This window comes from Pyrus communis, chromosome 11 (genome assembly GCF_963583255.1).
Source record: "Pyrus communis chromosome 11, drPyrComm1.1, whole genome shotgun sequence".
Classification (NCBI taxonomy): Eukaryota; Viridiplantae; Streptophyta; class Magnoliopsida; order Rosales; family Rosaceae; genus Pyrus; species Pyrus communis.
The window spans coordinates 20,914,114-20,986,202 of NC_084813.1; the positions used below are offsets into that span (position 1 = coordinate 20,914,114).

General features: G+C 36.4%; 4 protein-coding genes, 1 long non-coding RNA gene, 2 other non-coding genes and 2 pseudogenes across 7 annotated transcripts; 3 read left to right on the top strand and 6 right to left on the bottom strand.

Moving 5' to 3' along the window:
• Positions 1-1,660: 1,660 nt before the first annotated feature.
• On the bottom strand, positions 1,661-12,826 carry LOC137749291 (histone-lysine N-methyltransferase ATXR3-like). Its single transcript, XM_068489391.1, has 20 exons — positions 12,584-12,826; positions 9,878-12,392; positions 9,314-9,370; positions 7,979-9,151; positions 7,466-7,839; positions 6,823-7,380; positions 6,554-6,654; positions 5,422-6,472; positions 5,238-5,309; positions 4,954-5,064; positions 4,770-4,870; positions 4,072-4,171; positions 3,883-3,978; positions 3,530-3,697; positions 3,311-3,436; positions 3,161-3,214; positions 2,831-3,078; positions 2,631-2,739; positions 2,232-2,534; positions 1,661-2,153 (listed from the first exon to the last, which is right to left on the bottom strand). Exons 2-20 carry the CDS (start codon positions 12,270-12,272, stop codon positions 1,977-1,979), a joined length of 7,374 nt encoding a protein of 2,457 aa, XP_068345492.1. The 5' UTR covers positions 12,273-12,392; positions 12,584-12,826; the 3' UTR covers positions 1,661-1,976.
• Positions 12,827-22,547: 9,721 nt separating this feature from the next.
• LOC137749278 (scarecrow-like protein 32) lies at positions 22,548-24,385 on the top strand. Its single transcript, XM_068489381.1, has one exon. The coding sequence runs from the start codon at positions 22,548-22,550 to the stop codon at positions 23,877-23,879; it is 1,332 nt and encodes a 443-aa protein (XP_068345482.1). The 3' UTR covers positions 23,880-24,385.
• A 648-nt stretch (positions 24,386-25,033) lies between these two features.
• Positions 25,034-25,760, top strand: LOC137749194 (uncharacterized). The gene is made up of 2 exons (XR_011070188.1): positions 25,034-25,213; positions 25,393-25,760. It is a non-coding gene; the product is annotated as an uncharacterized lncRNA (long non-coding RNA).
• A 1,504-nt stretch (positions 25,761-27,264) lies between these two features.
• Positions 27,265-27,358, bottom strand: TRNAY-GUA (transfer RNA tyrosine (anticodon GUA)). The gene is made up of 2 exons: positions 27,322-27,358; positions 27,265-27,300 (listed from the first exon to the last, which is right to left on the bottom strand). It is a non-coding gene; the product is annotated as a tRNA-Tyr (tRNA).
• A 2,055-nt stretch (positions 27,359-29,413) lies between these two features.
• On the top strand, positions 29,414-32,267 carry LOC137749220 (BTB/POZ domain-containing protein At3g22104-like). Its single transcript, XM_068489331.1, has 3 exons — positions 29,414-29,579; positions 30,390-31,502; positions 31,646-32,267. Exons 1-3 carry the CDS (start codon positions 29,517-29,519, stop codon positions 32,105-32,107), a joined length of 1,638 nt encoding a protein of 545 aa, XP_068345432.1. The 5' UTR covers positions 29,414-29,516; the 3' UTR covers positions 32,108-32,267.
• Positions 32,268-35,872: 3,605 nt separating this feature from the next.
• LOC137709589 (U6 spliceosomal RNA) lies at positions 35,873-35,975 on the bottom strand. Its single transcript, XR_011064881.1, has one exon. It is a non-coding gene; the product is annotated as a U6 spliceosomal RNA (small nuclear RNA).
• Positions 35,976-37,245: 1,270 nt separating this feature from the next.
• Positions 37,246-41,108, bottom strand: LOC137709183 (tricyclene synthase EBOS, chloroplastic-like; annotated as a pseudogene).
• An 11,129-nt stretch (positions 41,109-52,237) lies between these two features.
• On the bottom strand, positions 52,238-59,003 carry LOC137709184 (tricyclene synthase EBOS, chloroplastic-like). Its single transcript, XM_068448292.1, has 7 exons — positions 58,743-59,003; positions 55,151-55,421; positions 54,028-54,403; positions 53,661-53,879; positions 53,399-53,537; positions 52,995-53,243; positions 52,238-52,534 (listed from the first exon to the last, which is right to left on the bottom strand). Exons 1-7 carry the CDS (start codon positions 59,001-59,003, stop codon positions 52,244-52,246), a joined length of 1,806 nt encoding a protein of 601 aa, XP_068304393.1. The 3' UTR covers positions 52,238-52,243.
• Positions 59,004-71,695: 12,692 nt separating this feature from the next.
• The window catches only part of LOC137709492 (tricyclene synthase EBOS, chloroplastic-like), a 4,918-nt pseudogene continuing 4,524 nt past the window's right edge, over positions 71,696-72,089 (bottom strand).

Sequence of the window (72,089 nt, forward strand, 5' to 3'; positions counted from 1 at the left end):
GTCGTTGGATTCACAGTCGTGGTGCTGGAGATGACGCGGCGGAGGAGGAGAGAAATGGGTGTTGGGCAGCAAGTTGAGATCAGGTGGGTAATCGTAAAATGTTGGGGTTGGGAAGTAGTCCTGGTAGCTGGAAATGGGTTCGTGTTTAGCCAACCTCGGGATATGGGAGCAGTCCGAGGCGGCGGCGGTGGCGGGGCTAACATTAGTGAGGGTGTCTTGAGCGAAATTGGAGTAGGGTAGGGGTTTTAGAGACGGGGATGACGGCAGCATTGGGTTTTGGTGGTGGTGAGCGGCGGACGCGGAGGCGGTGATGGGGAGGAAGGGCTGGAAGGTGATGCCGGAGGACATGATGGCGTTGAAGGTGGCCTCCTCCTCATCCCAACCAGTAGTGACACAAGCAGTGTCCTTCTCTCCACCTCCGTCAGCTCTGCCCGACAATGACAGAATTGCCCTACGCAGCTCTCTCTCAGTCTCATCCATTTCTCTCTGTCCTCTCAACAGTGTTCCTGTGCGATTGTGAGAATATGAGGGAGAATGTATATATGATCAGAGGGACGTTTCGAGGAAGGCGGTGGGGATGGACACGTGGCTCCCGGGGAGTGGCGATCATGCAGTAAGGCGGCTGGTGAGGTCAGGGTCCGTACACAGAGCACACAGAGCATGCTGCGTCTGCTGTCTCTCTCTCATCATTCGCGTTTCGTTTCCATTTCTACGTGGGAGAGTACGGACATTTTGCCAGCGAGGGAAACGAGAGGGCGCGAGGGGCATTTGTTTTGCTTTGGGAGCGAAAAGGACAGGGGTAGTTTGGGGATTTTATGGAGACAATACCTGATTAGCGTACGGGATGATGTTGGGCGTGGGTTTTATTAATTTTTTTTTTTTCAAACACAGTCAACAATTAATATGTCTTGTTTTGAAGTTAAGGGCACTCGAACGGAAAATTTTTAGGTGTTCCGGGTACACCAAAAAAATTTGGTGTACCCACACTCATTAAAATTTGATTTTATTATTTTATTGAAAAAAAAGTGAGGGTAGGGTCCACCATTATGAGTGAGGGTACACCAAATTTTTTTGGTGTACCCGGAACACCCAAAAATTTCTCCACTCGAACCCTTCATTTTCAATTTCTCACATCAAAATCATAATTACGGACGATTCAAAGTTGAATTAATTCACCGTAAAAAATAATTAGCAAAATATAAATTAAACTATCAACTACGCTAAAAAAACATCGGTTAATTTTTACTAAAATTTTTGCTCGAAATTCAATGGCGCAGCAGGTTTTGAGCATTTCCCGAGAAGGCTTGAACATTGCCCGTGGTAGTCCCGACAGGTTAATTAAAAGAACTCGTGACGTGGCGAGCAGAAGTTTATTGAGCAGGAATAATTAAAAGACTATAAAAAGTACTAGTAAGCCTACACCTTAGACAACCTAACAACAATGACGTCATTGTCCAACTTAAGAGATAGAAACCAGCAAACGATTGTAAAAGAGAAATGAATTACAGGAATGCAAAAATCATTTTTCAGAACGTAAGTGAAAAAAAATCGTTTTATCAAATTTCCTTGATAAAACGCGTGGCGATTGGATTGTGAGCATAGGGCCCGTCGTTAGAGAATAAAATTGCTGCAAGTAACTTGGGACAGAAGAAAAGTGAAAAAAATAAAAAAAACATGAGCATATGCATTTGGCTACTTCTCTACTTTCATTTCTCTCTAAAATTACAAGTGGACGACAACAAATGTTCTACTGCTACATAATGGATTACAAATTACAAAGATGAAAAACCTGTACACAAGAATGGGGGAAGCAGCACGACGAAACGCTGTTTTGGAATGATTACCAACTCCCCACATTGAACGGGGCAGCCGTAAATTTAAAATCGAGAAATCATTCCGAAACAACTGAAAAACAAAAAAAAAAGAGAGGGTTAGGTTCAGTAATCCCGCTGCCAGTTCCCGACACTTACAAAACTTCATCGATCCCACATAGCCTGAAATATCGCGGGTCTGTGCTTTAACCAATGCACCATCTCCCTGTCCAAATGAGATTTATTCACAACAGCGTCTAGCATAGGACTGGCGATAACTTTTCGAGAGTTACTGAACGACCATATTCGATCCTTGGGCCAAGGTCTCTGCGGCTGCTTCTCCTGAAAAAGCATTGGAATATATGAGCAACGCCATAAAAAGAACCTAAAGGCATAAATATATGAAAAACCAAAACTCACCATCCTCGCTAGCATAAACTTCACTGTTCTTGGGCCATAAACACGCTGCCGTGAAGGTTTCTGAACCTTGGCATAGAAAGAACTGAAGTCTGGTAATGACAAGCAACCCCTACTTGCTCTTGCCAGGCTACAATCTGGCTCTGCACTAGCCTGGCTATACCAAAAAATCAGCTGCCCTAAACAATAATTCTCCCCATACGTCTTGCAATACTCCTGAAAACCTGATCCCAGCGTCTCAGTGTACTTGGGGCCTAGGTCAAGTGGACTAATGAATACTGGCGGCGAAGTTACAGTTTTGTATTCCTGAAAGAGAGTAAAATGAAGCACGTTTCAGATTCAAATAGCAGAATTACAAATCAATTGGAAAACTTTTTAGAGGTTTTCATTTGAAAGACATACCCGTATTCTAATAAAACACCGTGTGTAAGCATAAATATGGATCAAGTCAGCAGCAGCATCGTTTCTAGACTTGTATGTACAAGGAAGATTCCGGACTTCATCTCTCAACCTTCGAAAACAAAAAGAATCCCATAAAGTTGGAATCATTTACAGAGTCAAAACCTAGCATAAGAAAATTAACTCAAGTGTATGTTACTCACCATAATAAAGATCTCTTAAGTTCTTTCCATATGTCATCCGAACCTGATGGATCACGAGCAAAGATCTTCGTCTGCAGATCATTTAGCAAGTTTTCCTCCACATGAGGAGCCATGCTCTGAAGAAGCTCATGTACAAGTGATCCTTCTCCCTTCCATAGAAAGGAAACAGCCTCCTCAGGACTTAACCTTTCCAGCGGAGGTGGAGCATCCTTGGGGTTGCCAAAAGCGCATTTCATAACATACCTCACCTGTAGATATCATTGAACATATCTTCATACAGTGCAATAGTATATAACAAAACGACCGCTTAGTTATAGCAGAGAAATTCACCTTGTCAAGAGTTACAGCCAAATTCTGAAGCCTTTGGTTGTACACACCCTCAGCCTATCATGCAAAAAGAAATGGTAAGCCAGGATTAGCCACAAAAGACATGAATCACATGATATTAAACACACATATAGATTAGTCAAAAAAATTTACCTGAACCTCAGCATCACTTTTCTCAACCTCAAGGAAAATATCTGAAAAGTACTTCCTCTTTTCTTCCAAATTGTGCTTTAAAATCTCCTCAGGAAGCTTTGTTCTTTCAAAATTTATAAAGCTCACCTTCGACCAAAATGAAAGGGAATGAAAATAAATGATAGTTGATTTCAATAATTACTAAAAAGGAAACACTGACGCAGCAGAAAAACAACATACCAAGCGAGCTGAATATGCAATCACCCAATCTGGCAACCCACCCAGCAAGCAACTGCCTAAACCAGCCCTTCCCAATTCAAGATAGTCCTCCTCAGATACTGAATTTAACTCACAAGCCTCCAGCATTAACTGATGACGATCAAGAGTTCCATGCCACTCTTTCAACACCTGATGAATGGACAATAATCCAGTTAATAAAACAAAAATGACTTTAAAAATAAAGTAGAATAATACCCATAGGACTCCCTGTCTTTGGGCGCCAAGATTGCGACGTTGAAAAATAAATAACTTAGTTCCCCTCAAGAGGAATCTGAGCCTCTCAGAATTAAGTGCATCCATTATTTTTCTCTAACCTTTTGAAAAGCACCTTCGCCCGTCAAATTTAAGTAGCTTCCCCGGCAAACTTGGCTGCCACACAAACAAACTGATGCTTCGTATTCTTCCTTACTCTGTCACAAAACAGATGAACACAACTGTTTACATGTGTCGTCATGTAAATTGTAATTTAGTATACACAAGGGCAATAGGAAAAAGAGTCGCACCTCTGTAACGGAATTGTAATCGAATGTCACCTCCTCACCATATTGAATTTTTCGTACAGTGTAGATTCCAATTTGGTAACGACCATCTACAGCAGTAACTCTGTATTCAACAAACACTATATGTTATAGAACTAGCAGGAAAAATTCAATTAAATTTTGCAGTAACAAAGCAACACTAGATTACTACAGGTACTTCTGTCCAATATAAGTCAAAGCCTTCTTGTTATCAACATATAAGCCTTCAACACACAGAATGAAGCCATACCCATATCCTGATTATAAACATCAAAATTTTATCCCAACTTCTCATATATTGGTCTCCAGAGCTAAGCAAAAAAGAATTATTGTTTATCAAGTGCGGGTACAGCAATTCAAATTCCAGCAATAAAGATCTGAAAAGGCATGTTCTGACAACCAAACATTAAATGCTCCTCAAATCATAATTACAAACCAAGACACAAAGGTAACAATAGTACACCATTAGCAACAAAGTAACAGTAGCACACCATTAGCAACAAACCACCAAAAAAAAAACACAAAAAAACAAAAAAAAACAACCATATGAAGCACAATGTTTACAGAGATATAATAGCTTAAATGTAAAATATGTGAATTTATAACTAGCAAGGTGACTGTTATGTACACTGGTAAGTTGAATTGAAAGTACTGCCTAACATAACTAAAACAACTGAACTTACTTTGCTTCGCAATTAGGTCGGCATGAGTGACAAATTCTACTTGCATAGTTTGCCTTATGCATGGCATCCACAACGACTAAATCATACCCATCGGCATCACCCTGCCAAATAACAATGAATGATCAGATGCTAATCCATAAAGCATGCATATAACTATGTCTGAACTTGTGCAAGCGAAAAGCACCTTGGGCCTTTCAAGATAAATGTTGTAAAACTCTGGAGCTGGATCTTTATTATTCTTCTGCAAAGATCGAATCCCGTCTTGCTTCTCGAACCATTTCCAAACAGGATAAACCTATTTTACATTGAGTGTAGAAATTAGCCAATCACAAGATCAAAAAACAGTTACTTTTACATGACGTTTAAGATAAAAAATTGCACGACGGTTTAAGATAAGCCAGCATTGTATAAAATATGGGATGATTAAATGACTGAGAAAACAACTCCACAAACAACATGGAGCCATACCTCCCCCAAAAATTCCACAACAAAATCTTCTTCTCCAAAGCCGCCTTCTTTGTTGCAAACGACACCAAGCCCCTGGTCATCATAACAAATTAACAATTACACAAGATTGAATAGTCATCCTCCTAATGGCTTGTCATAAATCCAGGAAGTAACGTGTCAATAGGGCGTGGGCCAAAAAGTTTACCTTTCTATAAGCCACATACTTATCATCACGTCGGCTCTCTATGGCCTTCAAAATAGCCTGACACATCCTAACAGTTCGCACATCACCATCCTCCTCAGCACCGTTTAGGATTTCTTCAACAACAGGATGCAAGGGAAACATCATGGGAGTATTTCCACTCCCAGTGTACTGCCTGACTTGCTTATTCAATGTGCGAAGGAGCACATCTTCAATAAACATATGCTTCTCCGCAAGAGGCCAGTCGAACTCCTCTGGCATGGAGTCAAGTAAAAGATTGTGGCTATAGGGATCAATTCCATAAACTTCTTGCTCTATAACTTCATCTCCAAGCATTTTCCTTGGCTTGTAATCCTTTACTTCAGGAAGCTCCATATCCGACTCTTCGGTTCCATTCTTCTGAGAATTAAGTTTCTCAACATAATCATCTGGTAAAGATACCTGCATTTTCCGTTTCACATCCTCCTCATTGGATACAATAACATATTCCTCAATAACTTCATATTTCCTCGTAACAGGAGGAACCAAGCTTGATTTTGTCATGCGAGCACCCCACTCCCGATCATCAGTCATAGAATCAAAACCCTCATCAGGTGTATAGCTTCCATCTGCTCTTGACTGCCCAGTTTGACTTTGTGACCTCACTTCGGAGTCACTTTCTGTATCTGAAGAAGTACTATCACTATTGCTCTTGCTATATTCAGAAGACTTGTCCATATCATCAGAGGTTTCACTTTCTGAATCCATAGATTTTTTATTCAATCTGGATAAACGCCTTCTGATTTCTCGATCAGATGCACACTCTCCATAATCCAAACTACCATTCACAGTGCCATTACTCCTATTCGAGTACTTCCTTTCAGGTGCTACTTTATTGAGCTTCTTTCTACACTTCGAGGATGAAGAGAACCCTGCAAATGTATCATCCTCCCATGACTTAATCAGCTCATCTCTTTCATTAGAAGACTTAGTAGCCAATTCTAAACTTGTAGCAAGTTGAATAAACAATGTTATAATGTGATTCATGTCTCCAGCATCCCCCCGATTCTTTGCTCTGCACACAGAAAATAATATGAGGGAGAAACTTTTATGATATGGAAATTCGACTGAACCAGAAAAATAAGGTAGAACTTACTTTATTGCATCCCTGCACATTCGACTGATATCCTCCTTGACAGAACTCAATCCTCGGCGTATGTAATGACCATTTCTCATTTTATCCTGAATTTCAGCAACCTGGATAAGAAAAGGAGGTAAAAAAGTTTCAGAACATATTTGTACAAAATTGAATGTAAACACAAAGGAAAACAAGGGAATCAAATCTAAATGCAAGACAAAGATTAAACAACAACAACAACAAAGCCTTTTCCCACTAAGTGGGGTCGGCTATATGACTCCCAGTACCTTGGGCACAAAGAAATCATAGGGATTCTCTTTCATGATATCCTTCAGACTTGAAGCAACAAATTCCTCAATCTTCTTGTAACCGTGTTCAGATTTCTTAATGGACAACCGCCTCATGCGAGCATCCCTAGATAGAATGGATGAGGACCGTCTAGCATCAAATAGTTTTGAACGTTTGTACAAACTTCCCCGGAATGATAGATTTGCAGTTTCTCTCTTATCCACACTATCAAAGTACACTTTCAGTTCACTAAAATCATCCATATCATTGCCTAGAACCTTGCTTCTAGAAACAGATGAAGATTTCTCACTGATCTGTTTTAGACTCCTAATTTTCGAGTAGGATTCCTCAAATATCTTCGTACCAGATGAACTTCGGCTCTTAATCCAGTTCAGATTCTGAAACTTGATGACCAACTCGCCAAACTGGTTGCAGCCTCTGATATCTATGGTAGATAAACAAGGAAGTGAACTAAGGATCTCTTCAAGAGTGTGAGGGGTGATATTGGTGCAACCAATCAGAACCATAGAGTTAATCTTTTCTTTACCGTAACCACTCTGCAAGTAAAGAATTACATTAGATTTAAGAGGATGTACATAGATTCCTACCGTTCTGTGATGCCAAAAAAATAGCAAAACCTACCATAATGTTCATAATCGCTGAATCAGTGCAGTTAGGACCCAAGGATGAAAAATCAACCTGTCTTGAAATATCCTTGTAAAACCTGACAGCAGCTCTCCAGTGCTTACAGGTCAAAGCAGCAAAGGAAAGGGATTTCATGTCTAATCTCAGAAAATGAAAGACTCGTGCCAGCACTTGCCCGTCTAATAAACCCCAACTTCCCATCTCTGAGCCATAACTCCCACTATTTTCTCTGTAGAAAGAAGCATCACCAGATAGATCCTCAAATGTAGACTCATCCTTTTCAACTGTTAGCAAATCATCTCCCATGTCATAGTCTTCTTCACTTTCATCAATCAGCAACCGGGCTCTTTTGGCAATACGTGCATCACCATCTGCAAACACCAAAGTTCATGACGAACACCAAAGTTCAAGTTGAAGGGAAATCAAACCAAAAAATACAAATAAGAAAGATTGAGGTCAAGGAAAAGAGAAGAAAGAGGGCGAATGGACTTTAAATTAAATAGATCATACCTGTTTTCCAGTACATATGCTTCTCCACCTCTTTCTTTGGCTGCTTTGCACTAATCCATGGATCTAGAACATCATTTATGGCCGCAGCAAACTCCCTGCTTTTGTAAGATTTCATCACCAGTTCATGAAGCTTTCCGCATGTATAACCAATGAATTGAGGATGCAGGTTGTGCAACCAACTCGACTTTGAGCTCGATTCTTCAAATAAAGCATTTTTAGATTGTGAAGGAGGAAGTCCTGAAGTATCACTAGATCTTGCGTTCTTCTCCTGCTGATTCATATTCGTAGCTTCAGAAGTCTCTGCAGCAGATGTCACTGGAACCCAGACTTTATCAAATTTCCGGAAAACACTGCTATGTTTTAAGATCACTCCTTGATCAACCAAGACCTGTAGCTCAGAAAATGATGAAGGTCCTTGTTCGTGCCCAGCACCATCCAGGTAGTACCAGTCACCCAAGTGCAATTTCAATTCATCGACTGTGCAAATACGGTCTCTGTTGGTGTTAATAGACGTAATGCATTTTGAAGAGCCCTGTGAGCGTCGTTCACCAACTGGTTTCAACTGGGTGTCACCTTCTCCCGATGATCTCTTCCCATCACTACCTGAAGAATATGACCGAGAAGACCTTGACGTGTACCTCTCCATACCACGGGCTTTTATGCGAGGCTCAGAAACAAATGAACCATGGTCTTTAACCACACATGCATTTATCCTTACTACCGGAAGCATAGTTCCTTTTATGACAGTAGGCTTAATTTGAGTTGTTCTGCTCACGCCACTACAATCATTTATCTCACCTGGACATGAAAAACCCCAAGTAGGTAGATCAAGTCTTCTGCTTTGCGAAGGATAATACAATTCATCTTTTCTATGCCATCGAGGGTCTTCATAACCAGACTTTGGCATCTGGCATAATGGGAAACCATCATTGACAACAAATTTCTTCCTAGAAGACCTCTCCTGTGAAGCTTCTTCATTCCTCTTCCAATCACCACCCTTGCATGACCACCGATCAGAAAACCAGTCATCAGAATCACCACAAGCAAAACCAGCATCCTTGTCAGAAGGTGCAGTCAGCCTGATTTCTGCAGCTTCCTTTATTTTAATGTCAGAATAGCCGGGTTCCTCGGTTTTCCGATCATACTGTTCAGCATCGTGGCCTTGACTGAAACCTGTACATGCCAATAGATGCACAAGTAAAATACTTCTCGTAAATAGAAATACAATTTTTAACATCAATTTCACATACTATTTAAATTTCATATTCTATATTGTCTGAACATCAACTTGACATCCTATTTAACTCTTCAAAAAACTAAGAAACCAATATGTACCTGCAGTGTTTTCCCATCCATCTCGTTGTGCATATTCAAATGACATTTGCAGAACTTCTGCATAATGACAAAAATAAAAGAGGGCAAAAAGTAAGATATCTCCACACAAAAAAATAAAATGAAGGTGTAATTTCATTTGTTACTGCACAACAGCAAAAAAATCAAATCTCAATAAAAAAAAAATTAAAAAAAAAGGTCTTTTAGCCAAAATAGTCCATGAGATTAGCATAATTCTTCACTTTAGTCCTGAGATTTGAAATTAATATAAGTGGTCCCTAAAATTAACCATCATCAATCATTTTAGTTTTGGATGAAAAATTATATTAAATAATGATCAAAAAGACATCAATTTAATAAACAAAAGATCAAAATGATTTGACAGAAATTGAGAGTTTTTGTCATTTTACCCTTATTTTATTAAGATTTTTCACGGAATGACCAAAATGATTGATTGTGGATAAACTCATGGACCAATTCTATCGATTTCAAATCTCATGTGTAAATCTCAGGGACCATTTTGGCTAAAAAGCCAAAAAATAATAATACAAATCAGATGAAACATACCTCCCACAGCTTCAAGCTCCCTGCCAGGAATAACCGCAAAACCCTCCATCAGAGCTCCAACCCTTTCTTCAATATGGAGATCTTCTAAAGGCTCAGAAGCAGCTCCACCAACATCTGCGCCAAATCCTGGCGGCAGCAAAGTGATTGCCTCCTTCCCACTCTGAGCATCATATTGCGAAGTATCCCCGGTATCTGCCAATAGATTACCAGGAGCTTCTGGAGGGCTTACTAGTCGAGTTATAGAGTCTGATACAATGGATGGGAAATGTATGGTCACCAGTGGTGAAACCGCATTTTCAACAGTTACCCACCTATCACTATCCGAGTGCTTGACCATGTGGTCAGACACAAGAGCCCCTTCTTCAACAAGTACTTTAAGCTCGCACAATTTTGAAGGTCCACGTTCCACACCATAATAATCGAGGTAAAACCATTTTCCGGTGGATGAATCAGCAATTACTGGGACATGTGGTGGTGTATCACATATATCCATATCTTCTTCCATCGAAAGCAGCTCTTCAGGAGGGGCTACACTGATATGAGAATTTTCGGTGCAATTTACACTTGGAATTTGAGACGGTTCTTCTTTGTGAGACTCACAGTTGGAATTTGTCTCCACAGATACATTAATATCAGGCACAGTGCTTCTATCTAGAGATTCTTTAGCAGTCGAATGTGAGTCTTTTCCACAGGGATCCTTCTGCACCGGTTTATCTTCTTGCCCCCTATTACCGTGATGGGAGTTGCGCCTTTCACTTGCTCCACTTTTTCGACTTGTGTCTCGATGATTATTAGGTCTACTCCGATCATGAGGGGACCGTTCCAAATAATTTGGAGTGCGATTCCTGCGGTCATGGTATCGAGGTCGATCGTGTGGAGACAGACTCCGGTTCCTGTGATCATATTGATGGCTCCTGTCATATGGAGATCTCTCGCGACCATGAGGAGATCTCTCTCGTCCATATGGTGATCTCTCGCGCCTGAATGGTGATTTCTCGCGGCCATATGGTGATCTCTCACGGCCATGTGGTGATTTCTCACGGACATGCGGTGATTTCTCACGGCCATGCGGTGATTTCTCACGGCCATACGGGGATTTCTCCCGACCATATGGAAACCTCTCATGGACATATGGAGATCTTTCACGGCGCAATGGGCTTCTGTCCCGGTGATCAAAATAACGGGCCCGATCATGTGGGGATCGCTCAGAATGACCTGGAAGTCCTGGACTTCTCCCATGCCTGTCATAAACTACTCTGGAAGACAAAGTAGATTCATAAGGCCTGGAGGAGTACTTGTCTGCTGCAACTCTTGATGATGAAGGATTCCGATAAGACCTCTCCACAGAACTGCGTGAATAATGCTCAGGGTGGGCAGAGCGATTGGTGTCATCAGAAACCCTACGAAATTTTGCACCTGGATAATCCCCATAGTCTCCATAGTTCTTTCGCTCACCGATACTTGTATCAGCACCAAACCTTTTTAACCGATTAATAGAAGGGTACTCTCTGGGGTGGCACTTACCATTGCTGTACTCATTTCTGTACGCACTGTCCTCATCAACAATTTTGGAACTGATCCTCGTATTCCTGTCAGGGCCACTCTCCCACCTGGCAATACTCTTGATCTGCTGGCTTCCACTTCTATTAAAGTCTTTCCTTCTAAAGGGGTCATCATTTGAATACTTCCCCGAAGGTGGCGTACGCTCACGATCAAATTTCCAGCTCCTGTCCTTACCATTATCATACCTGCGGAATTTACTGGGAGTGTAGTCATCTCTGGCCCCTTCCCCTTTCTGCCATCTATCTGGAATGAACTCACCTTTCTCAATATCATCCTTGGGAGGTCTCCAGGACCCGAATTCAGCTTCGACTTTTCTGCTCCTCTCTGGAACAACCTCTCCTTTCTCTACGTCCCCTCTTCGCCATTTCCCTGAAAAGGACTCTGCTTTCTCCACCTCACTTCTCCTGCACTTCTCACCAACAATCTCTCCCTTCTCAATCTCACTTCTTCTCGACTTCTCTGGCACAAATTCACCATTCTCTTCTTCAACTTTGGGCCACTTCAAAGTCCCCAATTCACCCTCTTCCACTTCCTCCTTCTCCTCAGCAATTTCACCATTCTCAGCTTCCTTAGTAGCACTGCTAGCACCTTTATCCAATCCCAGTTCACTTTTTTCGGACTCCACGTTCTTTGAAGACACAGGGTTCTTGACAACTTTCTTCTTGGGCTTCATTACCTTCACTATCTTCTTCTTCTTAACCGTCTTGGAATTGAATCCATTGTTACCATTGTTACCGTTCTTGCCTCCGCAAACAGTAGTCTTCTCCTGAATTGGAAACCTGTCCATGATATTATGCTGCAAAGGCATGCATGCGACGCCTCCATCGCCCATGGAAATCCCAACCGTCTGCGCCCAATCCCAAAGCCCTAAATGTCCCCTTCTCCGGGGCTATGGATGCTCATGCTGCAATTCGCTTCAACTGGGTCTTCCTCTCCTCAATCAGCGCTCCAACTGAAAACCCAATTTCCAAAAATTCAACAAACGAATCAATACAAACCCAATGTAGGGTTTCAATATCAAACACAACGCGTACATAAACAAACAAAAAATCGAAGAAAACCCCAGAATTCCAACAGCTCCGCAAATCAAAACCCTAACCCAGGAAGTTTACAAAACAAACGAAATCGAAAGGGGGAAATTACCGAGAAAATTGACGAGGTGAATGAATAGATCGGCGAGAAAATCTTAGCTTGACGAAGCGAAGAAGCGTGCGAAATGAAAGAGACTTGACGAAGACAGATCGACAAAGTGCAAGAAATTGAGAGCTCGAAGGCCAATCTCTCTCTGAGAAAATCTCTCTCTCTCTCTCTTTCTCTCTCTCTGTATCTCTGAGTCTGTGTCTCTCTCTGTTCGTTCCTCTCTCTCTTGTTGTTGCTGTTCTTGGTCTGAAAGACGAAACCTTCGTGGTATTATTTATTTATTTTTTTCTTTTCGTTTTATTCATTTTTCCCTTTGGGCTTGTGCTTCGATTGCGAGAGAAGTATTGAAATTACAATAATGGCCTTGGGGCGTTTGGTCCACGTAGAAATGGACTCGAGTTCGTAGTTCCAGTAGCACAAAGAGGTCCGCTTGAATTGTGACTTGTCTTTAGGGCTGGTTCGGATTGAGATTCCGAACTGAAAATAGAATCCTGGATTTTGAACCGATTTTTTTTGTGGTAGGATTTCAAAAACGGATCATAAACCGATGATTTGGTATGTTAATAAAACATATATAAAAAATAAGATAAAAAAAAAAATCAAATTAATGCATTCTTATACCTTTGACACTCAAGCATACAACTGAATAATGTAACAAAAGTAACTCAAGTAAGATCATTATTGTATAACGTTACTATATTTTTATATAAAAATAATATTATAACTCAAGGAATTAACAATATTTCCACGCGCAGAAAATTGGTTTCCAACAAGTCAGTTGTATTAGTTCGTATCTCATAGATTTGTTACGAAACACCCTCCTCCTACACAAGATTAATCAAGACGGTCCAAAATTAAATTACATGACTAAGAATATGCATTAAGAACGACAATGATATGTGAAGGGTGTGGTTGTCATTGTGGGTGAATGGTGGGGTCCATGTTGGGATAGGGACTCGTGGAAAATAGGGCAAGGTTATTTTGGTAAACGTGGTTTTGGCGCTCAACTGAACTTGAGCAAAAAATAATTTTAGGAGGCAGATTGCACAACGTGGAGGGAGAATAGGGCTAATTAAAAGGGCTTGTTTCCAAAATCTATGGAATTTGTAAAGTGTTAAAGTAATTTAAGCCCGAAATGCGGAACAGTATGTTATATGTTTTATATAAGTGGGTAAAAGTTTTATTTTTTAAGTATTTCTATTTGTATAATAATTAATGTATGTGACCGTATTTCAGGCACACTAAAAAAATCTTTACAATTGGAGGTTTTGAGTTCGTAACTCGCTACTGGTGTAGAAGTCAAACTTAAGGTTAGAGTGAGGTAGAAATGCCTCTGTGAATCTACCGTCCTCCGAAACGAGTGAATAACTGTAACTTGTCACTAGTTGTTCTTCTTATAATAAAAAATAAAAATCTGCATTGGATTGATCTCCCTCTAAGACTGTAGATCGGTTACCGGTAAAATAGTTAAAAGACAACAAATCATTGGTTGCTTGAATCTTTACAATTTTGTTGCTTCTTGTGGTGAATATTTGATTAGATTCTTTATTAGGTACTCACGAGGCCCACAGACTTGTGCAAGATTCTGCCAGTAAGTATCATGGACCCAAAACTGAACTCTGAAGCCCAAATAATTGGAGCTCAAAGCCCAAAGCCTCTCCAACAATCTGGTCTTCATGGAGAAAACAGAAAAGTGGCTGTTTCAAACTGATTGAGAACACTGCAGTTCAGTTAGATAAACTTGGATATTGCTTCTTGTTAGGGCTAGGGGTGAGTTCGGTTTCTTAGAATCGGTTTTTGTCAAAATGAAAATCAAAGCGAAATTACTATTCAGCTCAATTCGATTCGGTTTACGTAAATTATATTTCGGTTTGGTTTGATTTTCAAATTATTTTTTTTCAATTCAGTTTAATTTCGGGTTTTTTTTCGAAACAAAAATAAAAACTCTTTTTAACCTAAAAATTGGAGAGAAAGTAAAGAAAAAACAATCTAGGTAATAAGATTTTCACAAGTTTGGGCCAAAAGCTGGGTTTTTCTAACCTTGGATTGAAATTAGACTATTCGTTGGCTTAGAATTGGTAAAGAAATCCAGTTTGGTTTTTGTACCACAAAAATCGAAATTGACAATTTTTTTTTGTTTCGGCCGGATTTTCAATCCATTTGGTTTGTTTGTTTTTTTTAATTATTTTTTTTTACTTCAGTTTGATACTTGGACCTTTTTTTTTTCTTTTCAGTTTTCGATTTTTCGAGCCTAGCCCTATTGCATGCCAATGAAAAATAACTTGTGTTTCGATTACTATACATGACATTTTGTTATTGGTCTCATATGTCACAGTGCTATTCTCAGGAGTGTAGATAAGTCTCTCTTCTACAAGTTGACATATATGAAGATCATGGTCTTTAACATCACAAATAAGAGAACCTTAAAATTTCAAACTTCCAGCAATCAACTAACTAAACTGGAGTTTCGTTCAACACAATGGATTGCTCACGTGAAGAATACATCTATCCCATAATCCAAGCGCGCTCATCAGAACTCAATTCTAGTTGTTAATACATGCATATGCTGCACAATGCATCAGCGGTCCAATTATACTACGGAGAAATGGAATAAAAATAAAATATCTGCTCTAAATCTCCACACATAGTAAACGGAATTTCATGTTATTTTCATCAAGAATGAAATTTAACAAAAAAAATATATATGGCATGATAACGAAGCAAAAGAAATAACAAAAACATTAACAGTAGACTTAACATGAATCAAACAACAATTTGCCAATTTTGTTTTTGACAATGGTTGAAGAAAAATTAGAAGGGTGATTCATTCGTCTCAATTCCAACCTGCATTGCTCTTCCCTCAATAGATGAGAGCCATTTGTTTTAGATTTCAATTAATACCACACATTCGTGCTGCACCCAATATACAGAAAAACGATAAAAGAACAAAAAAAAAAAAAAAAATCATGTGGCATTCAGTGGCCTCATTTTTCACGTGGGTTGGTATGTTGTAGTCAACCAACTTTTAATGTGGCAATTGATCGAGTGGCGCCATCTTTTCATCTACATACATACATACATGTATATACATATACATACGTACATACATATATACATATACACATATATATATATACATATACATATACACACATATACATATACACATATACATATATATATATATATATATGTGTGTATGTATATATATATATATATATATATATGTATATATATATAGGGTTTGGCAAGCTGAGATGAGCACCTTGAGCCATGCTAATGATGATGACAATTAATACTTTGTATTCAAAACAACATTACTCAACGCACCATACAGTTACTCCATGATCCATATGCTGTGCATAATTGAGCTGAAATTTACTGCACTATGGTAAAAGTTGGAGAAGAAGGCTTCAAAAGCATGGGATTCTCTCTTGCAACCATGCATAATCTTAATGATGTCAATTCTTTTATTAAACACTTACTACGTGTTCAAAAAACATACTACAGGTACAATATACTTATCTCGAATTCAAAAAGTGAACCATCGGTATAATATTTCTTAAGTGATCAGTCTCTGATTACAAGGCATCCAATGTACCCAACAAAAACAAAACTAAACATACAAACCACCTCTTCCTCCATCAAAAACAAGGGAAAACCAAACCCTAGATGCCTTATATCTTTGTCGAATCTTATTGCCATGTAATATAAAGTGTAAAAGCTTAAAGCAATCAATTAAAAAAAATACTGTTTTACATAATTAAGAGAATAATATACAATCTTTGGATACTGTTTTTAGTCTGTGCAAGCAATGAAAATACAGTGGTTCTAATTCTAAAGAAATTAAATCCATCGATCATCTAGCAATACAGTAAATTTATAATTAACTTCGATAATATATATTTATCAACAAAAAGCATTTAAAAACAGTACTGATCATTACTCATCAGAACATGAACGGCGTTGCTGAAAAATCTGCAGGTATTATCATAGGCGCGATGTTTCTCCTGATGAAAATATTGCGTACAAATGCACAAATTAAACTTCCATAAATTAAAAATGTATATCGATATGTTAAATATATATATACATATATATATATATATATATGTGTGTGTGTGTGTGTGTGTGTGTAACCTGAAGAAAAATCAAACATACTGTAATAACATATTTACCTGGAGTAGTACTGAAAATCATCACTAGAAGTATAACTGAAACTCGGAGCTTTGGCCTTTGGACGAGGAGCTTTGGCCGATGCCATCTTCTCAGACTGAAGGTTACCCTCATAACCTGAAACAATCCCATCCTCTGAGATTGTAACAAGAGCTGGCTTCCATTGATGACCACTCCCAGATTTGGAGCTTCTCCCATGGGTTGATCTCGTCATCCGATCTCGGGTTCGCGACGACGAAGAGCGGTAACACGATCCCAACTCCAAGAGGAACTTCATTATTCTGGTTAGGTTTGGCTCGGGATAAAACTCAAGTATATATGCCCTGTGATTTTGTCAAGGTATGACATTTAATCGGTTTTTTTAGCTTGTATTTATAGGGAGAGAGATAAGGTTAGGATTTGTGACGCTGACGTGCAGTGTCTATTTTCTGAAATCTTAATGGATTTTATGTTAATGTGTTGAGTTGTCATCTTATCTGCGTAATCTGAAGGGGTCCTAATACGTTTGGTTTGCCTAATCCAATTGTTAATTACACCTTCCACAGGTACTGTGCACCTCTTAATTGCTACTTATTACAATGAACAATGAAGCTAATTTGGAAATCCGTTCACGTAATAGTTATTCCTTGATTATCGTTACGTACTATATTAGCCATGGTAATTAATTAGGATAATTACTATGTTAGGTATTGGATGGAGCCCGTCTATATTTGAATTTCAGTTTTGGACAAAATTTATGGGACTTTTATTCTTTTTTGTAATCTTTTCTTTTTTATCTTGTGGTCCTTAAATAATATCTTAACAAGAAGATTCCACAACATTAAGTTAAAGATTAACTTGATTATTATTTTTATTTTGCTTCTTAATATCTTTAAAATTGTTGTAAAGAAAAATAATTAATTCGGGAGAAAATTAAGGAGTTTTTATCGGAAAATTTCATGATTAAAAATTTCCTCCATTACAAGGATTATTGTCCCTTTCTAGATTCCTCCCCATCAAGTATACAAAGAGAACACTCATCTAGTTGATAATTGCTCATTTTAATCACTCGATCACATTATCTTTTGTCTTTGAGGCACCGTTACATTTTTTTATTGTCAATTAATTTTATAATGAAACTCCAAATTCTTTCAACTTTTAATAACTTTTCTGAATTGTTTTAGTCTTGCAATCGGTTAGTCTCTATTTGTTTGGGCTTTAACCCTACTCATTTAAAGGAAATTTCAGTACAAATACCGTATTGTTGGAATATAAAGTATTTAATTTTTAAGATTAAGTACCTAAAACTCCCTAACATTTTGGTGTGATTCCAAACTAGTCCCAACCTTTTCAAACATTTCAAAAGAGTCTAGGAAATATCACTTCCCTTAAGTCCCAAGAGAATGTGGTTGTCAATTTTTAATAAATAAAAGACGGTCAATGCGTTTTGTTTCAATCTGTTTGTTGGTGCTAATTATGGAGAGGGAAGGATAAGGGTATGTGAGAAGGAGATAGAGAATTTTAGAATGTTGAGACTAATTTGACCATGAATATCACGTCATTAATTTGAGATTTGTCCAGACCATAAAAAAAATATGACAAAGAATGCCACATAAGCACTTAACGGTTCCCTTAACTTGGGACTAAATGAAAGTAATATGTCCTATATGTTAGCTATTTTTTTTTGAAATGTTTAAAAATATTGAAACTAATTTAGAATTATATAAAAAATTAACAGAATTTGCACATTGCTACAAAATTTGGTGACCACCCACCCAAATTGTTGTTGGGCCCCTATCTGCACATTGAAATCTTGTTGGTCTTCCAATTGGTTGGCATGGGCCTTATAGATTTAAGGCCGAACATAGTGGTTGAAGAAGAAAAAATTATCTATGTCGACAAAAAAATAAAAATTAATATCTATCAAAAGTAAATGAATAAAATGCCACTCTATGGAGGGAACCACCGACACTTCTCCACCACAAAATGTTGCTAGAAAAAGAATTAGAGTGAAGGTCTATCATGTTGCACTGATCATCGCATCCTACACAACAACAATGGCAGTTTATGCAATTTTTTTATCAAAGATTTTATTCCTAACAACAATGAGAGCCTCAAGGAAAAACGAATATGAAAGATTGTCCCTCCCAACCTCCAAGTCTTGTTGGCTTAATTGATCGAGCTTAAATATGAGGACGAATGCATGCATGTTTAAATGTGTCGTCTGTCTGTCGAAGGACTTCATTCATTAACGCAACAAATGTGAGTTAATCAATTGACAAAGGTAGTATGCATGCTCTCTTATTCTTAAATTTGAATCACATATTTGTGCATTAGAATGTCCAATTTATCAGTACTTGACTCATTTTGATAGTTAAACACTAAACCTGGATCGGGTTTTGCTTTAATATCATGAAAAAAGTTGAGGCTTCACCATAAAATTAATTAGTAATAATTGTTTTCTTCATAAATTGGCAATATATGAGATAGTCCAAGAAAACCTAATAATTGAGAGATTATTAGGTTTTCTTGTTGAGGATGTGAATCTCACATAAAATAATTAAGGTAATTATATATATATATATATATTAGATTGATGGGTAGGGTGAAAATCACTATGCGTAGATGAGTTATATTTCACATAAATTAAGCAAGCAGAATTGCCTAATTGTTTTGACGTGGCATAAATGTCGTCTTACCCTACTGAATTATCTTTTCAAGGCACATACATTACCATCTTCTTCAATCGTTCCACTACAAACAGAATAGAGTTCGAGAGTTCTGGGTATTGTTTCTCTTCATGGTTCTCATCATATGTCTGGATTGGGGTGGGAATAATCTGCACATCGCATATTGTGATCACTAAGCACATGTTCTCCACAGGTAATCTATAACGTACTAATAAAATACACATGTTATAACATAAATGAATCGATAACGTACCACGTGACAATATAACTGTCATTAATCCTTTAATTAATTTAAAATTTTAATTAGTTTCTGCATACTATAGACCAAACAAAGTAAAAAAAAGTTTTAGAGTCGATGGAGACAAGACGTACGTTACACTTGCACATAATACAATTCCCTTTACCCTAGCCAGGAACCATGTGAAATCTAAATCACAAGATTTTCGTCAGATTGTCAAAGTAAAGTGAGAGTGACATGTCTCTTATATATGTACAGCAGCCGGCAGTTTAGCCAAAGCCCCAGTACAGCTTTTCCAGCAACAAATTATTCCGGAGAAAAATATGAAACTGATTTTCATGAATCATCATCGATGGTTCAAACCAGAATCGAAATAACTCCATTGTTTTCTTACCGTCTAAATGCATGAAGAATACATATATAATGGTCTCCGCACTAATACGTACGTCCTCTATCATAATTATTGGTATGAATTTATAATGACTGAATTTCTTTGGTTGTCCTTAGCATGCACGATCAGAAGCATGCAACTGAGTTGTGGATGTCAATTAGGATAGTTTTGTTCACACACTTATTTTTATTTCTCCTGCATTCTTATTAATTTTTTGTCATTGATTTTCTCTAATTCATTCGATCCGACGACCGAAAATTGAGAGGGATGTGTGATAAGTAAAAATAGATGTGTGGATAGCACTACCCTCAAATAAATGTGCAAATAAGTCAACTATGTTGTGGCCTAAATTTAATTGAAGAAGAGAGAGAGTGCATCAGCATAGAGAACAAAAAGAGAGGTGTAGGGGAAATTTTGTATGTGTCTTTTCCTCTTAACTTGCATTTATTTTTAGTAATTAAACATAATGGGTTTACTTACAAGTAAGAAAACCTAAGATTTTCCAAACTACATATAGTAATCCTAAATACAATCTACTAGGAATTATTACACAATCGCACATGTGCTATGATCCATACCACAACAAATTAAGTCCTAGCAAGAACATAAAATTAAACAACTATATGTAGAGAGACTTGTACACTACTACCGAATTCAACATTTGATATCAAATTTAATGGCGAGTGACAATGTATTTTTCGGTCACCAAATAACAAATAGAACGAGACAATTAATTTGACATACGTTGTGTATGTATATATTAAACCTAAATGATCTTATATAATTCATAGTTTGACAATATAACAAAATAAATTATTCTCTGTTTGAAAATTTAATGTATAGTTAAGTATTATACTACACGTAATTAAAGATGAAGAACGACCCGAGTAGGGTATTGTACATAGTTATTCTTCTTGGTTACGGTCAACCCTAGTGAGCCATTATATATATACAATCCATGCATTTTAGTATTTTTTAGGGTTTCCCTCTGTTCAAACACTGCAAAGGACAAACCCATTTCAGCCTAAATAAGCTTGTTTAGTTTTTTGCACCTTCCCCCTCGTGGAATTCAATCCCTTTACTCTCAATCAATCATTTAGCAACAACTCCTTTTTTTTTTTTCCTTGCCGTTTTAAATAAAGACTAACATTTTTCAAAGGTTTATGCAAATATTCCATTGTCTTTAACCCTTATGGGAGTGACATCTATGTGAGATAATCAAATTTTGTCCTTGTGGGTAGAGGTCTAATTTGTTTTTTCCCCTGGCTTCACATGGCGCAAGAAACCAAGTTGAACTCTCATATGCATCGTGTATACAAGTGGAAGGAATGGGTAAGCATCACAAAACTCAATGGCAAATCCATACTAATTCAATTTTAATGTTAAATTATTGTTGTGGTTTGTCTTAAATCATACTGCATGAATACTAATTCGACAAAAGACTGGCCGGCGAAGACAGCTTCTTTAAACTACTCTTTACTCTCTTCAACAGAAGTGGCCACAATAACTAGTCTCTTAAGAAAATGAAAGGGTGCGAAGTAATAATTAGCAATATGCCAAATTTGGTTGGAGAGTTAGCCCTAGCAGAGCTCCATCTATGCAAATTCATTAGATTCTTTTAATTATAGTGTGAGTAGTCGTAAGTTAGCAATACCAACATAAGATATAATTTGGATTATATGAATTGACTCAGTTCCTAATACTACGTGCTTGACGATATCAATAATTTGCGATGTGTGCGTATCACACTACTTCATCTTGTATGCTCTATCTTGATAAATTTCACTAATTCATCAGACACTACCATGTAATTCAATTATTTTTTTTTTTAATCTGAGTATGCCTCGAAATTGAGATCTCATTCATTAAAGGGGAGAAAAACTTGTAGCCAGTAGATCAGAGATCGTTACAAACTCATGTAATTCATCTCTCACATAATCTTTCTTGTTCTTATAGACTTTTCCGATCCTTTAGCTAGCTCACTCTATATCATTTAACATACCACTAAATTCACACGTATGCAACTTATTTAATTTGTACGGATAATTCAAGAGAAATGTTAATCTACAATCATACGTGCAGCTAATTATCAATGTACTCTTGTCATTTTATTATGAATCTGAAAGTCCTTTTGCATATACACTGTATTTATATATGGATAATTAGGGATATATCTTCTCTCTCTAGTCTCTTAGTATATATATGGTTTAAAGTAGCAGATGAGCTATAGCTCTCAACTCTCTGCGTCTGTGCATGTCTCAGAGACAGAAACACACCTAATACACAAAAGCCATGGACAGCTTTCCATTAGCCAAATACCTCCCATATTTCTCAACCTAGAAACTCGCATATACCAACAAGATAAAACCCTAGCTCTTCAATCCCATCCACCAATCTTCGCCGGACGCGTGTCTGACGCCCCAAATATCTCTTTCCCGTCTTCCTCCCTCCTGAAATTCCTAATTTGTCACATACCTCCAATAATCAACAGCAATGAAAACTGAAGTTCGAGGAAGCGTTACCTCCATTTCTCTCCAAAATCCAAGTACTGCTCTCCTCACCACCTCTCAGGGCACGTCTCTCACCGGTGCGCTTACCGGGTGTCTCGGAAGCCTCGACGGGGCATGTATTGAGAAGCTACTACTTCACTGTGCAAGTGCCCTAGAGAGCAATGATGTGACCTTGGCTCAACAAGTGATGTGGGTGCTCAACAATGTTGCCTCTTCTGTTGGTGACCCTAACCAAAGGCTCACCTCATGGATCTTGAGGGCACTAATTTCAAGAGCCTCAAAGGTTTGCCCTACACCTATGAATTTTAATGGAAGCAGTAGCACTAGTACCATTCCGAGTAGGTTGATGTCGGTGACCGAGCTAGCCGGGTATGTTGATCTAATCCCATGGCACCGATTCGGATATTGTGCATCGAATAGTGCAATTTTTAAGGCAATTCAAGGGTGCCCAAAAGTTCATATCTTAGATTTTAGCATCACTCATTGTATGCAATGGCCTACTTTAATAGATGCATTGGCCAAAAGGCCTGAGGGTCCTCCTTTGCTTAGAGTCACTGTGCCTAATTGGAGGCCACAAGTCCCTCCTTTGCTCAATGTTTCAAGCGAAGAAGTTGGTCTTCGTTTGGGGAATTTCTCTAGGTTTAGAGATGTCCCTTTTGAGTTCAATGTGATTGAAAACTCATCCTCTTTGGAATTGCTAGTTACCACTGAATTAAACCCTTCCTCACTAGACCTCCGGGAAGATGAGGTTTTGGTTGTGAATTGTCAAAATTGGTTACGCTATCTTTCCGATGAGCCACGTGTTGGTATCCCTGGCCATCAAGATGGTTCGATGCGCAACACTTTCCTTAACACGATTAGATCCCTTAACCCTAGAATCATAGTTGTGGTAGATGAAGATTCTGATCTTAGTGCACCAAGTCTTAGCTCAAGAATAACAACTTGTTTTAATTATCTTTGGATACCCTTTGATTCCTTGGAAACATTCTTGCCCAAAGATAGTACCCAAAGGATGGATTATGAATCTGATGTTGGTCACAAAATTGAAAACATTATTGGTTTTGAAGGGCACCAAAGAATAGAGAGGTTGGAGTCAGGTGTCACAATGTCACAAAGATTGAGAAACATTGGTTTTTCAAGTATCATATTTTGTGAAGAGACTGCTAGGGAAGTCAAGGCCTTGCTAGATGAACATGCAAGTGGTTGGGGCATGAAACGTGAAGAAGATATGTTGGTGCTCACATGGAAGGGACACAACTCAGTTTTTGCCACAGCTTGGGTCCCAAATCCAAATGGGTTGCTAATTGAGGATTAACTCGGTGTTTGTGTGGCCTGAAGTGATTTCCTTACTCTCGTTTACTCATTCTACTTTCTCTTTGGTTTTGTCCCTTGATTCTCTTATGAGTGCAGAAAAAGAAACGAGGAGTGTGAAAACCATTTCCTCTATAAAACATGTTACCATGCAAGTGAGGTTACTGCAGTGGTCCAGGAGATTAAAGGAGAGGTAATGAAATGACAAAGCTCTGCGTGGTTACTTTTTTCTCTTCGTCAAAAAGCTGGAAATGAGCACAAGACAAAAAGGAAAACGGCAGGCATTTTGTGGAAAAATAAATTTCACGAGCACTTTGTTTTGAAGCTTTAGCTAGCTATGATCTGTCACATGAAAGGCGAAAGAGAGACATGTTCTTGTCTGTTGTATTGTATTAAGACAAAATCTAGCACTTTATGCAGGCTTTTGTTCCATAGGGCTACGTACTGTGAAATTAACTTTTTTAGCCTTTTATTTGATCATTAATAATGTAATTGTCCCCTCAAGAATTGCTATTTCTGGTACTATTTCACACTAGAAGTGGAAAAGTGAAAGGAATGGCTTGGTGGCTAGTTCTTTTTCTTACTCAAATTAGTAACTAAGTACTTCTTATTACATTTTTTTTTTATAAATGGTACTTCTTATTAAATTAGGTTTGCATGTTTCAATAAGATCAACTTGTGTTAAATGAAAACATCATGTAACCTAGAAGTAGGGCTGGAAAAAAAAAAAAAAACCGAATTTCCCGAACCCGATCGGAAATTTCTCGAACCCAACCTAAAAAAAAACCGAACCCGAAAATCCCGAAACTTCGGTAACCTGAACTGAAATAGTCCGAAACTTTTGGTATGGGATTCGGTTTTGATAGACCTTTAGTTCGGTAATCCCGAACCGAACAACTATATTAATATATAATATGTATTTAATTTAAATTAGAAATTATAAACTATCTGGACCGTTGGATTGGTTGAGATTTAATCTCAACCATCCAATCTAAGTTATAGGGTTTCACACTCTCACATTTCTCACCAAAGCCTCAACCCTCAACCCTCTCATCTCTCTCGAGTTCTCACTTCTTTGACTCTGTTCTCTCCTCTGCCTCTACATTTCTGAGGTCAGTGGCTACGACTACTACCATAATAGTTGCCTCTTCAGGTCATGCCGCTGTTGCTCTTTCTTCCCTCTCTTCTTCCTCCTCCTTTGTATCTTTTCGATTCCCAAAACCCCAAAATAGCTCTTCTTTCATCTGCGTCGTCTCTGCTCAACCCAAATCCTCCGTTCTTCACCACAAGCTTCGCCCACCTGCCATCGCCGCATCGGAGCAAAAACCATCATTTCAGGTCTTCATGATTAAATATGTGGTTTTTTTTGGGTTGTAGTCTTTTCTCAAAATAATAATAATAATAATGGGTTGTAATTTGATTCTTTATTTGATTTGAATTTTGTTTTGGGATCTGTTTGTTTGATCATTTTGAGCTTTTAACAGAATTTTTATTTTTAATTTTGTTTTGAATTGCAGAGTGATGGTGCAATTTGGCTTCGTATGAATTGGATTTGGGCATGAAGGATCAATCTCGATCTGTCCCGATATCCCGAAAAAAATTTTGGGCATCCCAAAGTTTGGGAATCTTAGAAATTCGGTTCGGTTTCGAGATTTGAAATCCCATTCCGAAATATTTCGGTTTGGAAATCGGGATGATGGTTTTGGTTCGATATCCCATACCGAACCAGCCATACCTAGAAGTATTGGTCGTGCATCCAGTTACTGGTTTGCAGCTCAAGTGAGACAATCATTCACGCACGTGCAGGTAACTATCAGTAGTCGATGAATGTGGACAAACACTTGCAAGCTCTTATGGTTTGAACAATTAATGAGTAATATAAGAATATAGGCATGCGCATATGAACGAAAGTGTACAAGTGTAAAAAGAGAAATCAAACAAGGACCACCACACCTTTTTATTTCATGAGTAAACATCTTTGTTCTTGATCCTAGAATCAAAATGACCGCAATCCAAATACCCCATATTAATTTGTTATCGTTAGTACCTATTTCGTGTCTCAACTAGTTAGACTCATGCTCCTTGAATCCTGATTACATGAACAATTTCAATTCAAACATGGGTTTGATTCACACTTCATGTTCTGAGAAATATTTACCATCCGAAAAGAGGAGTTTTAGTAACTTGTTGAGTTTCAAAATCACTATATTCACTAAAAGGGTCTTGCAACTAAAAATCTAGAATGTATGAGTTAGTGACAATGGGAAACATGATGTTGCGAATCGCATTCCCGCACAACAACATTGTGCGCCCCTTATCGTTCTCGCGTAGTGTTTGCAACTACTTTCTTTTAGTTCAAACTAGGTAGAAGGTCTGCTTTTCATTTCTGATGGAGCTTCAAGTATGGTTTACAAAACTTTTGTGTCAACATCTAAGTATTCTTTTTTTAAATAAATCTTCTAAGACTATTCTATTCTAGGGAAATAGATTTGAAATCAAACGCCACGATCAATTTTTTTTTCTTTTGTAAATTCAGAATTTATTAGGAGAGAAAAAAACAAAAAAATAGAAGAAAGGAAAAAAAAAGAACTAAAACACTAGCAGTTCAAAAGGAACTGCGGACAGCTACAACACGAGCCGAGTAAAATCCCTCAGAAGAACAGCACGCAAGCTTCAAGGAGAGACATTCACTCCATAAAAATATGCAAGTTATCAAGGCTTTTGGTCCATGCAATTCAATTTACTTCTAATAATTATTAGAAGTAAATTGAATTGCATTATTAGAAGTAAATTGATTTGCAAGGACCAAGGTAGAGGGATAATTTCCACGCTATTAAAAAGAAAACCCATCCAATAAAATCTTACCAAGAAAGCCCAAGACAAATCTTTCCACACTTTGTCATCAAATGTCTGATCAATTTGCCTAACACACATTTACAACACTGGAATACTGTTCAAACTAAAATATGGGGTTTGAATTACTAAAAATAAATTGGTTACATGGTCAGGAGTTGGAATTTGATTCTCTCATTGTCATTGACCGAAAAAGAATTTGATACTCCGGGTCCTCTCTTGTATAATATTTGTTGCATTTATTTCTACTCTTTAGTTTGATAGAAAAAAATAACTACCATTTAAGGAAAATAAATCATAATTAAGAATATAACCCATCCAATAAAATCTTACCAAGAAAGCCCAAGACAAATCTTCCCACACTTTGTCATCAAATGTCTGATCAATTCGCCTAACACGTCTAACACACATTTACAACACTGGAATATTGTTCAAACTAAAATATGGGGTTTGAATTACTAAAAATAAATTGGTTACATGATCAGGAGTTGGAATTTGATTCTCCAAGAATATAAATAATAATTAAGAAAAAGAAATCCGACCTGCCGGATTCGAACCAGCGACCTAAGGATGGCTGAGAGCATATTTACCCACTACAGTCCTCCGCTCTACCAACTGAGCTAAGGTCGGATTGGTGGTAAAAGCAGTACCAGGTATTTATATCGATATATACAATAGGTTTTTGGGCCCTTACGAATCCTACAATAGTGGGCCCTATTAAATTGTATGTTGGTGAAAGATTACTGCAAAAAAAGTTGGTAATTTCGTAATGTAATGAGATGAAATTGAAGTTTCCATATTGGTGTGATTTTTCCTTTGTGTTTTTTCCTTGGTGATTTTGATACGGTGACATAGTGTGCATACAAATGTGTCAAATAAAGTGGGAGAACATATTGGAAGAAATTTTTTGAGATGTGGACATTTTGGGTACACAATTTAGCATCTCCCTTATGAGAATTAGGAAACTAAAAGGTTGTATGGCAAAGAGTTTGTGTAGTTTATCTCATTTGACTCATAAAGCTTGTGAGTAACTCATATAATTTTATGAGTCAGCTTGAGTTTGGTTCAGGCTCAGCTTGTTCGTTAAAGTTTGGTTTATAAAAATTAAACTTTTGGATCTTATATTTAAAATAAGGGGGTTTTAGATCCAGGTTCAAAAACATAGATGATTTTTAGGAGTGATTCCAATTACCTAATTATATGTATTTATTTTTTTAATGCTCATTTTATATTTTCTAAAATATTAAAAATCAATTAAAATCTTCTAATATTATGCATTTTCAACCCCAAAAAATATAATTAATATCATATAACAAAATATATATATATATATTGACATAAATCTATCTGCAAATCATTCTACCCTAACTCAAGTAACAAATATATGAATGTATATCATACTTATAAGTAAGATATGAAACCTAACTAAAAGGTAGAAAAAAACATCATATATCTACAAGCAAGACACATGAATCTTACTTTATTATAAAAAAGAATCTGTCATATAGGTAGATAAATATAATTAACCTATGATATAGGTTGATTATAAAAATAAAATCTATAAATGGGGTTTAAAACGGGATAAAGAACAAGAAAGAACAAAAAAAATAAATGATCAAAGAGATAATTAGGAAGAAATTTGATTTTTATAATAAATCTTATCATTGAAGAGATAATTATTGATAATAAAATAATAAGATTTAAGGAATTGGACTTATTTTAATAAATTAGACTATTCCTAATTTGGCTCAAAAAATTGAACCTATATCAAGCTTAGAGTCATAAAACTTATATTAGTGTAGTTAAAATCTAAAAAATGTACGATGACTCAAACTAAAACTCGAATTTGTTTCACAATTGAACTTAACAAAGCCACCCGAGAAGCTCGAGCTTTGTTCACAAACGAATCAGGCCGAGCTTAAAAATTCATTTGAGCCGAGTTTGAGCATTTAGATATACGAGTTTTATTCGACAAGACCCACTACATATAAGTGGAGTCCTCCGAACCCACCCCTACTAACAAATGTCCAAATAGCATCCCACCAAAACAAAATAAATAATTAGAAAGGAAATCTGACATGGTCCCCATGTACAAATAACAAATCCTTGCTAGAAAGGGAAGTTTAACCCAATTAATAAAGTAGTGGATAGGGGAGAGAACTAATAGGTGCATTGCACTGCACATCTACAGAGAGACTTGCAGCTATCAACGTGGAATAAAAACCAAAGGGAGGGAGGGAAAGCAGCAGCCAGCAACACAAAGCTTCACTTCCAAAACCTAATGGTCTGGTCCTCCCCCCAAACCCCAAAAGAATAATCCCAATTCCGGCATTAATAATTATCCACTAATAGCATATACTTTCACCTAATAAATAAATAAATAAATTTCCTAAGCTTATAGATGCACTTTCTCTGGAAATGTCAGAATTAGGAGAGTGGTATACTGATAGTAACACACGCTTCAACCGCTCTCTCTTCTCTAAAAAATCCCAGTTGAGAACCACCACATTGCTTCTGCCTGAACCAATAGCATCCAATTTTTTTTTTTTGCGGTCACTAAAGTCCCAGACTCGTTCCCTTTGTCTTCTTCCCCATTGAGAATATGGATTTGTGTCCCCTTCGTCCTCCTCCTCCTCCCTCCTCCCCATTTGGCCTCCTCACCTCTCTGCCTCTGTCTCTGCTGCACCCTTAAAAAGATTACTTCTTTTGCTCTTCTGATTGCAAGTCCCAAAAAATAACTCTTGATTTGAAGTGGGTTTTTGTTTTTAACCTTTTTTTTCAGTTTGTTATGGAAGTTCATTGTGAGCTTGAAGTTGAAGTCAATGGGGAAGAGTCTTTCATGGTGGACAAGGTAATAATTCTGTGCTTGGCAAATTGTTTCAACTCCATTTTTTTACAGAAAAGTTCCATATTTTTTTTATCTGGATTACTCTCCATTTTATCCATCATGCCTGCTGAATTGCATGGATATTCCCTTTTTTAATGGCAAAATCCCATCTTTTTCTTTTGTCCAAATGTAATTATTTGATAACATTTTGTGCTTGAATTGTGAAGTTTTGCTGATGAACTTTACCTGGGTTACTTTCCATTTATCCACCATGGCTGATGGATTGCAAAGATTCATCCTTTCCCCCCACCATTTAATTCAAACACCTATATTGCATTGATGTGGGTCATGAACTCATGGCTGCCTTGGCTTTTTCTTCTTCTGGTTCTGTCTTTTTATTAAACAAGTTGCATGCCTTTTTCATTTTCTTCATTCTCTCTCATTTATTGCTGCTGTTATGGGGGGCTCAAATGTTCACTTCTGTTGAGATGGGGGGTGATTGACAGACATAGCCCTCAACGTCACCACAATTTATTGCATATAACGACCTCTTTGCTTTCTTTGGTACCTTCTGGTGTAGAATGTAGATTCCCACATTTTATTGTATTTTGTTTCTTTTCCAATTCAATGTCTTCATTCTTTTGGTGGGTTTTCTGCGTTCTTGAATTTGTTCGGGGGTTTTGTGTTTATTGAGTTTCTTGTTTACTTGCTTGTTAAGAAGCCGAAGATCTTGCGTAACATTTTTCTCAGTAATTTACTGTTCTTGTTTTTACTTACTTTTTAATGGCTTTCAGCAAATGGTGTTAATTCTGGTTTTTCTGACCATTTTTGCAGAGAATTCTTGCCTCCTACTCTGGCAAATTGAGCAAATTACTTGGAAAATCAAAAGCCTCCTCAAGAAATCTTAAAGTGGTATTCCATGACTTTCCGGGAGGAGCGGAGAGTTTTGAGCTGATTTCAAGGTTCTGTTACAACAATGGCAGCATTTACATAACTCCTTCCAACATTTCCCTCCTTTACTGCGCTGCGCAGTTCATGGAAATGAACAATTCTGTAGCCAGAAAACATAATTTGTTAGAAAAAGCGGAGAAATCATTTCAAGATATCAGGTATTGGTCATGGTCTGAGCTTTTGACGGCTTTGAAGCAGTGCCAGGATTTGCTTCCGGTTGCGAATTCTTTGACTCTAGTTGAGAAATGCTTGGATACCCTCATTGCGAGATTGCCCTTGACAAGCGAAGCAAGTCCTTGTCCTTCGACTTCATCCCCCGATAGCTCTGGTATTCGGTTTTCATGTGATACTAGAAGCACTGAGAGTTTGAAAGCTAGCTTCTCTTGCGCACCCTGGTGGTTCGAGGATCTTCTAGTTTTAGGTCCAAATTTGCTTGAAATGCTTGTCAAGGCCATGGTTTCGCGAAAACTCGATCATGTTATCATTAGTAGGTTCCTCTTTTATTACCAGAAATCGAAGTTTTACACGGTCAAATCTGATACCAAGCGCACCATTGCTGAAACGGTCATTGAGATGCTGTATATGCTTGATCAGAGCTGTGTTTCTTGCAAGAGCTTATTCGGGATTCTACATGTTTCGCTGAATTTTAACTTAAACAGAAGTATCAGGAATAAGTTGGAGAATATGATTGGTTCACAACTAGATAAAGCAACATTGGACAATTTGCTTGTTCCATCCCCACAAGGAATCAATTACTTGTATGATGTCAATCTTGTTCTAAGGTTCTTGAAATCATTTCTGCGTGACGGAGGAACCTGTCAAGCGTCTCCAATCCGATTAAGGAAAGTTTCTGGCTTGGTTGATTTGTATATAGCAGAAGTAGCCCCAGATCCTTGTTTGAAGCATTCAAAGTTTCTGGCTTTAGCTATCGCCCTGCCGGATTCGGCAAGAGACTCCTATGATGAGCTCTACCATGCCATAGACATGTATATACAGGTATTGGATTCATCTCAAGGAAATCTTTGTTCTTGTAACTTTTGTTTCGATTACTTATGATCCAATAATTCACATAGCACATTTGGAGAAAACTAACATCATTGAGCATATTTTGAACTTGTTTTTTATCTGCTTTGTCATAGGTGCACGCAGGATTGTCCGAAGACAAAAAGATGAAAATATGTTGTGTGCTGAACTATGAGAAGCTCTCGGCAGAGACTTGTATACACCTTTCAAAGAACACAAAATTTCCATCAAAATCTGCAGTCCAAGCTCTTGTCTCTCAGCAATCCAAGCTCAAAAAGTTACTCCAAACAACCAACAACTTTAATTCCTATGCCACCTCCCCTTATAGCGCCACCACTGAGGCAAAAAATTGGGGACTAAGGAAAGATGATGCCAACGAACAAAATGTGCTTTACGCCGGAAAACTCGATCTCTCAACTGACAACGTGAAGCTCAGAGCACATTTGCAAGGCATGCAATGCAGGGTCATGGAATTGGAGAAAGTTTGCAAGAAAATGCAATCTCAAATGGCAAAGTTTACAAAATCGAAAGCATCAAGCCACAGCCATACAAGATCATTGCCCAAACTTTGTTCATGATACCAGTTTTGCATTTCATTCCATTAGTTTTAAGCATTATCCCATATTTGTATATAGCCCAAGGAAATTGTTTTTCTTCTTATTTTTACATGTTTTTAGCAGATTTTTCTCCCTTTGCTGCATAACTAAAGTTGTTTCAGTTAGAGAGATTGTAAAATCTTTGGTTGTACAGTTACATAAAGAGAACTTCTGTTGATTCATTTCTTTTTTATTGATGGTCCCTCTGCTACTTTCCTATAGTGCTCTGGGTAGATGGGACTAAATGCAAGGTTAAGTCATTTTCTTCCAGTCACTCTCACGCTTCTGGAATGCAAGCTGGCAACCATATATTCTGCATGAACATATGAGGGTAAGTGAAAGCTGATCATCTTTTATGACATACTTTTCTGTTTTGAGTTACCGGATTTTGCAGATGAACTAGGGCAGTTTGTTCATACCACCTGGGAGAGGAGGGATAATGACACATTATTAGTTACTTTCCAATAGTTTTTTTTACAGAAAAATATATAGACATGACATACTATGTAATCGAGATGTCGACAATATGAACATCTCAATAATCGATAACATGTCGATATTAAGTGGTCGGACATGCCACGTGATCATGCAGCCTGATTTAAATTTTTTTCACCAGAAATATATTATATCATCACGTGAGCGATGAGTTCCCTAGGGCCATGGACTCAGAGAGATGACGACATCTGAAAGTTTCTGTTAGTGAAATAGCCCCTCCTTGCCTAATTAACGTATCGATGTCACCACCATTACTACTACCGTCGTTCATCATCATCATCGTTAATGTGTTCTAAAGATTCTAGAAGACTAATTTTCTTTGTCATATGGCTTCAATTATCTGTCAACTAATAAAACAAAGATCAAAAGTTAATCAAGAGTAAGATATATCAAAAGTCGAGTGTAGTTGCTATTGACTTGCCCTAAAAACGATGGAAGTATTAAGTATACAAATTTTACCACGTGGTCCACTTATATCCGCAAGTCTTGTATATGCCAAGAAAGACACCTGTTGGCTGTTGACATGAACAATTATGTTCCCCTTAGATTCCTCAACAGTCTTCACCTAATTAACCAATTGCCAAACCCTCAATTCCATGAGATTTTGATTAAGAAATTATAACTACAATGTAGTTCAGTATTTTACAAAATACAATATATATTTATTAACGTGATCTGTGAGGAAAATGATGCCTTGGTAACAACTTGACCAGCTGCTCACTTCTATAATTCTTTTGGGTTGATGATCCCCAGCAGTCAGAAGTATGGTTCAAAACCATGCATTTCTGTGCTTTTTATGAACTAATAAAGGGGCACATCATATTTGATGAAGGATAGAATGCACATCAAATTTGATAAAGGATAAAATTTTGGTACATTATATTTTATGAAGTTTTGATATCGGGCATTTTTTTCTATACAATTGCATCAGGAGAAGAAGGGATTCAATTTGAGACTTAAAGTGGATGAGTAAATGCTTAACGAGTTATAATCTCTTGAATTATAATATTGTTACAATTTAAGATTTAATATAAGCTACTTGACTTAGTCATATCTTGTGGTTTATTGTTTAACGAGAGAGAGGTGATTCGAACTTATGAGAATGCGGAGAGTTGTTCCTCATCGGAAAGTTTAAGTAACATTTATATGGACTTATAAGAGTTAGACTACTTTACCCATTGTCATTTGACTGTCGAGTGGAACCTGAAATTTTCCTTTATGGTAGTAGAGCAAATTAGTCCATGTGTAAAACTTGATGGTTGCATGCACGCCGAGTAATATTGTTCTCTTATTTGACTTGAATGTGGCCGCATGTGGAGCGTGTATAAAAAGGTTAAACAATTTTGCGCACAATCATATAATGAAATTGATATAGATGGAACTTTAATTTCTTTCATAACATGTAACATTCTTTTGAATACGAGCAAAAAAATACTACTAAACTAAAAACTAATAGTTGATCAGATTTACATAACGTAATATGCAGGATTACTATTCACGTTGGACATGAATTGTGTGGTCAATGGTGTTATAGGTAGGTTGTCCGGGTCAAGCTCTCAAATCTTGATGAAACCAAGATGACATATCATGTGAACGAAGAGACAAAATCCCACAAAAGCCTTTTACTTAAACGCCACTTTACTACTACTTCCCAAGCCTTTCAACTTTTCTTGGGTTTAATTATAAATCAACCAGAATTATAATACACGGACATGGGAATTTCAATGAAGAAAACTGACTTTTTCAGTGTTATTATTTCATTGCACGTACATGGATACCTTTCCATGGAAGCAACACATCTTGACTAGATTTCGTGAAGCAATGTTGACAATAAATTTCGCATTAATAATAAGAGAGATTTTTATAGGTTTATAAGAGGTTGGACTATTCTTTTTATTGTCAATTGATCTTATAGTGACACATCAACTTTCTTCATGCAGTCTATTTAATAAAATAAAATAAAGTTTTCATTATAATCCTTGAACAAAGGTCACTTTCAGATTAAAACCTTGTCAAGTTAAAGAAATTAACTCTAGTCTTTGACATTCAATTGAATTTTCAAATATCAATTAGGTTGTACTTATTATTGAGGGCTTTTTTTTGTATGTAGGTTATTTATTGATTCCTATAAAAAATTAAAATGTAATATATTACTGATACTTATTATTAAGTTAGCATAATAAGAAAGTCATATGTTTTCATCTATTCTTTCTTGTGCTTAAATTTCACCATACATATGGATATGTATATTACGTACCTATATATATATTTAAATATTCCATTTACATACTGAGCATTCATACTGAAACTTATGTACAAATTTGTATCGATACGTTGCAATACTATGGTACTTATGCTTATGTACGAATATTTCTGCACCTATTTATTTATTATTATTTTTTTTTTGTATTGATGTTGATTTTGCTCATATAAATTTGTCGGTGCTCATAAATATTGAATTCGTTTTTTTTAATTATAAGAATTTGAATTTTGAAGACAATTTTATTTATTAATATGATTAGACCTAAAAAAAAAAGAAAATACCTTAATTACGAATGGGTGGAGAATTTATGACAAGTTTGTAAATAATACATGTGGTACTTAAATATGGTAAGTTTTTAAAATAGAAACTTAAATTACATTTAGAAAATCATTCAGGTTAAAATCTAAGAAGAATCTTTATTAAGACTCTATTTAAAAACCCCTTTAATAAATTGTAAGATTGTTTTGACAACAAATTTCTCGTAAGATTATTTGACACAAGCGGTAATGGAGAGAAAATAATCAAACACAAAAAGCTGATGCATGATAATTAAATACAATGCACAAAATATTTATGAATCTGTGAAAGAAGCTGAGGTTCGATTATTCACTCTTAGATCCGGGCCTCCATGCCCATACCAGTTATTCCTTCGTGAATGAAGAAGCAGTATTAGCTCCACCCCCAGTTTGCATGGCTCACTTCTTGTGCTAATAATCCTTTGGTAGTGCAAATATCTGATCCATTAATCGTGGAATAATTTTTAATGATTATGCTTAAGAACGCAAGGCCTCGTCCCATTACCATCCATGAAAACTTTTGAGGACATTGGATTAGTTGCATCTAATTAATGTTACCTCTTTATTAGATTAATGTACGAGTATAATCAAGACACCATCAAGAACGGGCGCGTCAAGAAAATTGAGAACGAACATATAAAAAGAAATTTAAAGAATGGGCAGATCGGCAAAATTAAGAACGAAGGAACCAAAATAAATTTGGTTCATTTCTCCATTTATGCATGTCATCTTTGTGTAGAAACCATGCTAATCTTCTCTGTATTGTTCCAATTTTATCAGACGTCCTCTCTAGGACAAACTTTAATTGTTGGACATTATTGACCACTCAAAAGTGGTGTTATTCTGCCATTTAGTACTACAGTCTAATGACATTCCTTTTCACTTGTAAGTGAAAGGTTTTAGGTTCAGTTTTCGCCAAAGGCGAATTTGAATCACATTGTTATGGCTAGCCTAGTATAAGGCTTAACCCACTCTTCTACCCAGTTAGTGTTAGACGATATCGTTTGTTAAAAAGAAAAAAAAACACAGTGTTATTCTTCATTTTTAAGTGAGAGGTTTTAGGTTTGGTTTTCGCCAAAGGCGATTTTGAATCACATTGTTATGACTAGCCCAGTATAAGGCTTAACCCATTCTTCTACCCAATTAGTGTTAGACAATATCGTTTGTTAAAAAGATAAAAAAAAACAGTGTTATTCTTTAGTTTGTCGGACCCCAAGCCCAATCACTAAAAAAAGAGTAATTGTGTATGCACTCAAGTTTTGGTTCTCAACACATTTTTTATTTTTTATTTTTTATTTTTGGAACTTAACTTATAAACTTCTAGAGAGAGAGAGAGAGAGAGAGAGAGAGAGAGAGAGAAAGAACACTCATAACTTCTTTTAACTTCACACTTAACTTCTAAACATAACCTTACTAAACTATAAAAAACCAGTGTTATTCTTTAGTTTGTCGGGCCCTAAGCCCAATCACTGAAAAAACATTTACTACTTGGGCCTTTGTTTGCAAATAAAAAATGAGTAATTTTGTATGCACTCAAGTTTTGTTTCTGAATGCATTTATTTTTCTTTGGAACTTAACTTCTAAACTTTTCAAAAGAAAAAAAAAAAAAAAAAAAAGAATACTCGTAACTTCTTTTAACTTTTTTGGACACTTAACTTCTTAACTTATAAACCTAACCTTACTTCTATACAAGGAGACCTATAACTTAGGTAATGGATATTAATCTAGTGATCTTGCTAATGATTTGTCAAATTTTTATTGATATGCAGTACCACCCAATCCCACATCTTTTGTATATATTTGTATAACCAGTAAATGGATTTTATGTATTTAACATTGTCCAATCACATTTTTTTTTTATATATTAGTAAAACCAGTCAAATGGCTTTTTTAAGAATTTAACACCAAAAAATATTGGAGCGTGAAAGCTTAAATATTAAATATCACATGACTTTTAGATTAAAAACAAGCATTTTATTCTAATACATATTGAAAAATCAAACAAGAAACTATTATAAATTCCACTGTGTTAGTGGCTAATAAACATCCAGCATGTATGGGTCTGTGTTATGTCTTTAAATGGGATCGATAATCACTGATAGGATTCGATTCTTTGCTCTTGTGTCTGGAGCTCCATGCCCATCACCATATTGGTATATGCATTGGGAAATCCGAGCAAGGTTTCTTGCTGCTTTTACAAATTGCTTAGTAAATGGAGTAGCAGAAGCTCCATCTTTGTTCAGCTTCTTCCAACTATTTTCAACCAAATTACTTACATATTGACGAGCAGATTCCTCAGAAATATGCAGACTGCCACGCATCATGCATGAGATTGAGTTCGCAGTTTCTCCTCTCTCCACTTCTGCCTGCAGTGTGGAAACAAATTAATATATAGAATATTAATAGTTTTCAACCCTCCCCTTAATAATAATAAAATTTAAAAAAAGTACATACTGCCGAAGTACTCAAATCGTTGGAAAGCCGGAAAATAAGAGATGGCCAACGCAAGAGACTGTGGTGATTCTCTAAGCATTCAAGTGCTTGCTTTGTGATCTTTGGGTTGAGGAGAAAATATGTATGAACTAAGAATACCACCCCTGAGACTGATATCCATGCATTGTCAATATATTCTTCAAATGTGGGTGTGTGCTTGTTATAGCACCACGTTTTCTCCTTTAGAAATGCTTTGCACAAATCAGCCCACTGAGATATATAGAATTCAAAAGATTGCACTTAATTAATATTGAAAACTGAAGTTATAATTTAATTGGAAATGTAGAAAACAAAAAATGGACTACTTTATACATATTCTCCAGTACAGTAATAGTTAGATTGTGTGTCAATAAGGTGGTTAATTTTATATGTCTAAGTAGCATTATACACAAGCACACACACATATATATATATATATTGATATATGATATATGAATGTAATGTACATACCACTTTTGTGACATAAGGGAGGATATTTTCTCCTTGCTTCTTTAGAGTGTCATAAACCATCTTATTCACTGTGTTATAAAGAGCTAGAAAACAAAGCTTCATGTAATCTGGAAGATTTTCTACAGCTTTGATATCCCATCTGAGTAGCACAAGTACGCAATGGAATGCCATAAGTAACTCTGAATTAAATGCATATTCAAAAGTAAATGATTGTATATCGACTGTCTTTTTAATTTCTAACCTTTCAACAGCAGAAGTAAAAAGCTCTAGTTCATCCAGAGTACCATAAACATCATAGACATCATCAATGGTGGTTACTAGAGCAGCCACTTTTGTCAGCTCTTTCCTGACATGACTGTGCTAAGGTTCAAAGATGATTCCAACCGACCAAAAAAAGCACTCCATCAATCTGTCTCTGGTGAAGCTCAACTTTTCGGCTAAGCCCATATCCACCCACCACCTAAATGCAAGATTAATGAAGCAAACACTAATTGAATTAGGATAATGCTTATGCTCGTAAATATATAATTACCTTGATGGTTTAAAACATGTATACAGTTGTCCTCTAAGTGCTGTGTTTGATTCTCTATTCCCAAATATTGCACGTATAAAAGGAAAAATAATCACCTTGATACTTCTTGAAGATCCCTCTGGAGTGTGCATTGCACCCTGTTAAAATCTCGCTTGGCAATTTCAAGTAGCACCTTATTTGCATCTGGCCTTTTACTGTATGCCTCAATATACCATGTAGCTTCTAATCTTTGCATTCTATGGTGCAGTGGAAGTTCCAGTGCACGACTCACTTGTTCTGCTAGTCCATTGCTAACATTAAGTCCACTGAGGTTCTTGAGATAATTTGTTGAGAATGCAAGGCCCTCATCCAAGAGCCTCTCTCTTTCGAAAGCAAAATATGAAGCTTCATACAGACTCAAAATTCCTTTTACATCCTTGCAAAGCCATGCCTTGAAACTTCCATTATCATCCGTGAATCTCCTGAATACATCTGAGTTACATTCAAGTTATGACTAGAAGTACATTTGAAAGTTTTATGTCTAATGTCTTTATTTGTAGATTGTCTATCATTTATAAATAACAAAAAACTCACATATTACATACCTTGGGAGACCTGAAACCCATGTTGTCTAAGGAGCCTGAAGCTGAGAGCAGTGAGGTGGAGACTCTGGTATGTTCCTTGGCCATCAATATTGTTCAATATTTTATTAAGGGCTCTTCTTATGTCATTTTCAAAGTGATATCCCAAACCTAACCGTTGGATATCATCAATGAACTCAAGTGCAGTCAGCATGTTGATATCATTATCATCATCATCATCGTAATCAATCGTACGCTTCACTTGCTCCTCTAGGAGCTTCCACCCATCTTTGTATAGTTTGTCCTACTAAAGTAGTTAAGTGTAAGTAATACATCTTAATAAAACTTGTATCATGTATATTACAATTCCAGAGTCGGTCTAATGGCCTACGACTAATTACTTTGATCCTGTATTCAATTTAACTATATGCATGTGCAATTCAAATGTATAGGCAAAAGGCCTCATTTCAATCATTATAGAGCCATTCAACATAGAACAAAATTTTACGTTATGAGGATTGTGATCAATCTTCAAGGACTGAACAAAAGGCGAAAATGAACACCTAAGAGGGAAACAAATGTTGTCCTAATTAAAATCATATATAACCCCTAATCGATCAATCACCTGCAGGGGGTTGTCATCAATCTTCAAGGACTGAACAAAATCGTAACTCCATATGGTTGGCTTGTACGTGCCAGGGCATCGAAGAGGCGTGTTATTATGCATCACTGAAGCTACTTGAATGTATATGCCTGTGAATGATTTGATATCTATCAAAAGTGTGGACCTATATATAGGCAGTGATACCGCGTATATATGCTACTGCAGGTTCCATGCATCTTCTCAAGGTTTAGCTTTTAGTGTCAGATTATATGATATTTCAATTGTTTATGTATTATACATCTTCACTTTGTCCCACGTGACATTTAATATTTCTACAATAGTAAAGATAATATATCAATCCAAAGAGGCTCTAGAACAACCTACTCGGTTAGGTACTTTACCAACCCTAATTGTGGAGATTTTCTTGTTAGTAGTATATACTGATATCCATGTGATTATGATAAAATATTGACAAGAAATAATATCTTCAAAGTAGAGTATAGCCTAATTACATGATTGACATAGAGAACAAAGAAAAAATAATATAATAAAATGACAGAAATCTACTCTTCACATTTTTATACTACATTTAAATTACCTCTTTATTATTGATGAGTCTTACCTTTATTGTAGAGATGATACAAATTTAATAAATATAACATTACTCAAATATTACAGTTGATATGTAGAAATAGATTCATGAGAGATAAATTCTCATGCCTTATCATAAGGACGAGATATGAATTTTTATTGGGTAAATTAGATTTTACCCCCTCAGATTTGAAATCAATTTTAATTTCTTACAATATCTTTAAAACATTTCAATTTCATACATTTACTTATCATTTTCTTTCAATTTCATACATCCGTTAGAAAATCTGTTAAGTAAACCGTTAAGCGATGACGTGGCAAATATGGGATCCACATTTATGTTGGTGTGGCTGCCACATTTGTACCACGTGGCAAGAAAAATAATTTTTTATGTATTTTAAATATAATAATATTTACCTATTAAAAAAAGAAAAAACCCAAACAAACCCAGAAACCCCCGACCGACTTCTCTATCTCCTACCTCTTCACCTTCTATCTCTTCTATCTCCCAAGACCCACTCCTCCCTCTTCACCCCCCGACCCACCTTCAGCTTGCTTCTCGTTGCTCTCCTCGATGAAATTCTGACCCATCTTCATCAAGAACATGGAGCTCGGCTCGAACTCGGCCAGTCTTCCGCCCCCGCTATCTTTGTTGAAATGCGGCTCTTCAATTTCAATTCCACCATTGGGCTTCTCCATTGCTGCCGAGCTTTTCAACACGTTCGTGAGCTTCATCAAATTTCTTCCATTTCCACAAGGTTAAGCTTCCTCTTGAGCTTAATAAAAAATAAAAAATAAAGCCTAATTCTCTAACTATTATATAATCAATTTTCTCTCTGCAATCAAATTCAAAATTCGAGAACAAAAAGGGTGGTGAGGGTGCGAGTTGGGAGGTGGGTTAAGGGTGATCGGGGATGAGATGGATTTTGGGAGATTAGGGTTTGCGATTTATGGTGAAAGTGTTGCAGATGGGTTTGAGGGAGAGTAGGGAAGGGGTCGGGGGTGAATAGGGAGGAGTGGGTCTGGGGAGAGATGAGAGAGAAGGAATGGGAGGTGAAGAGGGAGGAGATGGAGAAGTGGGTTGGGGGGTTTCTAGGTTTCAGAGTTTGATTTTTTTTTTAAGGGTAAATATTATTATATTTTAAATGTATAAAAAATTATTTTTCTTGTCATGTGGCACAAATGTGGCAGTCACGTCAACACAAATGTGGATCTCATATTTGCCACATCATCACACTTAATGGTGTACTTAACAAATTTTCTAACGGATGTATGAAATTGAAATAAAATGATAAGTAAATGTATGAAATTGAAATGTTTTAAAAATAATGTAAGAAATTGAAATTGACCCCAAACCTGAGGAAGTAAAATGTAATTTAACCATTTTTATTTATTTTTTATATTTGGAAGTAATGGGAATGAAACAAGGAACTACCACCTTTTGAGATATAATAGGTATTTTCAATTATTAATGAGGGTGGGTCTGTCATATGAAAAAGTTATCAATGGTTTGTATTGGTTTCCCTTGAGTGAGAAAATGATTTTCCAAGGTAGATGGAGGGCATCACTTTTCCCTCTATTTTCACACGGCCAAGGCAGTCATTTCGCAAGCATGAACTTTCCAAATATGGAGATGCAACAATTTCCCATTCTCAAGCCCATTTTCCCACAAAACAAACACACCCCTAAAGGAAAAGCATTTTTATTGAAACAAGTTCATTTTTACAAGAAATATATGGATTTTATTTCAAATTATTTTCACACTCTATTTCTTGCCTCTTGCCTTCTTTTTGTTAGCTTTACAATTGAGTAATAAATCAAAACAACATTAAGGTTGTAAACAAAGAAAAGAGTACTCAAAGCAAAAATAAAAAAACTTGCTGTGAGATCAAGAAATTTGGTGTATTATTCACCCAAAAAAAAAAAAAAAAAAACTTGGTGTATAATTGTGGTATGCATATTGATATTTTAGTCATGGTAGTGATTTTTTCACGCCGTTTTCTCCTTATTCATTAATTTTCTTTTTGTTCATTCAATAGGTTAAATGGGTATGCGAATATCACTTTTCTTTTTGAATTTATAGAACGATTTTTACATTAGGAATTTTGGACTAAGTGAGCTAGCCAGAATTAAGTATTGATGAACTCGTCATTCATGAGGGTTGAGTTAAGTCCTCTTACTTACAAATGAATAGAAATGCTCATAAGTATAAAAAGTAAGAGAACTGCCACTTAATAATATGTTTTAGTTATATTCTTTTTATTATCGAGATTGTAAAAGGTAATTATTATTAACACCTTAAAAATCTCATTCTACACTCCTCACAAATGTATTTTTTTTTTTTAATTATAGAAAATTTGGAATAGCAAATGAAATTTTTGAAGTGATAATAACAATTCTTTTGTAAAATATTTGGTTGTACAGTTACAGAAAGATAACTTCTGTGGAGTCATTTTTTAATGGACGGTCCTCTGCTAATTCCTCTAGTGCTCTGGATAGATGGGAATAAATAAAGGTTAAGTCTTTTTCATTCAGTCATTTATATTTCGTACTTTGTTTTGATCTTTCATTTCACACTTACTTTTCTCATTGAGCTACCATATTTTGCACAGGACGTTATCAGTTGCCTTCCACTTAATATTTTAAAATATCAATACCTAGTTAATTGAAGTAAATAAATAATCGGTACACTTGTCATCAAGCAGCCTTGCCCACGAGTTGCCCCATCAGAAATATCTCACGTTATTTTATAATGTTGGTCCGGTGACAAAGGAGTTCAATAAGGACATATGAATATGATGACACATCTTGGATGACGCCTATGTTGATAAGGCTTTTTAATTAATGACACCTGAATATATGATTAGGGCTTGTTGGACTAAGATTCCGAGTCATATCATTTATTTTCCCCCACGTGTTTTTAAAGATTTACCTATATTTATGTGGGTCTCGGCCCTTGGGATTCACTTTGTTTGAGTTGAAAATGAAAATAAAGGGTTTGTGGCCAATATAAATTTTTTTTTACAATTTCACAATTCTCAAATACTACTTTAATTATTTATTTTTAGCACACAAATTTCAGCAGCTTTCCTGGAAACAGATTTGGTGGATTTCTCACAGCTGCCCGCATGAGTAGTCTTCTTCTTCTTAGCAGACAAGTCGATCTCAGCAGCAAAAGGAACGGGTTTTAGCGCCACTTTAGCAGGCGAAGGCACCTTGTCACTCTTCATAGTAGCAAGCCTCTCCAAAGGTGAACCAGACTTAGCCCTAGACAAATGTTTTGGCACAAATTTCGGCACTGAAGGCATGGAGGAACTTCTATGCTAAGCAATCCTATCAGCAATCGAACTAGCCACCTTTGGAACGGCAGGCGTCACCAACCTTAAAAAAAAAAAAAAAAAAAAAAAAAAAAAAAAAAAAAAAAAAAAAAAAAAAAAAAAAAGAAAAAGAAAGAAAGAAAGAAAGAAGGGAGGCCCGTGCCTTCCTTGGCCATCACTAGCGGCCTGCACCCTAGCCCGTGTCGAAGCCGTGCCAAGCCACACACAACAACCACCTTGTCGTGGCTTCCTAGCCAACTTTTCATGCATCCTCGACCCCCGTCGAGCCAAATTTCAAGCCCCGAGGCTCCCAAAAAATTAAGAAGACAAGAAAAATTAAAATTTTCTTACCTTGAAGCGGTTTGAAGACGAAGCAAGCAACAAAAGATGATTCTTTGCACCGGCAAGATGTAGAAGATTGCTAGGGGAGGGGGAACAAATATCCTCTAAGCTTTCTCTCTCTTGTAGGGAAAATAAATTGCTCTCCAAAGTTGATTTAATAATCCACTTAAGGTGGACTTAAATAAGCTTTGGGAGAAATTTATTTCCTTTTCCTAGAAGGATCTAATTTCCAATTAAAGAGGGAATCAACATCAAATAGGAAACAATCATATGTTTCCTAAAGCAAGAAGATCTCTACATCTACTGCCCTTTCCTATGCGCAGCCCAACAGGTGTAGGGACATTTGTGGAGCCAAATTAAAATAATCAAGAAAAATATAGAAGCGACACGTGGATTTTTGGGCAAAAAAGACAAGATTACCCTTAAGGCATACCGGGATTTCTACACACAAGCAGTAGACAATCATCCCTCAATCAAGGTCAAAAGTGATCAAAATAGGTAATTATTCAAAACCTATTTCATCAAACCTCATCAAATCTCCCCCACAAGGTAACTCCCAAATTATTTCTTTCAAATTATATTAATTAGCTAATTAATTGATTTATCACTCAATTAATTCATTAATTAGCTAATTGATGGTGATTAACACCCAAAAAATACCAAAGGTGGCTGGTTCCCACCTCTCCAAAGGGGGCCGGCCACACCCCTATAAATACCACTCAATTTCTCTAAAAACCTAAGTTGAATTCCAAGCTTTTTGCAAAATTCTCTAAATTCCTTGAACACTTTTCTCTCAAAATTCTAACTTTGGCATCAGAGGTTCTTCGGCCAAAGCCCCCCCATTCATCGTGGGCGTTTGAGGCTTTTGGCCTTAACCTAAGGTGTTAATTGTTTTTATAGGTGCATTTTCATCTAAGAACAAGAAGGAAGAAATTTACACCCACATGATCGATATCCAATGGAGGGCATCACTTTTCCCTCTATTTTCCAAACATGGAAATGCAATAGGTTTCCATTCTCAAGCCTTTTTCCCTCAAAAACAACATTAAGGTTATAAACAAAGAAAGGAGTACTCAAAGAAAAAAATAATATGAACTTGGTCTCTGTATTAATCGAGAGCTTGTAAGGAATGGTGTGGTGATTGTTTTGCCACTTACATTGTTGTTGTTCTGCCCCTTTCATGTGAGATCAAGAAACTTGGTGTATATAATTATAGTATGCATATTGATATTTTAGTCATGGTAGTAATTTTCACCTTCTGTTTTCTCGTTATGCATTATTCTCTTTGTTTTTTGTTAAGTGATTTTCTTTTAGTTTTTTTTTAAGAAGTTAAATGTGTATTGCGAATATCACTTTTCTTTTTTAATTTACACAGAAATATTCACATGAGGGGATTTGGATTAAGTCAAACAATAGGTTAGCCATAATTAAGTATTGTTGAACTTGTCATTCATGAGAGTCGAGTTTAGCTTTTTCACTTACAAATGAATAGAAATGCTCTTAAAGTAACAAATGATGAGAAAAAAAAAAAACTTTTTTTTAATAGAAAGATATTATTTACAATGAATGGTAAGAAATTGAACACTTTGTAATCTGGTATGGTGATATTCCTCTTCTATTAGAGAGATTGTAAAGTCTTTGGTTGTACAGTTACAGAAAGATAACTTGTGGAGACATTTTTTAATGAATGTTCCTGTGCTAATTCCTCTAGCTGGTGCTCTGGATAGATTGGAAAAAATACAAGGTTAAGTCATTTTCTTTCAGTCACTGTCATAGTTCTAGAATGCAAGCTGACAAACATATATTCTGTATGAACATACTATTTCAGTCAAATATTTCATTTCATACTTTGTTTTGATCTTTCATTTCATACTTTTCTCACTTATTTTGCGCATGAACTAGGAGAGAGATGACGTTATCAGTTGCTTTCCCCTTAATTTTTTTTAAATATCACTAACTACTTAATTGATGTGCTGATAAGTAATATAAGAATTGTTATTGACATTCTAAATTTCTCATTCTACACTTCAAACTTTCTATATTTAGAAAGAAAAATACATTTGTGAGGAGTGTAGAATAAAATGTTTGGAATGCTAATAACACTTCCCATTAATATAACCAACATATCAATAATCGATACACCTGTCATTAAGCATCCTCGCCCATGAGTTTCCCCCATCAATTGATCACGTGACTAATGAGTTCCATAAGGGCCTATTACATCTCTTGGAGAAATTTTTCCAAGTGACGGGAACACCATGACACGTGGTGTTCCCTCACACATTAGATTTGACATCTTGAATATCTTTCAATTTTATATTTCAATAAATAAATAAAACTAAATCCTAATGTGTGAGGGAACACCACGTGTCATGGTGTTCCCGTCACTTGGAAAAATTTCTCCATCTCTTGGATGACACCTGACAATGTTAAGTACGGTTTATCTGAATATGTTGTTTAATGGTATAATCAGAGTCTGGCTGCTACTTGCACTACAGAAAATACAGCTTGTCCTACAGAATTTCACGGGATGGATCAAATTTCGTCAGGCAAAATATACTTACCCGATGGAAATTGTAGTTGGTAGGGTGAAATTGTTCAACAATTGGGTTGACTGAACAAATTTACGCGAAGGCAAATTATCGGTAGGGCAAAATTCAGGTTGTCGTAAAGTTTTGGCATGAAGATGGAAAGCATTTGCCCAATGAATACCTTATTCGTCATTTAGGAAATTGTTGCTCAACGAAGAGTTTTTGTTGGTCAAAAGTATGACGTGTAATAAATGTCCACTGCCATATATTTTGATTGACGTTTGCTTTATATATGCCTGATGGATCTGTTCGTCAGGCAAATACATGGTCATTAGTTTATAAGTAATTTGTGCGTTCCTCTTCCTTTTTCTCCTCCATACCTTTATTTTCCTCTTTCAACTTCGTGCCTTCCTATTCATCTTTCTCTCTTCTCCCATTCTTCTTTCGTTCAAGGCCCATTATTCCCACTACCCAACCTTACCATTTCATCACTTTGCACAAGGTCATGAAAAACACCAGTAACAAAGGCATGGCTATTGTGGGCGGAGGTCTAGGAAGTACATGGAAAGGATACCACCATAATGGGTAAAAATCCCTAAATCCTGTCAGATTGAATGAATTGAAGAAGATCAAAAGTCAAAATTAATAAGGGGGACAAAAATCTTATAAGAAAAGTTACACTTAATTAAGAGGGACAAAAACGTTACCCTTCATAACACAAGAAACTAGGAGGGATAAAAAATTTGTCCACTCCTGAAACTCGAAGATGAATACAAGAAAAAGGGGGTACAAAGAACCAAATCCTCTCTAAAACAAAACTTAGAAGTCACTCTATATAACTAAGTGACAATCTACAAACCATATTCAAAAAAGATAACCTCAAATGAACAAAAAAAAGACCAACTCGGAAATCAAGTGCCAAGTCCCACCACGTATATTTATTACACCAATTAACAAAAGAATCCACCATACAATTTCCATCCCTAAAAATGTGAAAAACGAAAACGCAAGCGAGCAGTATACCATAAGCAATTTCCCCAATAAACTTTGAGAAACTATGGGACATTCATAGAGCAAGCTCATAAGAAGGATGGGCGACATAAAAAGGATTCAGGGAATACATAGAATTTGTCTTTAACCAAATTTGATGCCACTGTTTATCCCACAAAAATCTGAGCAACAATTGCACTTGGATAAGAAAATGATAAAACAAATGCTCCTAAGAAAAGACCATTGGAATCAACAAAAAAAAAAAAAAAAACCAATAAAACAATCACTACCCGCCACAGGACTATTCAGTTTACAAGATCCATATGTGTTAATCTTAATCCATCCAAAAGGACAGAGGCGGATCTAGAAATAGAAGTTAGGAGGGGCTCTAAGTCGTATAAAAGAAATATTGGACAAAAAATAATATAATTAGTGAGAGAAAAAGGTTCATTTTTTGTAGTGGAATATAAAATTTAATAAAAAAAGAGTAATGGATTGAGCCATTAAATAAAAAAACAAGATTGAGATAATTATATCATAAGTTTTTACATCGAAGTTGAACAAAAATTAATAATCATGGTTCAGAACTGCAGCTATGAAAATTGTCTTTCAAAATAAATTATTCTTGTATTCCATACATGTGTAGTTTCATTGTAAAATAAATCATGCAAAATGATGACTAACTACGGAAGGCTAGTTCAAATAAGGCTAACTGGAAGGAAAAACACATAAGTCAAAGAATCCAGAATATCTAATTAAAGGCACACAAACAGAAGCTACAAAGTGAAGAAACTTCAGAATAGTCCCGGACCTTTTCTAGTCCTCAAGTGGCTTCGCTACTGCAAAAGGAGGCAGATGCCAAAACACAGGCACAAAACTAAGAGCATCCAAAGAAAGAGATGAAATTCCTAACAAAGAGAATATAGGAACGATGCACAACCAGTGAAAGAAGAATAAGTAATAGAAACTGATTCCCTCAAATCCCTTAAAAGATGAAGTTGGGATGAGTTAATGCTATAACTTTTGCTATCAAACCTGATCTGCAGGTCCCTGTCTTGCCAAAGCCACCAAAATAAATGGCGAGGAACAAAAGACCAATGTTTTCGAACAGACTTGGAAAATTATGAGACCAAAGAACCATAAAAACATCTTAAATGGACTGCCAAGGAGCATAAAGCTTGCCAAAAAGAATGAAAATCCATTTTCATAAGGAAACAGTGCGAGGACAATGTAGAAGAAGATGGTCACTAAATTCCCAAGCAAAGTGCAAAAAAACAAAAAAGAAAAAAAAAAGAAAAAAAAAAAAAGAACGCAAAATGAAGCTAAAGCTACTCTCTGACGTTGCAATAAATCATCAGTACAATAACCTATGCCAAGCTTTCCAAGCTACTAAGCTGTCATGTTGTTGAATAGATTGATGCCATACTATTTTGGCCCTTTTTTTTACGGGAAAAATTAGAATGCTCTACATCTTTTTTATAGTTGTTAGATTAAACATTCATCCATTTTAAAGATTTGATTAAGGTGCTATAATCAATTGGTACCTCAATAATTTTCTATTTATTTAATTTCCATGTCATTAATTTAAATGCATTTATATAGAGGCATAAGGTAACTTAGCAACTAATTGCCTACAATATAGAAATTTAATTTCATCAATCCCCTTCTACACATTAAATGACATTTTTTTTAATAAAATAAAATAAAAAATTAATTAACTAATTCCTCATTACCTTATTATCAATATTTAAAAAAAAAAAAAATTCTCTTTCTATTAAAAATGTCTCAATAAAAAGTCTTCAATATATATTTTTTCACGTATAGATTTATAAAAAAATATACTTAAAACTTATGGTACATTCGAGAACAAAAGTATCGACTTTTGGTATGTTTAGATTTCAAATGTACTGAGAAACCAAATGTACAAAAAATTCAAATGTACCATAAAACCAAATGTACCCATTGTTATGTAACCCTTTTGATACGTTTAGATTTCAAATGTACAGATAAACCAAATGTGCCCATTGTCAGGTAACCCTTTTGGTATGTTTAGATTCCAAATGTACCAAAAGATCAAATGAACAAAAAATCACAAATGTACCACAAAACCAAATGTCTCTATCTGATAACCCTTTTGGTACATTTACATTCCAAATGTACCAAGAAATACAAAAAACCAAATCCATTATAAAACTAAATGTGTCCATATTATAGGTAACTAGATGTAGCTATATAATCAAACAAATCTTTATTATGTGTTGGGTCTTCTAAATAATAAAATTTGACAATTTTTTATTTATAAATATTCTACTATATTCATAAAAAAAAAGAAGTAAAATTATAACAAACAATAAAAAAATGCATAGAGATGGATAATAAATGCATAAATATAGGGATAAGAGGAAAAGAAAAAAAAAAGCGAAATGTCTAGGAAAAGTCGTGAAAAATTAAAATTCTAAACAAAATAAACTTATGTGAAAAAATGAAATTAATAACCAAAATTTTAGGAAATATGATATTATTAATCTAGTAATTAAGATAGAGAAAATTTACACTACTACAATTCTAGCTAGTGAACACCATTCCCATTGGTGTGAATTAGGAAGAATAGGCACTGACTTGGGTTGCAACTATCAATTGCCACCATGCAACTATTGAATGGTGTTGATGCAAATTTCCGCTGTCTTCAATCTTGACGAAAGTGCACCTGCAAAACAATCAACACCTTTGATCAAAGACCTAAGCCTCACACGCTCGCGAGGTGGGGGGGGGGGGTTAGTCCAATGGATCTCCGATGCCTAAGTCAGTTTCTCTGAGGACAGTAAAGTGTTTGGGGCTTTTTTTAGGGTAGCAAAAGCTTCTAAAATTTGGTAGAATATGGGGTATATATAGGGGAGAGGGCCGGCCATAGTATTAGGGTTTTACCCTACACATGGCGGCATCTTATTGGCCTATGTTTATGGAGACATATTCTCAAGATATTAAATAGGAAATAGTATCTTGCGATAATGGAGTAATTATCCCTAATTGATTTAAATTGGGATTACTTACTTGATTGGAGTCAATCTTCAATTGGAAATGTATTAAAGATAGGGTTTGGGTAATTAATCCTTATCTTTAATACTTTGACTTTTCCTTGCCAAGGGCAGGTGAGCTGTGGGCAGTCGTATTCAGCTGTTCGGACCTTCAAGGGTATGAACTGTGCATGGGAGTATCAAAGGAGCCTGCCCATTTATTGGGGGCAATCTTGTATTTCTTGAGCAAAAGTCCACCTGTCGCCTTTAGAATTTTTGGGATTATTTTAGGCTCTACAAATGCTCCCACACCTGCTGGGCTATGCATAGAAAAAGGGCAGTAGGTATAGAAATCCCAAGCTGCATAGGTTTGTAGGGTTGTTTCCGAATTTGAACTTGAACTCCTCTCTTGATATGGAGATAGACTTCTTCTAGGAAAAGGAAACCAATTGCCCCCAATACCCATTTAATTTTGCGTTAAGCAGGGGATTAAATAAATTTGGAGAACAATCATCATTCCGACAAGGCAGAGAGAAGCCAGAGGAAAAATTTTCCCTTCCCCTACCTTTCTTCTTCTCTTGCCCTTGCAAAGAGTTGTCTCTCGCTGTTCTTCTTCTTCGTGCGACACCAAGGTAAGAAAATTTTGAATTTTCTTCTTCTTAATTTTTTGGGAGTCTTAGGACTTGAAAAATTGGCTCGGCGGTGGCCGAGGAGGTGAGTCTGACGTAGCAAGGATGCCACGAGGCTGCTGTGCATGGTGGCCTTGTTTTTCTTTACATTTGGACCTGGCCCTCCCCTAAAATTTCAAAGACCTGCCCTGCCTCGTCCAGTCTCTCTTATGAAAAAATTGGAACCGGCCCGTACCCACCCCGACCCGCGATTCCTAAACCCGTTTGCCCACCCCTAAATCAAACCCACAAAAAATTGATTATCAAATCAAGTGATTATCTGGTAAATTTTGTTTTCTTTTTTTAATATCCATTAACTATTTCATGGAAAAGGCTTTGTATTGATTCATACCTTGCATGGAATGGTTGTTCTTCTATCCATTTCATATGTGATACTAAAAAAAGGGGTGTGCTATCCATACACTTCTTTTTACTTCTCAAACATCATTTTGATTTTTGTCTGTCGGATCGGATGAATTAAAGAAGATCAAATGACCGAAATTAACAAGGGGTGTGTGAGAAGTAAAAAATTCATATAAACTTTCTGTTGGAATTATATAATTATCTATTATCCAAATTATACATCTCCTTATATAAGAAGATGTATATAGTTTTGGTAATAGATATTAATCTACAAGGCCACAACACTTGATAATGATTTGTCCATTTTTTGTCAATTTTGAATTGATATGCAGTACCATCCAATCACAGTTTTTTATACATATTAGTATTAACCAGTCAAATGGCTTTTAATTTTTAAACACCAAAAACTATTTGGAGCTTTGAGAAATTAAATATCAAATATCACATGACATTTAAATTAAATACAAACATTTTATTCTAATACATATTGAAAAATCGAACAAGAAACTAAAATAAATGCCACTATGTTAGTTGGCTAATAACCATCCAACATATTATTTTTTTTAAGGGAAAACCATCCAACATGTATAAGTGTATGTGTTATGGTCTTTAAATGGGATCGACAATCACTGATATGATTCGATTCTTTGCTCTTGTGTCTGGAGCTCCATGCCCATCACCATACTGGTATACGCACTGGGAAATCTGAGCAAGGTTTATTGCTGCTTTTACAAATTGTTTTGTAAATGGAGATGCAGAAGCTCCATCTTTGTTCAGCTTCTTCCAACTATTTTCAACCAAATTACTTATATATTGACGAGCAGATTCCTCAGAAACATTTAGACTGCCACGCATCATGCATGAGATTGAGTTCGCAGTTTCTCCTCTCTCCACTTCTGCCTGCAGTGTGGAAACAAATTAATATATAGAATATTAATGTGAAGATAAACTGATGCATGCATGATGCATTAAAGTACTGATTAAAAAGAAATAAAAAGGTCGTTTGATAATTATTTTGTTTTTTCTTTTAAATTAAAAACTTGTTGTAATCGTTGTGAGTTTTCAATATAGTTTTCAATATGGGAGTTGATTTTTACACTATTTTTAGCCTCGCACGCCTCTTTTTATTTCAAACATTAGATTGAATAAATTAAATGAAATAGTGAAACAAACGTGTAGGAGGGAAAAATAGTGTGTTTTTATCATTTTCCTTTCAAAATTTAGTTTGATTTTGGTTAGATTTTTTTATTTATTTAAAAACCTAAGAGCTGTACAAAGTTACTAAACAAATTTTTAATCTTCAATCTAAAAAATGGAAAACTAAAATAGTTGTTGAACAGACTTTGAATTAAATACGTACTGTTGAAGTACTCAAATCATTGGAAAGCCGGAAAATAAGAGATGGCCAATGCAAGAGGCTGTGATGATTCTCTAAGCATTCAAGTGCTTGCTTTGTGACCTTTGGGTTGAGGAGAAAATATGTATGAACCAAGAACACCACCCCAGAGACTGATATCCATGCATTGTCAATATATTCTTCAAATGTGGGTGTGTGCTTGTTATAGCACCATGTTGTCTCCTTTAGAAATGCTTTGCACAAATCAGCCCACTGAGAAATATATAATTCAAAAAATTGCAGTTAATTACTATTGGAAACTGAAGTTATAATTTAATTGGAGAATAATATGATATTATTAATCTAGTTAATTTTATATGTCTAAGTAGCATTGTTGATATATGATAATATGAATGTAGTGTACGTACAGCTTTTGTGACATAAGGGAGAATGTTTTCTCCTTGCTCCTTTAAAGTGTCATAAACCATCTCATTCACTGTGTTATAAAGAGCTAGAAAACAAAGCTTCATGTAATTTGGGAGAGTTTGTATAGCTTTGATATCCCATCTGCGTAGCATAAGTACGCAATTAAGGATTAATTAAGAGAGTTGTTAATTAACGAAACGCCAAGAAGAAATCATCCCGCGCAATCTAAATTTATATATATAAACACAAAAGAAAATTTCTAACCTTTCAACTGCAGATGTAAAAAGCTCTAGTTCATCCAAAGTACCATAAACATCATAGACATCATCAATTGTGGTTACTAGAGCAGCCACTTTTGCCAGCCCTTTCCTGGCATGACTCTGTTGAGGTTCAAAGACGATTCCAACCGACCAAAAAAAGCACTCCATCAATCTGTCTCTGGTGAAGCTCAACTTTTTTGCCAAGCCTATATCCACCCACCACCTAAATGCAATATCAATGAAGCAAATACACTGATTGAATTAGGTTAATGCTTATGGTCGCAAGTATATAATTCCCTTGATGGTTTAAAACATATATACAGTTGTGCTCCTAATCCTGTGTTTGATTCTTTCTTCCCAAATATAGTTACCTCGATACTTCTTGAAGATCCCTTTGGAGTGTGCATTGCACCCAGTTAAAATCTCGCTTGGCAATTTCAAGTAGCACCTGATTTGCATCGGGCCTTTCATTGTATGCCTCAATATACCGTCTAGCTTCTAATCTTTGCATTCTATGGTGCAGTGGAAGTTCCAGTGCATGACTCACTTGTTCTGCTAGTCCCTTGGTAACATTAGCTCCACTGAGGTTCTTGAGACAAATGGTTGAGAATGCAAGGCCCTCATCCAACAGGCTCTCTCCTTCGAAAGCAAAATATGAAGCTTCGTATAGACTCAACATTCCTTTTACATCCTTGCAAAGCCATGCCTTGAAACTTCCATTACCGTCCATGAACTTACTGAATACATCTGAGTTTCATACAAGTTTATTATATACGTATCTAGTAATTTAGATGGAAAAACTTTAATGGTGCATTTAGAAAGAGTGACTTGAAAATGACAAGAAGAAAATTTGAAAGTTCTTTGTTCAATGTCTTAATTTGTAGGGCATTTTGTAATTTTGCCGTGTTCAAAATCACCTTTCAAGTGCTTGAGTAGTTCGTTGTTATAGCGTTTTCTTCAAGTGCATTTTTAAGCATTAAGATAATTTGTAACTCACAATTCTCTCATTGAAACATAGTATAAGTGAGTTCATGCATGGTATAGCGCTAATAACCAAAACTGATAGTAGGGAAGCCCGCATCTCCAAAACTATTTCTATTTTGTAGAAGCCTTGCACCTTAAGTCTCGCATATGTATCAATACGAGCTAGAATCCTACTAAATATAGTTTTGATGTAATTATACCGAATTAAAGTATGTGGTATCAACTGTAAATGATAAATATATTTTTCTATCCATCGATATATTTACACTAAAAGGATAAGAGAATAAATTGGTTGCAAACTCTCTATTTTTGCACTTACAAGTGAAGATGAATATCACTAAATCGTAATGTTGAGTTGCAACCGATTAAATGTTAAATTTAGGTGTACTTTGTTTAGATTTAAGGCACGTACTTTCTGGGTTAAAATCATATTCTAAAATTTAGATAAATTTAGTATAGATTATCTATCGTTTATAACAATAAATAACAAAATATTTGCGTATTACATACCTTGGGAGACCTCAAATCCATGTTGTCTAAGGAGCCTAAAGCTGAGAGCAGTGAGGTGGAGACTCTGGTCAGTTCCCTGGCCATCAATGCTGTTCAATATTTTATCAAGGGCTCTCGTTATGTCCTCTTCAAAGTGATATCCCAAACCTAATCGTTGGATGTCATCAATGAGCTCAAGCGCAGTCAGCGTGTTGGTATCATCATCATCGTAATCAATCATATGCTTAACTTTCTCTTCAATGGACCTCCACCCATCCTTGTATACTTTATCCTACAATAGTAATTAAGTGTAAGTAATACGTCTAGATAAAACTTGTATCATATATTGCATTTTCAAATTTGGTCCAATGGTCTACGACTAATTACGACTAATTACATTGATACTATATCCAATTTAACTACATACATGTACAATTCAATATGTATGAGCAAAAGGCTTCAAAACAAAATTTAACATCACCAGGTTTTTGATGTATGTCACGTTCCAATGGCATGAACTTTTTTGGGTCTTTTAAATACTAAACAAAAAGTGCAAATGGACACATAAGAGAGAAAGAAAAAAAAAAAAGTCGTAATTAAAATCGATCAATCACCTGTAGGGTATTATGATCAATCTTCAAGGACTGAATAAAATCGTAACTCCATATGCTTGGCTTGTAAGCTCCATGGCTTCGAAGAGGCGTATTATTATGCATCGAGAAGCAATGTGGCTGAATGCAAGAAGCTGAAGCTACTAGGAGTATGTATGTGAATTTGATATCAAAAGATGTACATATATATAGGCAGTGATGCATGGTATGCGTGTTTCTCGTGCTGTCTTGGTTCATATTATTTTCGATCAAGCTCATGCTTCTCGTCAGCATGTCTTTGTTACTGCATGTTTCTCGTGCTCTCTTGTTTCAAATTATTTTCGATCAAGCTCATGCTTCTGGTCAGCATGTCCTTGTTGCTTTGTTTTGTGGTCCAACATGTCCCAGTTTCTAGGACTTCTAACCTCGTGAAGGGCTAGGCCCGTATGTCATCGAAGAAAAAGAGGTTGCATGCTTTTAAGGGTGAAAATTAAAAATGTGAGTACTCCTCAGCTAATGATTTTTCAATTTCACGTGTTTTGTGGTTATGTTTTATTTTTAGTTTTAGTTATGTTACAGTCTTATATACTTTGAGAGCGGCTAGACCCACCCATTTATTTTATTTTCTTATTCACTTTATATCACCATCCATCGTATTTCTATTTTTAAAACATAACAGCTTCTTCACCCGTTCACCTCCAAGGCGGAGCCACATAGAGGCCATGTGAGGCCTAGGCCTATCTTGAAATTTACTAATATATAGTTATTGCCTACTAAGTTTGGCGGATGAGGATCATCTTTAGATCCTCTTTGTGGAGATTTGGAGGATTAATTCATCGTATTCATTTACCATACATTGTGCGATCAGTTTTCATTAGATATTGTTTATATTTAATTTTAAATAATTTATTACCGCACGATGTACGATAAACGGACACAATAAATTAATCCTCCAGATCCCTACAAAGAGGATCTAGCTAGAATCCCAATCCAAGTTTGGTAATAAAGAGCTTGTAGTGCATTGGTCTGTGCAGTTTGACAGTTCCACTGTCCCATGGGTTTGAAAGTCGTTGTCAACAACTTTTGTTTTGTTTTGTTTTGTTTTTTAAAACTAAACTTTATATTTATTATTAACCTTTTGTTTCACCATATAAAATCTAATTCCTTTTTTAGTCACATCATATAAGACAAGTTCTATACAAGTTAAATTAGAATTCAATTAATTATGTTTGAATTATTGCAGTTCTATTGGATTAGAAATGTGATTGTGTAAAACCTAGTGTATCTAGAAGTATCTTTGTATATTCTCTTTAGTAGTTTAATTCATATTATAGTTGTAATCCTATTAGGCTAATGATTTAACCTTCCCTACTACTATAAATAAAGGCACAATAAGATGATACAAGACACACCTCGGAATTACATCTCTCTCTTCTCTCTTTGTTGCTGTTGACCTCTCTCCTTCTCTGTCCTAAATACAGTTGAGTCAAATAGGCCTACAACATGTTATCAGCACACTCTTGCCAGAAGCTAAGAAATTGAAGGATCGTGGAAGAGGCTTTCTTCTACAACATCAAAGACTTTCAATTATTTTTTACCAATCAGGTTCTTCTACAATAAATTAAGATATTTGGAAACACCTTGAAGCATGAAAACATTCCCCATCATGCATGAACCCCCTATATTTATATTTGCCTTCCAATTATATATATTGTATATATGTTCATATATTTTGTCAATATATATACTTGTTCATGCAATACGCAATTATACTATGTGAAATTTGTGAGTCAAAGCATCGAAATCAATTTAGAAACAATTAGGGTATTCAACCCCTAGAATTCAAAAAAAAAAAAAAAAAAAAAAAAAGAAAAAAAAAGGATTTATGCAGCACCACGGCCGAATCATGTGGCGCCACCGCCAGACCACCGCACTGGCCTACAGCCTAGTCGCGTGGAGAAAACCTTTGGAACAGTGTTGTTTTTGACACCTTGGACCGATCGCAGCAACCTTTTAGGGTTACTGCCACTAAACTGCAACCAAGCCTAGGCTTGGGTTGAATTATAAACGAGCTTGAAGACTTGGCCCACACTAACATGCTTCAAGCCTGCTAGGTTCGTTCCATTGACTCGGCCCATGTGGCTGGGCTTGCCTAGACTAGCCCAAACCAAAGCTAGCTTTGTTGGGCTTTGCGCGCACCCATACCTCAGGCCAGGCCCAGGCTTCAGGCCAGCCCCATGTTGGGCCCCTGCACCCACGCCATTTTTGGCCCAAAATCCAGCAATTTTGCTGCTGGGCTTATCCCAGCCACATAGCATGTGGCTTGCAGCCTTGTTTGGGTTGCTCCATAGCCACCCGAGGCCCAATATGCCCTTTACGGTTTTGCCCTACTCATAACACCTATGTCCACCGTAATTGGGTTATGGTTTTTCGAATCCAATACTATTTTTTGGCATTCTCTATAATATTAACCCGAATGTTGCAATTATTTTTGCTTCTATAATCAACCCCGAATAGTCCCGATCTATTGAATTAATTAAAGTGACTAACAGTCTATTAATCTGACAATTAATTCAAAATTATTGGCTTGAAGCTCACTTTTGGCAACTAACGATTCAACAAATTATTTCGTTTCTTTGAACCGTTGTCTATCTTTCGTAGTTCCGAAGCACTTACACTTGGGTTTCTGAAGCAATCCACAAATCCACTACACTTTATCATATATTGTATTATGTGTTCTTGCAGGCACCCTTATATATGAACTGAAGGTTCATAACTAAATCGAACTTGTAGTTTCGAATTTAGTGCCTTTGAAGTTTTCATTCAAAACTTACCACACATGAAACCTATAGCTTTCATGCTTAAATTAAACCAATACATATCTATAGAACCCGAATGTTCTATGATATATGTCTATGGCTTTCCATATAACTAACCATATTTTGTTGTACCCTCTGTTTAGGGACATGTTGAACTTCAACAAGCTCGATTTCATTACTCTAGAAGTCTCTAGAAGAAACTACCTGAAGTGGGTTCAAGACGTGAAGCTCCATCTTACTGCAAATAGTCTTAGAGCTACTATTGAGGAATCTACAGACGATGCACCCATTGACGAAGCTTAAAAAGCTACTGCTATGATCTTCATCCGCAGACACATTCATGATGCACTGCAGATTGAGTACCTTACAAAGGAGGATCCACATACCCTCTGGCTCGTTTTGGCCAATCATTTCGATCACCAGAAAAACATTTACTTGCTTGAAGCAAGACACGACTGGCAACATTTACGCTTCCAAGACTTTAAGTCTATGAATGAATACAACTCTGAAATTTGTAGAATCCGACAACTACTTAAGTTCTGTAACGAAGACTTAACGGAACATGATCTCTTGGAGAAGACCTATTCGACCTTCAATGTCACAAATATTGTCCTGTAACAACAATATAGGGCACTGAAGTTCACCAAATTTTCAGATTTGATATCTTTTTTCCTTTTCGCTAAAAAGTAGAACTGGCTTTTGATGCAGATTCATCAAGCTCGACCCACTGGTTCGAATGCTACGCCTAAAGCGCATGCAACCAATTCTAGTAGCCACAACCAATGAACATCCCGTCGTGACCATGGAAAAGGGCAGCAAGCCCCACCACGGGCCCAAGATCAACAAAATAGAGGCCACCCAAGAAAGGAAATTTGACCCAAAAACGCCAATCCTTTTCCCCTAAGGCCTCAAACTTCAAGAACAAAGGAAAAGCTACCGTTCAATCAACTTCCACTGAACTGGACATGTGTTATCGATGTGGATCAAAGGATCATTGGTCACACGTATGCCGAACTACCCCCGAGGCTATTGCCAAGTATCATTCCCGTTGTGAGTCTAACTTTGCGCTTGTAGAACTTCTTGAATATACTACTACAACTCTGGATGTTTTAGATTTTCAGGTTACATCTGCTCTTATGAAAGAATAAAGTTTTATTTTTCTAAGACATGTTAGGGTGTTTTTACACCCCTAGTGGCCGAACCCCCCCTTTAAATTTTAGGTTTATGGTTTAATTTTTGGACAATTTTTCTAAGTATTTGGAATTATTTGTCTGGTTTTGGTTTGCTTTGAATTATGGATATTATTTCTCAAATTGATTAATTGAATGAATGGCATTATATTTATGCATGTGACCGATTCAATTAATTTATTTCTAGGTATGACCAGTGGAGAAGTTAGTTGTCTAGCTGATAGTGCCACCACGCACACCATATTGCGTGAGAAACACTATTTTACTAACTTTGTACCTAAAAAAGCACCTCTGACAACCTTCTTAGGCCCATCCAACATGATAAAAGGATACGGAAAGGCCCGTATTATTTTGTCCAATGGTACTGAATTAACCATTAAAGAGGCACTCTATTCTCCACATTCCGAAAGAATGTTGTTGAGTTTTAGAGATATTCGAGATAATCAATATCATGTTGAAACAACTGAAGAGAATGGTTCTGAATTTCTTTATATCAAATCTTACGAATATTGCTAGAAGCGTATTCACGAGAAGCTGGAATGTCTCCTGAGTAGGTTGTACATAACAACCACTCGCGTCGTTGAGACCCATCACATGACCGACCCTATGGCCAAATTCTAGAACACTTTGCTGATTTGGCATTATTGAATGGGACATCCCGGACGAGATAAATGCACCGTATCCTCAAAACATCACATGGGCATCACTTAAAATCTTATCCCGGCCATTTGCTTTACAAAGCATGCTCCCTTGGGAAGCTGACCATTCAACCGTCACTTATAAAGATTATTCACGACCCCCCTAAGTTTCTTCAGAGAATTCAAGAGGATATTTTTGGACCTATCCAACCAACATGCGGGCCATTTAGATACTTTATGGTGTTGCTTAATGCATTGACGCAATGGTCACATGTTTGCTTATTGTCCACAAGCAATGCTGCATTTGCAAAACTCCGAGCATAAATTATTAAGCTTAAGGCTTACCACCTTAATTGTAGTGGATTACTCCCACTATGTCTTATTTAGATCCCCGCACCTCCCAGTCTGAAACTGAAATGCAACGTATTCTAGATCTTCAAAACATCACTCAAAGCATGCCAGATGCTTTTACTGATCTAGCAAAGGTGACGAGATCTCATATACCCACTGCAAACGCACTTGCAAGGATGGTCATACGCCGTAACATTGCCTTGGAAGGCCGTACCATCCTCGAGGGTGGGGCGGCCATATCTTCCACACGGCAAGTTACATTGGCGACTAGCCAATCACATGCTCTTACCCTGAAACGTGGCAGGCTCCATGGTTCAAAGGATTCACAACCCCAGAAGAGGAAAACGGCATATTCCAGATTGCTGTGTGTCTTAGATGAGACTTACCGGCCTCCTGAGAATTGTGAGATTTTGGTCCATTACGCAGTATTTGATGAGGTTTAGAATCAAAATGAGATGATTGTTGAAGATGCATTTACGTATACCGTTGCTTCTGACATCATGCTTGGCGATGACATTGAGCCATGTTCCGTTAATGAATGTTGACGTAGAATGGATTGGTCAAACTAGAAATAAGCAATCCAGGTCGAACTTGATTCACTCACGAAACGTAAGGTGTTTGGGCTTGTAGCTCCTGCTCCACCACATGTGAAGCCCATGGACTATAAGTGGATTTTTGTGAGGAAGCGTAATGAGAAGAATGAAATAATGCGATACAAAGCACGCCTCGTAGCACAAGGTTTCTTCAACACCCTGGGATTGATTACGAAGAGATGAATTGCCCCAAAATGGACGTCATAACGTTCCGCTACCTTATCAGTTTGGCAATTTCCAAAAAACTGAATATATAGCTTATGGACATGGTAACTTCGTATCTTTATGGGGATCTAGATACGAAAATGTACATGAAAGTTCTAGAAGGATTTCCATTGACTGGTTCAAATCATTTTAGACCACGAAACACCCTCTCGATTAGATTGAGGAAATCACTCTACAGATTGAAGCAATCTGGCGGATGTGGTATAACCATCTGAGTGAATATTTGACAAGTCATAGTTATGTGAATACAAACTATGCCTATGCATGTTCATCAAGAAGTTATATTCCAGATTTATGATCATTGTAGTTTATGTCGACGACATGAACCTCATTAGAACTCCCGCAGAGCTTGAGGAAATTACTGCTTTCTTGAAATCAGAATTTGAGATGAAAGATCTTAGGAAAACTCGATGTTGTCTTGGCCTGGAGATCGAGCATTGTTCGGATGGAATCCTAGTACATCAATTGGACTACACCAGAAGATGTTGCGACGTTTTAATGAGGATAAAGTGAAGCCTTCGAGTTCTCTTATGGTCATTCTGACTTTAGATGCTAAACGAGATTCCTTCCATCCAAAGAAGGATGAATAAGAGAATTTGGAGCTTAAAGTTCCATACCTCAGTGCAATTGGTGCTTTATTGTACTTGGCTTAATGCACTAGACCTGATATCTTCGTCGTTATTAATCTTTTGGCTAGATACAACAATATGCCTACACGCAGACACTGGAATAGTGTTGAAGACATTTTCCGCTATCTCAAGGGTACGACAGATTTAGGTTTGTTCTACACCCATGAATCCTTGAGAGGAACTCCCACCCCCTCAATCCTCAATCTGATTCCTGCCTCATTGGTTACACATATGCTGGTTGTCTGTCTGACGTACATAGGGCATGTTCTCAAATGGATTATATCTTTACTATTAGAGACATCATTATATCTTAGAGGTCTACCAAGCAAACGCTAGTTATGACTTATTCGAACCATGCTAAGATTCTCACCCTGCATGAAGCATTGCGTGAGTGCTTATGGTTGAGAGTAGTCATGGAACATATTTGAAGCACTAGTGGTCTTTCTTCCGTTGTTGACTTTTCTACGACGATCTTTGAAGACAATGTAACATGTATCGAGAAGTTAAGAAGTGATACATCAAGGGAGACAACACCTCGAACATAGTGCCGAAGTTCTTTTATTCTCACCAGCAACAACATTATCAGACCATTGAAGTTAAGCAAATTTGTTCCCAAGACAACTTGGCTGATTTATTCACCAAGTCATTGCCCAAGTCTACTTTTCAAAAGCTCGTCCAAGTAATCGGTATGCTTAAATTATCTGAGTTGAATTGCTTGTAGTTCTCTTATTTAGAAGTTATGTCTAACTCAGGAGGAGTATCTTGAAGCATACTCACTTGATCTTAATGTACTCTACCTTATCTGCTGAAGATCTGATACGATGCTTTGTTTGAGTATTTACACACTCAAAGGGGAGTGTTGCAGTCCTATTGGATTAGGAATATGATGGTGTAAATTCTAGTGTATCTAGGAGTATATTTGTATATTCCCTTTAGTAGTCTAATTCCTATTAGAGTTGTAATCTTATTAGGGTAAGGATTTAACCTTCCTTACTGCTATAAATAAAGGTACAATGGGGTGATACAACACACACCTCAGAATTACATCTCTCTCTTCTCTCTCTGTTGTTGCCGGCCTCTCTCCCTCTCTGTCCTAAATACAGTTCAGTTAATAGGCCTACAACATGAATTAATATCTCAGGGTAATAGTTTGACAATTCCACCATCTTATGGGTTCTAAAGTTGTTGTCAACAACTTTTTGTTTTTTTTTTGTTGTAAAATCGATGGTGTGTGCAGTGGAATAAATAAAACAAGACACAAAATTTACGAGGTTCCTCTATAGTCAGTATGACTGGAGTACGTCCTCGGTGCAGTGGTGGTGTTTTCATTATATAATATGAAATAATAGGAGTACAAAAGTAACTCTCTCTACTATCTCCTCTCCTTTTCCTCCTTTTTCTCTCTTCTTCTACCGTAAGCCTTATAGCTTCTACACCCTCGTTCATTTTATAAGCAAAGAGAACATTATTCACTTTACAAATTTTCTACAAATGAATAGTGAAAATACTGTTCATAAATAGTAACAAACTATTCATATGGGCCATCCACATATTATTCATAACACTTCCCTTTGGATGGCCACAAGTATTCGATTGACTCATTCAAATCTTGATCTGTTTTAGATGCTCCCCCTGATGAGTATCTCCCCTTGATTTCAAATCATTTAGGCTGATTGTTAATCATTCTGCTTCAGTCTTTTAGCGAGAAGAGTTGCCGAAAAAAAAGGTGCTTTACTTGTTGTTAACTTTCCATAGGCTTGTTCTTGAACTGGGCTGGGGGGTCTTCTGATTTCCTCCAAAATTCTGAATTTACTTCATTTATCTAGAGCTAAATTTGATTCAAGGGTGGTGGACACTTGATCTTGAATTGAATTTACTTCATTTATCTAGAGCTAAATTTGATTCAAGGGTGGTGGACACTTGATCTTGAATTGAACTTGTGATTTCTTCAAGGACATTCGAGGCTTGATCTTGAATGACATTGGATTATGAGGAGCTTCACTTAGCAAGTGATCTTCGACTTTCTCAGGGATGAATTAGCACGTGTTTGTTGCGTTTGTCTCCACATGCTTTAATGTATCATTTTCACTTGCCTTATATGTTCCCCTTGCAGAACTGGTATCTTTCCTAGTTTTTCCCTATGCAGGTTCGACATCTTCTCTTGTAGTATTTGCTCATTGATGCAGGAGTGGAATGCGAACCTTGCATTTGAATGGTCCTTAACTTCTTGGTGACTCATCCATGTGTGGCAACTTCAGTGTAAAAAGGCAACAACATGCCAATTATTCTGCGGTGTTGATGACTTAAGACCCAGCTCCATCAACAGTTGAAGATAAATACTCGAGAGCCATTCTATGTAAGCAATCAAGAAAGGTTCCAAGCAGTTGGTTCCTTATCGAAAGTTTGAGTGGAGGTTCCAACATATTGCTTTCTTTATCCTTGTTTTTGCAGGTAAGAACAAAGACAAAGGAAATGACATGGAGATTGCATGATATGAGATACTCTTACTCTTGTCCCTGATGATATGAGAGAATCTTGCTCTGGTGTGACTGGTTTTGAAGAGTTATTCTCGGAAAGGAAGAAAACTGAGTATTTCGAGATGCTTTGTTGAAGATGCATTCTCGAAGATGAGGAAGAGTTAGGTATTCTTGCAAGTTTGCCTTGTTATGGAGAACGAAGGTCGACATATATAGAGATTTTTCAATAGCAAGTAGTGTTGATGTGCATTTACTCTTATCAGCAACTGTGGTGTAATTAGAACAATAAGATTTACACGTTTTCAACTTTATCAGAGATCTTTGACAAAGTTGCACGTGATATCCAAAAGCTGAGATTGCGTCTGAGAAATGTTGATGAACTTTATCTTGAAAATCTGGCATTTGAAATTCAAAGAGCGGTGTCTCTTCGATTTTTGAACAAGTGGCTCTGTTGCCTCTTCTTTTTATAGAGAAATCAATTGTGTTCAAGAGTATGCTCATAAAGTTGTTGCTTGTAGAAATTTTCCCTTTCTTGTACTTCTGAGATTTTATTTGACCTCTTTTTTCCTTCATCATTTCTGAAAATGGCTTGCCCATCTAACATTTGCTTAGATTTGAGTCTTAGGAGTGATACAGACGAGCAGCGTTAGGATAATATATGGCGCCCGTCCTTCTTATCTTCTAATGGTCCTCTTACGTTTGGGGACTCTGTGATGAAGAATAAAATAACCGCTATTGTGGTAGTTAGGAATCTTCTCACTCCAAAAGATAACAGAATCCTTTCAAAACGGTCTGATGAGTCGGCCGTTCAAGACTCATTGGCTTTTAGTGTTCAATGTACAGGCTTTGTATCCAATATGGGTCAACGCCTACTTGCTTGAACACACCAAGTTGAATCATTGATGGCTGAGGTGGCAAGTCTTAAACAAGATATCAGAAGGCTCAAGCACAAGAATAGAGTGTTACACATGCTTGCAAATAATTACTCGACGAGCATGAAAAGAAAGCTTGACCAGCTTCAAGAATTCGAAAGTCGGATTCAAAATGATCACTAAAGATTCGTGGCTAGATTCCGAAGGCAATTGATGCCTTCCTCTTCTGGTGTTTTGTCAAGTAAAGGGGTGCCACATGATCAATCTCCAGTGCCTCCCCCTTCTGGGGTATTGCTGAGTACTGAGGCTTCACATAAGCAACCTTTGTGAATGCTCCATCCTGTTTGTTTGTTTTAACTCATGTGCATGTACATATATGTAATTTCTCAGAGATATTAATAGATAAGCTTTATTTCATTCAATGTATTGTGCCAAATACAATAAAACATATACTTCACTAAGATGTGGTACTTCTAGACCAAATGTCAATTTATCTTTAACCTTACGAAGATAAATGATCATTCTTAGAATCTACATCATTCGAGTATTCAACTCATAATCTTTAATCCATATGATTCTTTAATATCATAAACATCATGGATAAGATTCACGTTGCCATATTGTTTGATCTGCAGTTCGAGTCAATATTTCTCTCAACATTTTATAATCTTTTTAGACTCTTCAGGAGTCCTAATCTAATGTCATCGACTCTTGCAAAAGTTTTTATATGTTGTAACAATATCATAATGAAAGTACTCACTAATGCAATTTATACCATCCATTAGTATTGAGTACATATTTTATGTTTTACCCTTTGGGGGCTTACTTCAAGCAATTTGAATCCTTCAAGAATTTTCTACACTTCATGACATATTTTCCTTTGGAATTTATACAAAGCAATTTGCTTCCATGTATATTTGAGGGATTTACTTATGGAGATATAATGTGGGCGATTCACAACCCTTCGTATATAATTCTCCATTTTGGCCAATAATTTTGTTGATGGAAAAAGAACGGGACTCAATATCAACACAGCTCATTAATGAATTTAGTAGCTACTTGTAGAAACCAAAATTACCATTAGTTATCATCAATCTGTGATCCCATATTCTCATGTGCATGTGCATGCATAAAAGCTTTTCATTTCTTTTTGGATATCCATTGCCTCTTCAAGGGCATTACACTATCTCTTCCAGGATAGTTATAATTTAGAGAATGCGGATCATAACTTACTCTTGAGCATTATAGAGCTTGGATTTTAATCTCCACTTCTGGGAGTTGAGTCATTGGAACCTATACGTTTATCATGCTTCATGCATGAGACATCAACATTCCCATGTCCGCGGATTATCCTTTCTGGGACGTATATCCATGCAGCGATTGTCATGCTTCTAGCGTGCAACAGATATGCTTCGAGAATGCAATAGTTCAGTAGTGTCATATTCTTCTTCTTTCAAATGACTAAACCTTTTGAAGGTCTGCCATGCTTCAGGCGTGCAACAGATAAATCATTTACTGCCTTATTATATTGTCCAACAGGGACATTAATTCTTGTAAACACATTTGCAGCAAGTATATGTGATTTCATCACTTTCGTTGCATCATTAAATGCATCTGGCATTTGATTTGCATATCGTTGCATTATTCAATTATTCTCACTTCGTTTTTATATTGATTGCTTCATGAATCAAAATAAGACAAATTCTCTTCATTCTTCTGGAACGGTCTTTTCTCATTATTCTTCTGGAATGATATTTTTTCATCGTTCTTCTGGAACGAAGTTATTTTCTCCCCCTAACGGCAGGAAAATTGTCTTATTAAAATGATAGTCTGCAAAACACGCGGTAAACATATCCCCAATCAAGGGTTCCAAATGTTGAATGATAGCTGGTGAATCAAATTCAACATAAATTCCCAGTTTGTATGATGCCTTATTTTAGTATGTTGTGGCAGTACAACAGGCACATGTATAACACAACCAAAAACTTGTAAATGTGTAATGTTTGGCTGGTTCCTAAACACGAGTTGTATTGAGAAGTATTGATGGTTGAAGACAGGTCTCAACCAAACTAATAATGCATCATGACATGTCACCATGTAGAAAACTTGACAATTTTGTTTTCATGAGCAGAGCGTGGGTAATCAATTTCATCTGCTAAATAAATACTTCTGCTAAACCATTTTGAGTATTAGAACCTTTTATTTTATTCATTCACACGGTGCCGTGCACCATCCCATAACTTTTTCTTTTATTTCTTTTTCACATGGTGCTACACACCATTCCAAAATGGTCCCATTTCCCTTTTTTTTTTTATTCTTTTACACGTGAATGATTGATCACTCACTTTTTTTTTTTTTTTTTGTTTCCTGTGCACAACCAGAACCACACCTTTTTCATTGGCTCCCATTTTTATTCTATTTATTTATTTAATTATGGTAATGGACTTTAAGCCCTTTGTTCAGCAAAGGTAATCTCAATTGGAGCTCGCAGTTGGGATATAGGAATTTGCCAGCGGAGCAAAACCAATAAACCTATGTCGTCGTCGATCTCTTCACCAAAAAATGCTGATAACGCTTCAGGCGTTGGATATTAGACAGGGAGTCACAAAACTAGTGATGAAGAAAATGTTGGCATTTACCAGAGGATTGCAACACCATCAAAAGACAGCAGCCATGGGCACCATGCCGAGCAACGTAAGACTCAAAACTAGAATTATCTTGAGTCTTCAAGACCCGTCTAGAACGACACGATCTGGGTTTTCAAGTTTGATGAGATTCTTCTGGATCTTTGGAAACCAATTACCATTGTGCTGATAACGTGTTGTAAAATCAATGGTGTGTGTAGTGGAATAAATAAAACAAGACACAAAATTTACGAGATTCCTCTACAGTCAATGTGACTGGAGTACGTTCTCGGGGCAGCGGTGATGCTTTCATTATATAATATGAAATAATAGGAGTACAAAAGTTACTCTCTCTACTATCTCCTATCTTCTTCCTCTACCGTGAGCCTTATGGCTTCTATACCCTCATTCATTTTGTAAGCAAAGAGAACACTATTTACTTTACAAATTTTCCACAAATGAATAGTGAAAATACTGTTCATAAATAGTAACAAATTATTCATGTGGGCCATCCACATATTATTCACAACAGTTTTTAAATTATTAACCTTATAATTAACCTTTTGTCTCATGGTAATAGTTTTAAGGGTCATTTTAGTTCATGTCCCTAATTAATCTAGTTGTTAGAATGAAACCTTATTTGTTTAAATAGTTTGATCAAGGTCCCTAGCATCATTTAAGAAATTTAACTCATGCATTTATGCATTCAATACCCAACAAATTATAAAATTTAAACAAATCAAAATAATATTGTTACAAATATTACAATCACTTAAAAATCAATAATAGAGTAATTTGTTCTTCACATAGTTCAAAAAAAAAAAAAAAAAAAAAAGTCTGCCCACGAAATTATTAATATAGTGCAAATAATAACTATTGATATATTTTAAAATATAAAATAAAAACATATAATTAGCATGGGTACGTTCATAAATAATATTGGTACAAATTATATTTAAAATAAGGGTACATATTAAAATTCAAAACTATGGGTACAAATTAAATTGAAAATATGGGTACATATTCAAATTCAAAATTATGGGTACAAGCTAGAACTAAAAGAATATTGGTATAAATTAAAAAAAAAAAAAAGATACAAATTATAAATAGAAATATATGAAAAAAAAATACTAAAAATATTATATTTGAAAATGATTAATAATTTTTCAATTTTAAATTGACACACTTGTAAATTGTAACATCCCACATCGCCCAGAGGTGTGATCCTTAAATGTATATTCTCATCTCTACTTAGCACGAGGCCTTTTGGGAGCTCACTGGCTTCGGGTTCCGTAGGAATTCTGAAGTTAAGCGAGAAGGGGGCTAGAGCAATCCCATGATGGGTGACCCACTGGGAAGTTGCTCGTGAGTTTCCAAAAACAAAACCGTGAGGGAATGGTAAGCCCAAAGCGGACAATATCGTGCTACGGTGGTGGAGTCGGGCCCGGGAAGTGGTCCGCCCCGAGCCGGGATGTGACAATATGGTATCAGAGCCTAACCTTGGTCACGTGTGTGCCAACGAGGACGTCGGGCCCCTAAGGGGGGTGGATTGTAACATCCCACATCGCCCAGAGGAGTGATCCTTAAATGTATATTCCCATATCTACTTAGCACGAGGCCTTTTGGGAGCTCACTGGCTTCGAGTTCCATAAGAACTCCGAAGTTAAGTGAGAAGGGGGCTAGAGCAATCCCATGATGGGTGACCCACTGGGAAGTTGCTCGTGAGTTCCTAAAAACAAAACTGTGAGGGAATGGTAAGCCAAAAGCGGACAATATCGTGCTACGGTGGTGGAGTCGGGCCCGGGATGTGACAATTGGTATCAGAGCGTAACCTTGGTCGCGTGTGTGCCGACAAGGACATCGGGCCCCTAAGGGGGGTGGATTGTAACATCCCACATCATCCAGGGGAGTGATCCTTAAATCTATATTCCCATCTCTACTTAGCACGAGGCCTTTTGGGAGCCCACTGGCTTCGGGTTCCGTAGGAACTTCGAAGTTAAGCGAGAAGGGGGCTAGAGCAATCCCATGATGGGTGACCCACTGGGAAGTTGCTCGTGAGTTTCCAAAAACAAAACCGTGAGGGAATGGTAAGTCCAAAGCGGACAATATCGTGTTACGGTGGTAGAGTCGGGCCCGGGAAGTGGTCCGCCCCGAGCCGGGATGTGACATAAATGATTTAATATTCAAATAATGACATCAAGAAAAGTCAAGGGACCTTGATAAAAAATGAAAAATGAATAATGTTTCAATTAATGAAAAGGAGAAATGAGGGATGACAACCTAATTTATTCAAGTTTTTAATTATGACATTACATTATTGTTTGAATCTTGCTTCTTTTTTTTTTTAAAGCTCAAAAAAAAAAAAAAAATTATGTCCGTATGATATAATCATCAATACTTTTTGTAAAAATTTTGAAGCTCCATCGCTATTGTTTCATAAATTTTCCATGCCAAAAAAAAAAAAAAAAAAAAAAAAAAAAAAAAAAAAAACTTTAGAATTTTCTCCAATTAATTCATTTGCTATATTTGGTCTAATTTCTTTTATATGTCTTAAAGGCCCCTCTGAGAAGATTTTTTGACTCTGCCATTGTCCACCTCCACGGCTCCAGCACTCAATTCCTTGATTCACCAATGCCGCCGTGCTGAAATTCTCTTCCCTCAGCCGCCCCCTTTCCCTGATAAAGAGAGATTGTAATCTTATGAAGAGAAGTGAATGAGTTAGCTATCTATCTTTATTTGTAATTTTGTACTAAATATAAATAGTCTTATTGAATGCTCCATCACAATGCTATGAATCCAACACAAAGTCAAAACATACTTTTGTTGTGACTTCAAGAGGAAGATATTCGCCAGATAATCGTCGGTGGTGTGTTTCTTCTCCTCTTGGTCGGTGCTGCATTCAAAATTTGGGGCTTCTGAATAAAAAATATTTTTTCTTTTATTCTTTTTTGTTTAGGTCTTTATGTCATTTCACAAATAGGATAAACTTGCTATTAAATTTTTTATTAAAAAACGGGAATATTCTGCTAAATAGTAACGGCATATTTTAAAAAACTGATTGAATGAATTAAAAGTTTTCCCTTCCAATTTGTTAACTTAGCTTTAGCTTTATCTTCCAACGCCTAAAAATGATCCTAGACTTGCCACAAAAAGATTAGAACTCCTAAATAGACAATGGTACTTTACCTTCCTTTACTTTGTCTATAACCAGAATCATTCGTCTTAGTGCATGCTTGTTGATATTTTTAATTATCGTTTTCACTTGTTATTGACTTTGTCTATAACCAAAACCATTCCTCTTCGAAAAAAATTTCAAATAAACTTTCTGTTTGAAATATCCATTACTCAAACTAAACGTCTCCTTAGGCGCCGTATGATTTGGGTAATCAATATTAATCTATGACACTTGGCAATGATTCGTCAATTTTTTGTCAATTTTGTATTGATATGCAGTATCATCCAATCACAGTTTTTGTGCATATTAGTAAAACCAGCTAATGGCTTTTAAGTTTTTAACACCAAAAAATATTTGGAGCTTTGAGAGATTAAATATCAAATATCACATGACTTTTATATTAAATACAAGCTTTTTAGTCTAGGTACATACTGAAAAATCGAACAAGAAACTAATTAAATGCCACCATGTTAGTGGCTAACAACCATCCAACATATATATGTGCGTGTTATGGTCCTTTAATGGGATCGATAATAACTGATAGGATTCGATTCTTTGCTCTTGTGTCTGGAGCTCCATGCCCATCACCATATTGGTATACGCATTGGGAAATCCGAGCAAGGTTTCTTGCTGCTTGTAAAAATTGCTCTGTAAATGGAGAACCAGAAGCTCCATCTTTGTTCAGCTTCTTCCAACTGTTTTGAACCAAATTACTTAATATTCGCGAGCAAATTCCTCAGAAACATTCATACCGCCACGCGTCATGCATGAGATTGA

Bases quoted from the DNA above. Each gene is read 5' to 3' on its own strand.
- LOC137709184 (XM_068448292.1), bottom strand. From the start codon at position 59,003: ATGTTGCCAGTCGTGTCTTGCTTCAAGCAAGTAAATGTTTTTCTGGTG. The intron at 53,538-53,660 runs GTTAGAAATTTT...TATGCTACGCAG, and splicing joins TTTACATCTGCAGTTGAAAG to ATGGGATATCAAAGCTATAC. The intron at 53,244-53,398 runs GTACGTACACTA...TATATTTCTCAG, and splicing joins TCCCTTATGTCACAAAAGCT to TGGGCTGATTTGTGCAAAGC.
- LOC137749220 (XM_068489331.1), top strand. From the start codon at position 29,517: ATGGAAGTTCATTGTGAGCTTGAAGTTGAAGTCAATGGGGAAGAGTCT. The intron at 29,580-30,389 runs GTAATAATTCTG...CCATTTTTGCAG, and splicing joins AGTCTTTCATGGTGGACAAG to AGAATTCTTGCCTCCTACTC. The intron at 31,503-31,645 runs GTATTGGATTCA...GCTTTGTCATAG, and splicing joins CCATAGACATGTATATACAG to GTGCACGCAGGATTGTCCGA.
- LOC137749278 (XM_068489381.1), top strand. From the start codon at position 22,548: ATGAAAACTGAAGTTCGAGGAAGCGTTACCTCCATTTCTCTCCAAAAT.
- LOC137749291 (XM_068489391.1), bottom strand. From the start codon at position 12,272: ATGGGCGATGGAGGCGTCGCATGCATGCCTTTGCAGCATAATATCATG. The intron at 9,371-9,877 runs GTATGTTTCATC...GTCATTATGCAG, and splicing joins GGAGCTTGAAGCTGTGGGAG to AAGTTCTGCAAATGTCATTT. The intron at 3,437-3,529 runs GTATGTTGTTTT...TTTTGGTCGAAG, and splicing joins TTGCATATTCAGCTCGCTTG to GTGAGCTTTATAAATTTTGA.